Below are 72,089 nucleotides of genomic sequence, written 5' to 3' on the forward strand. Positions count from 1 at the left end.
AAAAAAAGCCAGACTACGGTTTGGAACTGCACAAGTTGACAAAGATCTTACTTTCTGGATAAATGTCTTCTGGTCTGATGAAACAAAAATAGAACTGTTTGGCCATAATGACCATCGTTATATTTGGAGGAAAAAGGGGGAGGCTTGCAAGCCGAAGAACACCATCCCAACGCGAAGCACGGGGGTGACAGCATCATGTTGTAGGTGTGCTTTGCTGCAGGAGGGACTGGTGCACTTCACAAAATAGATGGCATCATGAGGTGGGAAAATGATGTGGATATATCGAAGCAACATCTCGTGACATCAGTCAGGAAGTTAAAGCTTGGTCGCAAATGGGTCTTCCAAATGGACAATGACCCCAAATATACTTCCAATGTTGTGGCAAAAATGGCTTAAGGACAACAAAGTCAGGGTATTGGAGTGGCCATCACAAAGCCCTAACCTCAATCCTATAGAAGATTTGTGAGCAGAACTGAAAAGGCGTGTGCGAGCAAGGAGGCCTACAAACCTGACTCAGTTACACCGGCTCTGTCAGGAGGAATGGGCCCAAATTCACCCAACTTATTGTGGGAAGCTTGTGGAAGGCTACCCAATACGTTTGACCCAAGTTAAACAATTTAAAGGCAATGCTACCAAATACTAATTGAGTGTATGGAAACTTCTGACCCACTGGGAATGTGATGAAAAAATAAAAGCTGAAATAAATCACTCTCTCTACTATTATTCTGACATTTCACATTCTTAAAAAAGGAGGTGATCCTATTAAATGTCAGGAATGCTTAAACGTCATGAATTTTAAATGTATTTGGCTAAGGTGTATGTAATCTTCCGACTTTAACTGTACATTAAATCCAATAGCCTAGTACACCAAAACCTTTGAAATGTTCAAATCAAAAGGCTAGGCCTACAGCACAGAAGAATGTGGACAGTCGGGTGCATCGCAAATCCAGAACAGCTGGACAGCAACATAATATACTAAAGCACTGATCATTGGAAACGATTTCAAAAGGAATGCTAAGACTTGATCCATAGTTTCAATAATTAAATAGGTAGCCTAGTCTACAAACTAAAACAATCCATGTGTTCAAATCAAAAGACCTGATTTAACATGACATGAACAACACAGTCACATCCCTAGTCCCCGGTGCAGACACATTCAGAAATCAAATGATGGTTTAATATTTAGTTTGAAAGCTCTAAGAAAGGCCAAGAGAACAGGAAACACTTCAATGACAAAACAGAAATCACCTTAAAAAATTAAGAAAACACTTCTGATTTCAAACATGTAGACTACGATGCAATACTTGTGATCCTTTTAAAGAGAACAAAAACTACTCAGCCTACATTTGAACACCACCGCTGAAACGTTGCTATTTGGCATCTTCCCAGTTACGTAGAGTAGTTTTGTTGTTTGGCTATTTGAACAGAACAAAGGCCTATGGCTCACAGCCCACCTCTTCCAAAGCATTGGGGGAAAGTATTTGTACTAGATGAAGAGCTAAGATGAGTATAACATCCTGGCATTTAAAACAGAATTTGTCGAAAATCCACATAGGCCTGCCGCCTACTATAAAACCTTATATTTTTGTAGACTGAGAATGCATATTGCGCAATTGCTTAAGTATGCCGGTCTCACAGTTATTGACCGTTAAGAAACATAAACAAGTTTAGCAAGTCAAGTCTTCCACGCATACAAGCTGCATTCAAGCCGCTGGTGTGCGCCTTTGGTACTGTAACGGCTTTTGATGGTGGAAGGAAGAGTGGACGAAAGCGCAGCGTGGAAAGTGTTCATGATATTTATTATCAAGAAACACTGAAACAAAAAATTACAAATTCAAAAACGAAAGCGAACAGTTCCGTCAGGCACAGACACGAAACAGATAATAACACCCCACAAAACCCAAACGGAAAATGATAACTTATATATAATCCCCAATCAGAGACAACGATAGACAGCTAGCTGCCTCTGATTGGAAACCACACTCGGCAAAAACAACAAAGAAATAGAAAACCTAGATTTTCCCATCCGAGTCACACCCTGACCTAACCAAACATAGAGGATAAATAAGGATCTCTAAAGTCAGGGCGTAACAGGTACACCTACATTTAAGATCTGATAAATCAATTTCATGTACACCATCACAAAAAAATCCATGATTTATTTTTGTCAGGTCTAAAGAAACATGATATGAATAGCATTATAGAAGAACAGAATATGAGTTAATGTAATGTTATCTGACTATGCTCCATGCCATAGGCTGTAGGATTGTTCATTTAGCTGACAAGATATGCTTATAAATCCCATGCCATTATTTTATATTATATGATTTTATAGTAAGAAGAATATCAATGAACTTAGCTGAATCATATAGAAAGGACATTTTTCATTCCAGAGCAAGTGCACATATGAAGTGGCTATGTTGAGCATAATACATGATACATAGAAACTGGTCCAAAAGGTGATCATTTCAAACAGGTCTTACATGCTAGATTTAAAGTTACTTGCCAACTTTAGTTGTGAATTATATTAATCTTAGAATGTCTTAGAAATCAAAACATATATGGGCTGCATGATGCCCTATAGGCTATTGATGATTTGAGAAAGTTGGGGGAAAAAGCTTGCACCCCATTCATTGGCTCAGGCTGCACAGCTGTTCTGTCATCACATGATCATATTTTCACCCATCAGACTATTCTCAATGTAATATTGTCTTTACTAATGTGTCGATTTAGAATGACCCATTATCAAATGGAGCAGCGGCAGGGGAAAAAGACGTATTCCATATGCACTCGAATAACAGAATGACATCTGCATGCTTTTCCAGACGGTACGTTTTTCAATGATGCTGGATAGGCTACTTGGGTTTTATAGCTGAGTTGCAGTGTAGCCTAGTGGTTAGAGCATTGGACTAGTAATCGAAAGGTTGCAAGTTCAAATCCCCGAGCTGACAAGGTACAAAATCTGTCGTTCTGCCCCTGAACAGGCAGTTAACCCACTGTTCCTAGGCCGTCATTGAAAATAAGAATTTGTTCTTAACTGACTTGCCTAGTAAAATATGGGCAGCTGAGAAATAAATATAACAATACTTATTTCACTCCACACATCAACCACTGTTTGAGGACAGTGGAGGCTCCTCAGAGGAGGGGAGGACCATCCTCTTCCAGTGAATTTCAGGGAAATTGAAATGGTGAAACATTTAAGTTATCCTTTTTAGATAAAACTATACTACTTATATTCACTTCACCAAAAAAATGGAATAAAACACACTGTTTTGCAATGAAGGTCTACAGTAGCCTCAACAGCACTCTGTTGGGTAGCGCCACAGGGTAGCCAGAGGACAGCTTTCTTCCATCTTTCTCTGGGTACATTGACTTCAATAAAAAACCTAGGAGGCTCATGGTTCTCACTCCCATCCATAGACTTACACAGTAATTATGACAACTTCAGGAGGACGTCCTCTAACCTATCAGAGCTCTTGCAGCATGAACTTACATGTCATCTACCCAATCAAAGGAACAGATAATTAATCTAGTACTGAAAGCATAAGCTACAGCTAGCTAGCACTGCAGTGCATAAAGTGTGGTGAGTAGTTGACTCAAAGAGAGAAAAAGACAATAGTTGAACAGAGAGAGAGAGCTATATTTAATCATTTTTTTATCATTTTTTTCCCACTTTCACCTAGTTAGAAAATTAAGCTAGCTAGCTAGTTTAGCCTACTCAAACACCCAGCTCAAACAGAGAGATGCTATGTTAGCTAGCTAGCTATGACTATCCAACACAACACTGGAACCCTTCCAAGTCAAGACAAGCTTTTGGTTTGACTAATTTATTGCCACAGGGGCCCGCCGGTGTAACTGCTAAACTGCTTACTGAAATGCTTACTGACTGTACACTGTAACGTTACTGCATGATTGTAGCGGGTTTACTAATGCGTTAGTACTATTAGCTATGTTTGCTATGACATTATTTTTGTTAATATGGTGTCAACAATATAGGCTGTGTGTAGCGGTTATGATATGGTTTGGCTTGGAATTTTTTTTGTGTGTGGTACAGCTGATGTGTTGTGCATTGAAGTCCACAAGCGAAGGGAAAAGGTGGTAGGAGGAGAGCACATAGACATGATAAGGAATACAACGTAGCTGCTATGAAAGTGAACTGTGTTTATGTGTGATCAGGGGTGTATTCCGCCGTTTCTGAAAGGGAAGCAAACAGAACAAAACGGGGATAAACATACCAATAGAAACTCCAATAGTCAAAAAGAAACTCTCATTTGCATCTGTTGCATCTGGACTAAAGATTACACCCTAGATCAGCTAGATGAAGGCAAGAGTGTGTAAGGCGATATCTGTCCACGTGTCACTGTCTGTCACCTCAAACTTTTATCTCAACCTGTGTACCTACTTTGTACATTTTCATTCATAGGCTAGGTTGTAGCAACATCATGATGAGTATAGGGAAAATTCAAGTATCATGTAGTAGCCTAAACTTATCGATGTTATATTTGTCAGGACGTTGGCCTCTTTGGGTATAGCAACCCCATCCCTCTCTCCCTGCCTCCCCCTTGCCTCCTTCAACTAGGCTGCTGTGGTCAGAGGTCGTAAATTCCGGAGAAGACCCTGCCACATAGTATAAGAGGCAGAGTAAATTTTCATAGAGAACAAAGGAAATCCTTCCACCTCACAGAACTTGAGGTACGAACAAATTTCATGTTCCGGAGAAGGTATAAAAGATCGGTGAAGAATCCAGATATGAACTGGTCCGTTTGTCACAACTTGGGGAAGCTCATGGGAGACGGTGTGTCCACATTACCATAACGCTGTTTATATAATAGCCTCAGATATGAGGTTTACATCTAATTGTTGTATAAGATGAATGAGTGAGTATGATACTGTTTGTATAATTGTGTAATATGATTTTGGACTGTTTAATGAAGAAAAATACAATTCCCTTTTGATTTGAACTAAATCAGAGGACCGCCCCTGAGCCCAGTTAGGGTCAGACATCCTGGGACAGCCCTTTTTCGGCCCTTCCGAATAAAACCTCCACTCGGGTTTTCGATCAGCAGACCGAGCTTACCTCAATTACGAGATGGCTAAAGGTTGCAGACCATGTTTTTCTCCATTTGGAAGACAAAGGTTGTAGACCATTGCTGAATCTTTTAACCAAGTGGTTAAACTCTTAGACTATCGATACCGTGTAACGGCTTTCTTCTACCTCCTTCTCTGACGAAGAGGTGGAACAAGGATCGGACCAAAATGCAACGTGGTTTATTCCATACATCTTTAATGAAGAAGAACACGAACAATACAAAACAACAAACGTCGAAAACCGAAACAGCCCTGACTGGTGCAACAAACACAGAGACAGGAACAATCACCCACAAACACACAGTGAAACCCAGGCTACCTAAATATGGTTCCCAATCAGAGACAACGATAATCACCTGACTCTGATTGAGAACCGCCTCAGGCAGCCATAGACTAATCTATACACCCCACACAACCCCAAGACGAAACACACTACAAATAAACCCATGTCACACCCTGGCCTGACTCAATAAATGAAGATAACATAATAAATATAGACCAGGGCGTGACATACCGACAGAATAAGAATAAGAAGTCTGCAGCTAGGAATTCGGTATCATTGAACGCGAAGAAGACAACCGCCGAAACATACATTCTATAACGAATGTCACTCTGAACTATCCCCTCTAACTGCAACTGAGAGACAGAGGGAGAGAGACGGACAATTCTACAAAAGAAACAAACTTTTCACCAGCGACCAAGACACACTGAGCGTAAATATATTTATTGATAGCCAATTGTTCCTGAATGAGTGAGCATTCATTTGTAAATGATTAGCATTTCAATTGTTAGAATTATTAACTCTGTAGTGACTTCTTAGTCGACCCCCACTTCCCCTTTTGTCTAACAAGCCGCCATGCCGGTTTAGCCCACTAGGGCACATTTTCCTATCATTTCATGTAACCACATTTACCTTGTTTGTTTATGCATTTTTGTGAATTAATTAGTTAGTATTAAATGAATTATTTAAGACAATTGATGTATGGATGACTCATAGTGAAGAGTGGGTTTGTGCAGATAACCAACAATTTACGACGTTTGGAATGAGACTAACGTGAGGTAAAGTAAATAATTCATTAATTTGAAGACTAATTAATCAGAAATAATATCTGAAAAGTTATTTTAGGAAATTATAACTTTGTAATCTGAATATTTTTCCTTGGTGCCCTGACGTCCTAGTAATTACAGTTACTTGATTAATCAGTCTAATCACTTTATAACTATTTACAGAGAATCTTTGATAAAAACTATCAGTCTTCAGTTAATGATAGTAAAGACACGACATATTGAGCTGGGTGAATGGAATATGAATGACAGTCATCCAATATCCTGTAATAGAAATAAGGCCATGCTCATGAAAAACAAATTGTCCTCCCTCATCTTAAGCTGCACCAACCACCACTGTTTGAGGAGCAAGCTCTCATTGCACAACAGGTGATATTCCGCCCAAACTCTGTATGCCATTAGCTCTCCAACCCTGTTCCTGCAGCTACCCAGTACTCTGTATGCCACGGGCTCTCCAACCCTGTTCCTGCAGCTAACCAGTACTCTGTATGCCATTAGCTCTCCAACCCTGTTCCTGCAGCTAACCAGTACTCTGTATGCCCTGGGCTCTCCAACCCTGTTCCTCCAGCTAACCAGTACTCTGTATGCCCTGGGCTCTCCAACCCTGTTCCTGCAGCTACCCAGTACTCTGTATGCCATGGGCTCCCCAACCCTGTTCTTGCAGCTAACCAGTACTCTGTATGCCATGGTCTCTCCAACCCTGTTCCTGCAGCTAACCAGTACTCTGTATGCCATGGTCTCTCCAACCCTGTTCCTGCAGCTACCCAGTACTCTGTATGCCATGGGCTCCCCAACCCTGTTGCTGCAGCTAACCAGTACTCTGTATGCCATGGTCTCTCCATCCCTGTTCCTGCAGCTACCCAGTACTCTGTATGCCATGGTCTCTCCAACCCTGTTCCTGCAGCTACCCAGTACTCTGTATGCCATGGTCTCTCCAACCCTGTTCCTGCAGCTACCCAGTACTCTGTATGCCATGGTCTCTCCAACCCTGTTCCTGCAGCTACCCAGTACTCTGTATGCCATGGGCTCCCCAACCCTGTTGCTGCAGCTAACCAGTGCTTATTTTGGTAAACCAAGTGAAATCTGTTCAGAAACATTGATAGTAACATGTTTTTGCAAGGAAACATATTTCATTAAACTGTTGACAGCCCCTCTGAGCACTTGAGAAATGAATAAAGGAGAGAGAGGAGGAGATGGAAACACATGGTGGTTATATATTTTGCAGCTAAAGGTAATGCTTCAACCTATTAATTATGAAAATATAAAACAACTCCCTATCACTAGGCTATTCAAAATCATATACAACTACACTATAATTGTAAGCCGCCCTTCACATTCAATGAACCAACAACACTGCCTAGGGCTATACGTTCTCTCCCAGACTCGTGGATTACATTGTGGAGCATAACAAAGTAACCCAGTCCATCCAGTACACATAATAATACAGTCCACACTCAAAGGCTAGACCAATTATGTACCAAGACATCTGAAATCAGTTGTATGTTTTTCTGCCATGCATAATATGCGGTAGGCTATATATTGTATAACAGCACAATCATTCTTTTCATTCAGGTCTTTTTCAGGCTTGGACTCATAAGCCAATGCATAAGTTCTAGTATACATATGGTTGTTCTGAATGAATCATCACCGTAGAAAGCATTGTCCATTTCGTTGTGTTAGGCTTTCAAACAACATCCACAACGGCCATGTTTTACACTCAGTTTCAACCTGCTTTTGAACTTCTTTCTTCACATTGATCATCACAGTGAGGTGAGTTTTAAAAGCATGATACTGTTTTGATGATAAGTGTTTGATGTGATTTTTGATTCCATTTACATTGATGTCAGAATGGTTAGAAGGACAATAGAGTCCTGACTACCAGGCCATTAGAACCTGATGGTCATTAGGGTACTACCAACACATGTCCTGAGTGCATTAGAGGCGATTACCATGACTCAACGTTCACATGGAATTTTACTGTGCTCATGACTCAAGACTGCTGGTGTGGCGGTAATACGGTCACCACAACAGCCCTAGGTGCAGCAACATATAGAAAATTGAAGATAGAAAATGTTGTGTTACAAGCTCATTTAAGCCAGCTGAAGCACAGAAGGCTTGGCTGTTGAAGATAGAAATGACATGTGTAGAACTGACATGTTATGTATTGAGCTGTCATGTTATGTATTGAGCTGTCATGATATGTATTGAGCTGTCATGTTATGTATTGAGCTGACATCTTATGTATTGATGTCACGCTCTGACCAGAGAGAGCCCTTATTTCTCTATGGTGTAGTAGGTCAGGGCGTGACTAGGGGGTATTCTAGTTTATTATTTCTATGTAGTGTTCTAGTTTATTTTTCTATGTTGGTGATTTGTATGATTCCCAATTAGAGGTTGCTTGTAATCGTTGTCTCTAATTGGGGATCATATTTAGGTAGCATTTTCCCGCCTGTGTTTGTGGGATATTATTTTGTGTTTTGTGCATGTGCACCACGTAGTCACGTTTTGTTGTTAGTTTATTGATTTATTGGTTTTGCCAAGTTTCACTTCAAAATAAATATGTGGAACTCTACATTCGCTGTGCCTTGGTCCGTCTCTCCTCAAGATCGTGACAGAATATCCCACCAACCAAGGACCTAGAAGCGTGCTACGATGGGGAAAATAAGTTGGACCTGGGAGGAAAAAATGGAAGGACAGGAGATCCTTCCTTGGCAGGAGTCCCAGAGGATGCAACGAGAGAAGGGAGGACAGCGATGACGCCGGGGTTCGTGGCCATAAAGAATGCCCAAAAACCAGCCTGAAAATATTTTGTTGAGGGGCACAAGGGGTTGTCGGCAGAGCCGAGGAGTGAACCAGAGCCAATCTGGGAGAAGAGGGAGAAACTGGAGGAGAGTGAACGGAGAGAGTCAGAGACCGTCAGTGAGTGGATGGACATATTGGAGGAGAGAGAACAGAGAGAGTTGTTGAGTTGGCGGAAGATACACGACATTTGCCCTAAGGAACGTGTTATCAGTTTAATGCCACCTGAGTCAGCTCTCCGTACTCATCCTGAGGAGCGTGCTATCAGTCTGGTAAAATCTGTACCGGCTCCACGCACCAGGTCTCCAGTGCGCCTTCACAGCCCAGTACGTCCTGTGCCAGCTCCACGCACTAGGCCTCCAGTGCGCCTTCCCAGTCCGGTATGTCCTGTGTATCCTCCGCGCACTCGCCCTGAAGTGTGTGTCATCAGTCCGGTACCACCTGTGCCGGCTCCACAAATCAGGCCTCCAGTGCGCCTCCCTAGTCCGGCACGTCCTGTGCCAGTCCAGAGCTTCCGGTGACGGTTCCCAGTCCAGAGCTTCCGGTGACGGTTCCCAGTCCAGAGCTTCCGGTGACGGTTCCCAGTCCAGAGCTTCCGGTGACGGTTCCCAGTCCAGAGCTTCCGGTGACGGTTCCCAGTCCAGAGCTTCCGGCGACGGTTCCCAGTCCAGAGCTTCTGGTGACTGTTCCCAGTCCAGAGCTTCTGGTGACTGTTCCCAGTCCAGAGCTTCCGGCGACGGTTTCCAGTCCAGAACTTCTGGTGACAGTTTCCAGTCCAGAGCTTCCAGCGACGGTCCACAGTCCGGAACCTCCTGCGACGGTCCTCAGTCCGGAAGCTCCTGCGACGGTCGACGGTTTGGAACCTCCAGAAACAGTCGACTGTTCGGAACCTCCAACGACGGTCGACGGTCCGGACCCTCCAACGACGGTCGACGGTCCGGAACCTCCAACAACGGTCGATGGTCCGGAACCTCCAACGACGGTCGACGGTCCGGAGCTTCCAGGCAAGGTGTCCAGTCCCGCTCCAGGGCAGGTGTTCCTCTGAGCCGGTGTCCAGTCCAGACATGGCGTCTAGTCCCGCTCCTAGGCTGGATCCTTCCTCTGAGCCGATGCCCAGTATGGGCACGTCGTTCAGCCCGGCGCCATGGTCGGTTCCGGAGTCTGGGGGTGGGGGGGCTACGATCCGCACCAGAGCCGCCACTGACACTAATCCCCGCTCCTACCCTCCCCATTTGGTTTCAGGTTTTGCGCACCTTTGGGTGGGGGGGGTACTGTCACGCCCTGACCATAGAGAGCCCTTGTTTCTCTATGGTGTAGTAGGTCAGGGAGTGACTGGGGGTATTCTAGTTTATTATTTCTATGTTGGTGATTTATATGATTCCCAATTAGAGGCAGCTGGTAATCGTTGTCCCTAATTGGGGATCATATTTTGATTTATTGTTTGACTTTAAAATAAATATGTGGAACTCTACATCCGCTGCGCCTTGGTCTGTCTCTTCTCACGATTGTGACAATTGAACTGACATGTAATGTATTGAGCTGACATGTTGTGTATTGAAATGACATGTTATGTATTGGGCTGTCATGTTATATATTGAGTGACATGTAAGGTTTTACATTTACATTACATTTAAGTCATTTAGCAGATGCTCTTATCCAGAGCGACTTACAAATTGGTGAATTCACCTTCTGACATCCAGTGGAACAGCCACTTTACAATAGTGCATCTAAATCATTTAAGGGGGGGGGTGAGAAGGATTACTTTATCCTATCCTAGGTATTCCTTGAAGAGGTGGGGTTTCAGGTGTCTCCGGAAGGTGGTGATTGACTCCACTGTCCTGGCGTCGTGAGGGAGTTTGTTCCACCATTGGGGGGCCAGAGCAGTTTTGACTGGGCTGAGCGGGAACTGTACTTCCTCAGTGGTGGGGAGGCGAGCAGGCCAGAGGTGGATGAACGCAGTGCCCTTGTTTGGGTGTAGGGCCTGATCAGAGCCTGGAGGTACTGCGGTGCCGTTCCCCTCACAGCTCCGTAGGCAAGCACCATGGTCTTGTAGCGGATGCGAGCTTCAACTGGAAGCCAGTGGAGAGAGCGGAGGAGCGGGGTGACGTGAGAGAACTTGGGAAGGTTGAACACCAGACGGGCTGCGGCGTTCTGGATGAGTTGTAGGGGTTTAATGGCACAGGCAGGGAGCCCAGCCAACAGCGAGTTGCAGTAATCCAGACGGGAGATGACAAGTGCCTGGATTAGGACCTGCGCCGCTTCCTGTGTGAGGCAGGGTCGTACTCTGCGGATGTTGTAGAGCATGAACCTACAAGTTCAACCTTTTGAGCTGACATGTTATTTATTGAGCTGTCATGTTATGTATTGAGCTGACATGTTATACAGTTGTAGTCGGAAGTTTACATACGCCTTAGCCAAATACAATTTATGAAATTCCATGTCTTAGGTAAGTTAGGATCACCACTTTATTTTAAGAATGTGACATTTCAGAATAATTGTAGAGAGAAAGATTTATTTCAGCTTTTATTTATTTCTTTACATTCGCCGTGGGTCAGAAGTTTAGAGACACTCAATTAGTATTTGTTAGAATTGGCATTACATTGTTTAAATTGGGTCAAACGTTTCAGGTAGCCTTCCACTATCTTCCAACAATAAGTTGGGTGAATTTGGGCCCATTCCACCTGACAGAGCTGGTGTAACTGAGTCAGGTTTGTAGGCCTCTTTGCTCGCACACGCCTTTTCAGTTCTGCCCACACATTTCTGTAGGATTGAGGTCAGGGCTTTGTGATGGCCACTCCAATACCTTGACTTTGTTGTCCTTAAGCCATTTTGCCACAACTTTGGAAGCATGCTTGGGGTCATTGTCCATTTGGAAGACCCATTTGCAACCAAGCTTTAACTTCCTGACTGATGTCACGAGATGTTGCTTCAATATATCCACATCATTTTCTTACCTCATGATGCCATCTATTTTGTGAAGTGCACCAGTCCCTCCCGCAGCAAAGCACCCCCACAACATGATGCTGCCACCCCCACAACATGATGCTGCCACCCCCTTGCTTCACGGCTGCGATGGTGTTCTTCGGCTTGCAAGCCTCCCCCATTTTCTTCCAAACATAACAATGGTCATTATGGCCAAACAGTTCTATTTTTGTTTCATCAGACCAGAGGACATTTCTCCCAAAATTAAGATCTTTGTCTCCATGTGCAGTTGCAAACGGTAGTCTGGATTTTTTATGGCGGTTTTGGAGCAGTGGCTTCTTCCTTGCTGAGGAGCCTTTCAGGTTATGTCGATTTAGGACTCATTTTACTGTGGATATCGATACTTTTGTACCTGTTTCCTCCAGCATCTTGACAAGGTCCTTTGTTGTTGTTGTGGGATTGATTTGCACTTTTCGCACCACAGTATGTTCATCTCTAGGAGACAGAATGCGGCATGACGGCTGAGTGGTCCCATGGTGTTTATACTTGCGTACTATTGTTTGTACAGATGAACATGGTACCTTCTGTTATTTGGAAACTTAGTGTAAACTTTTGACCCACTGGATTGTGATACAGTGAATTATAAGTGAAATATAAGTGAAATAATCTGTCTGTAAACAAGTGTTGGAAAAATGACTTGTGTCCTGCACAAAGTAGATGTCCTAACCGACTTGCCAAAACTAGTTTGCTAACAAGAAATTTGTGGAGTGGTTGAAAAACGAGTTTTAATGACTCCAACCTTAGTGTATGTAAACTTCCAACTGTATATATATATTCAGCCAACAAGTAATGTATAGAGCTGACATGTTGTGTATTGAGTTCACATGATATTTATTAAGCTGTCATGTTATATATATATATATATATATATACATACACTACGGTTCAAAAGTTTGGGGTCACTTAGAAATGTCCTTGTTTTTGAAAGAAAATTTAAAAATGCCCATTAAAATAACATCAAATTGATCAGAAATACAGTGTATACATTGTTAATGTTGTAAATCTTTTATTTATTTATTTCACCTTTATTTAACCAGGTAAGCTATTTGAGAACAAGTTCTCATTTGCAAATGCGACCTGGCCAAGACAAAGCAAAGCAGTTCAACACATACAACAACACAGAGTTACACATGGAATAAACAAACATACAATCAATAATACAGTAGAAAAATCTACATACAGCATGTGCAAATGAGGTAGGATAAGAGAGGTAAGGCAATAGATAGGCCATGGTGGCAAATTGCAATATAGCAATTAAACACTGGAATGGTAGAATGTGCAGAATATGTATCTGCCAGTAGAGATACTGGGGTGCAGAGGAGCAAGATAAATTAACAAATACAGTATGGGGATGGGGTAGATTGGATGGGCTAATTTACAGATGAGCTATGTACAGGTGCAATGATATGTGAGCTGCTCTGACAGCTGGTGCTTAAAGCTAGTGAGGGAGGTAAGAGTCTCCAGCTTTAGTGATTTTTGCAGTTTGTTTCAGTCATTGGCAGCAGAGAACTGGAAGAAGAGGCATTCAAAGGAATAATTGGCTTTGGGGGTGACCAGTGAGATATACCTGCTGGAGCGCGTGCTACTGGTGGGTGCTGCTATGGTAACCAGTGAGCTGAAATAAGGCGGGGCTTTACCTAGCAGAGACTTGTAGATGACCTGGAGCCAGTGAGTTTGGCGACAAGTATGAAGCGAGGGCCAGCCAACGAGAGCGTACAGGTCGCAGTGGTGGGTAGTATATGGGGCTTTGGTGACAAAACGGATGGCACTGTGATAGACTGCATCCAGTTTGTTGAGTAGAGTGTTGGAGGCTATTTTTAAATGACATCGCCGAAGTCGAGGATCGGTAGGATGGTCAGTTTTACGAGGGTATGTTTGGCAGCATGATTGAAGGATGCTTTGTTGCGAAATTGGAAGCGGATTCTAGATTTACTTTTGGATTGGATATGTTTAATGTGAGTCTGGAAGGAGAGTTTACAGTCTAACCAGACACCTAGGTATTTGTAGTTGTCCACATATTCTAAGTCTGTCAGTATAATTTAATTATGCCAATGTGCTTTCATCAATTGAAAGCCCCTAATCTATTTTATGAGAATTTGTAAGATTTCTTGTTTGCATAAAATAGACGCAGACCAGTCTTTAAATAATAGGTAATAGAATTTATTCTCCGAGAATAGTCCACCACATTGATGCTAATGCAGAACGCCACAGGATGTTTGGTCAAGAGCAGTCGGGTCTGGAGAGAACCAACGGCTATATCTGTTCCTGGTTCTACATTTGTTGAATGGGGCATGCTTATTTAAGATGGTGAGGAAGGCACTTTTAAAGAATAACCAGGCATCCTCTACTGACGGGGATGAGGTCAATATCCTTGCAGGATACCTGGGCAAGGTCGATTAGAAAGGCCTGCTCGCTGAAGTGTTTTAGGGGGGGTTTGACAGTGATGAGGGGTGGTCTTTTGACCGCAGAGCCATTACGGATGCAGGCAATGATCACTGAGATCTTGGTTGAAAACAGCAGAGGTGTATTTGGAAGGCAAGTTGGTTACGATGATATCTATGAGGGTGCCTGTGTTTTCGGATTTGTGGCGGTACCTAGTAGGTTCATTGATAATTTGTGTGAGATTGAGGGCATCAAGCTTAGATTGTAGGATGGCCGGAAGGTTAAGCATGTCACAGTTTAGGTCACCAAGCAGCACGAGCTCTGAAGGTGGTGGGCAATCAATTCACATATGGTGTCCAGGGCACAGCTGGGGGCAGAGGGTGGTCTATAGCAAGCAGCAACAGTGAGAGACTTGTTTCTGGAAAGATGGATTTTTAAAAGTAGAAGTTCGAATTGTTTGGGTACAGACCTGGATAGTAAGACAGAACTCTTCAGGCTATCTCTGCAGTAAATTTCAACACCGCCCCATTTGGCAGTTCTATATTGTCAGAAAATGTTATAGCTAGGGATGGAAATGACAGGGTTTTTGGTGGACTTCCTAAGCCAGGATTCAGACACGGCCTAGGACATCCGGGTTGGCAGAGTGTGCTAAAGCAGTGAATAAAACAAACTTAGGGAGGAGGCTTCTAATGTTAACATCCATGAAACCAAGGCTTTTACGGTTACAGAAGACATCACATGAGAGCACCTGGGCAGTAGGAGTGAAGCTATGCACTACAGGGCCTGGATTAACCTCTACATCACCAGAGGAATAGAGGAGTAGGATGAGGGTACGGCTAAAGTTTACCAGGACTGGTCGTTTAGTGCATTCAGAGCAGAGCATAAAAGGAGCAGGTTTCTGGGCGTGAGAGAATAGATTTAAGGCATAATGTACAGACAGGGGTATGGTAGGATGTGAGTACATTGGAGGTAAACCTAGGCATTGAGTAATGATGAGAGAGATATTGTCTCTAGAGACATTTAAACCAGGTGATGTCAACGCATATGTGGGAGGTGGAATTAAATGGTAGGTTAATGCATATTGAGCAGGGCTAGATGCTCTACGATGAAATAAGACAATAATCCCTAACCAGGACAGTAATGGACAAGGCATTTTGATATTAGGGAGAGGCATGCGTAGCTGGTGATCAATAGTGGTCCAGTGAGTGGTTGACCTGGCTGGAGACACGGCGATTCAGGCAGCTGGGAGGCCGGAGCTAACAAGCTAGCAGACTATTGTAGCTGGAAACCTCTAATTTTTTAATGGAATATCTACATAGGCGTACAGAGACACATTATCAGCAACCATCACTCTTGTGTTCCATTGGCATGTTGTGTTAGCTAATCCAAGTTTACAATCTTAAAAAGCTAATTGATCATTATCAAACCCTTTTGCAATTATGTTAGCACAGCTGAAAACTGTCGTTCTGATTAAAGAAGCAATAAAACTGGCCTTCTTCAGAATAGTTGAGTATCTGGAGCATCAGCATTTGTGTCTCAAAATGGCCAGAAACAAAGAACAATTATTCTGAAACTTGTCAGTCTATTCTTGTTCTGAGAAATGAAGGCTATTCCAAACTGGCTCTAACCAGAATAGAAAGAGGAGTGTGAGGCCCTAGTGCACAACTGAGCAAGAGGACAATTACATTATAGTGTCTAGTTTGAGAAACAGATGCCCCACAAGTCCTCAACTGGCAGGTTTATTAAATAGTACCCGCAAAACATCAGTCTCAATGTCAACAGTGAAGAGGCGACTCCGGGATGCTCTGGGATGCAGAGTTCCTCTGTCCAGTCTCTATGTTCTTTTGCCCATTTTAATATTTTATTTTTATTGACCTGTCTGAGATATGGCTTTTTCTTTGCAACTCGAGATCTTGTGAAAATGACAATTGATGACAGAACGCCTACTTATATTCGCAGAGGGTGTTTGAGGAGGTCAAGAACTGTTGAGACTGCTTTGAGAAAGTCATGAACAGTTAAGAGTGCTTTGTAGTTGCTAAGTTCAGGCCAGTATACCTGGATAAGCAGGTGTAAACAAACAAGGATTTTGTAAACAACAAGGCTATTGTTGTGTCCAGACCTTTGAGAGGTAGACAATAATGCAACCACAAAAAAACAACTGTCAACTTCCAGTCAGTCCCCCTCAGTTCCCACATCCCGTCAAAAACAATTTAGCCATGAGTTACAACGTGCACAATGTATTCCAAAATTAATCAAATTCCCTCTAGCCTCCATTACCATTGGTCAGTCCATAGTTCCCCTCCTAGAGATCACATTAAATGACATCTGCTCTCATCGGGATCAGCTCCGTCAGCGCCGTGACGTAACTGCTGATCTCTGCTAGCAGAAGCCCAGGGAATAGAGATAAGGGAACAGATAGCAGTGCCAGCGTACATTACACCTGGTCGGACCAAGTCTGTTGAGGCAATTAACATAAATTGATGCCAGTTCATAAACCATGCATGTCACGAATGAGAATACACCTCCGAGTCCCCATTGGAGAGAAGGGGGAAGAGGGTGTTGAGTTGGAAGGGGAGGGGAGAGGTGCAGTGACACCCCTATCTCTGCTCTTTTCCATTAATGCCGATACATGAATTTATGCATGTTTTGCCGGGGCATCGCAGGGATGTGGAGGGTCTCCTCTGGCAGGCCGTGGCCCGATAAGAGATTCTGCAGAGCGACAGTCAGTTGTCAGGATTGCCGATGCATGAACCAGTTCGCAGCATCAGCCACAACAAAATGGCTCCCCTTATCTCTTGACTGTGCTGTCTAGAGAGCTATGTCTCCTCCTCTTGTCTCTCTCTCTCTCACACTACTTTCTGTCCCTCTGTCTTTCTATCCCTCTGCCTTTTCTCAAACTCCCTCCCTCTCTCTGCAAACAGACCTCGTCTGTTGACACAGTAATGGACAGATGGGTCTCTTTATCGAATCGAACTGCCACTTGTATTTAGCGGCTCTCTTTTGTCGCCTTTTGAACATCTGTGGCTATCTATTGTCGCCCCTCAAAGAGCTCTAGTTATCTCATGCCTCCCATTTTAACTACAACAGCTATCTCTGAGCGGGCCCATTTTTATCTTGACATGCCTTTGTAACATGTATGCATTATGTCACCATGTGCAGGCATTCATGCTGCACAGTAATTCCCACTGCCAACCTCTCCGAGCCTCTTTAGAGTAGCCTGTGATTTCAGACACAGTTCCCTAATTACAATCTGCTTATTGTGCGCAGCAGAAAACACACTTTGTGCTCGCCATTGAAGTTAACATTACCTCTGGGCTCCTTTCCAGAATGTCTGTGTGGAGTGGTAATCATCTGGCAGAATGTGAATCCACTTCTTTCTGGAGAAAATTATTTTTGAGCTCCACAAAGAACCTCTGAAAGCTGGGGGCCCAGGCATTGTCGGACTGAGGCGTCTGCACAGGCGCCTGATTAAAAAGGAGCATGGGCATTAATTGGACAGCTGATGGGGGTGATGTCAGCAGCGGCGGATGACTCGTTTTCCGCCCGAGCAGAATTGGAAGGAGGGTAAGACAGAGGCTGCCATTTTAGCAATTCTTAGACCCAGAACAAACCCCCAATTTCACTGTCGACACATCACTCAAGGGGTCTGCAGTGTTGGTTAAACAAAATCTGTCATTCTTATGTGCGTGTGTGCATGCGTGTGTGTTTATCTAAAGGCCAGGGCTGGGATTTCAGGGACAGTTTGCTTGGCTAATGGGGTTGGCTGGCTTTTCTCTCGACTCTCTTAGGCGAGCAGCTAATTAGAGGGAGTGGATGAAAATGCAGTGTCTGTGATCCAAACCTCATGCTCAGCCAACCAGGAATCAGATCTGCAAGCTCTTACCCAATCGCAGCTGCTCTCAGCCAACTGGGAATCAGCTCCGCCAGATCTTACCCAATCACAGATGCTCTCAGCGACATCTCCTTCCTTGTTTTACCTCCCTTCCGTCCACTCAATCACTGGCCAGATGATGTCTCAACCCATAAAGGATGCGCCTCCCTCCGTCCACTGCCTCCTGCCACTTGCCCTTTTATCTTGTCCAGGGAAAGTCTTCCATTTGCCATGGTAACGGCACATGTCAAATGGTCACGTGACCCAGAGGACATCTCACAAAAACAGGATCCATCAGGTTCAGGGTCATTTACAGTCCACATCATTGAGCGTCCCCCACTCCTCACATGAGCGATTGTAATGTGAAGAGGATTGTCCTTGAATGGGCAAAATAGCTATTGTCCCATCAAAGCAGAGAACATATAGGTGCACAGAGAGAACAGGTAGACAAAGAGTGACTATAGGAAAGCACAAAGGAAGAATACATTAGTTGGACAAAGAAAGAGGCGTGCTCCCTTCTTTGAGAGGAGAGGAGCACACAACCTTGAAGCATCCACCAAGGTTGAATACTGACTGGCCACAATAGTCACACTGTGCCATGTAGAGTAGCTGAACTGACCAGTCTTCGCAAAGATGTATTTCTAAATATAGTCTCACAAAACTGCAGGGATTTCTTTTTTTACAACAGCTAAGCAGCGAAGTACAGTAGCACGTGTAGTTGTGACATGAATCCCCAAAATGTTAATAAGGATTTTAAAGATGAAGTAGAGCCCAGAGAGAGGAAGGGTGGGTGATGTCAAAACATCTCTCTGACAGTGATTACACAGACATAGGAACAAAAGGGTGGAATTGCATTCGCTTTTTCAGAGTAACCATGGCAATTACTTTCGTTCCTAGGGGCTGAATGGTCGCGTGTGGACCCCGGCTGACTACAGCCCTTTCCCAGGAAAACAATCTCTGTGGTTTCCACCATTTAAGACATTTCAAAGGTCTTTCTAAGGAAAGATTGAACTAAACAAGGTTTTCAAGAGCCAGTACTGTTAACTTATTATAGATAGGGGGCAGCATTTTCACGCTTGGATGAATAGCGTGCCCAGAGTAAACTGCCTCCTCAGTCCCAGATGCTAATATATGCATAGTATTATTAGTATTGGGTAGAAAACACTCTGAAGTTTCTAAAACAGTTTGAATGATGTCTGTGAGTATAACAGAACTCTGTTAGAACTATGGCAGGCAAAAACCTGTGAAAAAATCCAACCAGGAAGTGGGAAATCTGAGGTTTGTAGGTTTTCAACGCAGCCCCTATTGAATATACAGTGGGATATGGGTCATATTGCACTTCCTAAGGCTTCCACTAGATGTCAACAGTATTTAGATCGTTGTTTTAGGCTTGTACTGTGAACGGGGGCCGAATGAGAGGGGATTGAGTCAGAGGTCTGCCAGCAACCTCGTTCTCGTGGCGCGCGGTCATGAGAAAGTTACCTCTCGTTCCATTGCTTTTCTACAGACAAATTCATTCTCCGTTGGGACAATATTGAACATTTATGATAAAAACATCCTAAAGATTGATTCTATACATCGTTTGATTTGTTTCTACGAACAGTAATATAACTTTTTGGAATTTTCGTCTGACATTTCTGCTGGACTTGCCCGCGCCGCGTGAGTTTCGATTTGTTTACTAAACGCCCTAACAAAAGGAGGAATTTGGATATAAATGATGGACTTTATGGAACAAATCAAACATTTATTGTGGAACTGGGATTCCTGGGAGTGCATTCTGACGAAGATCATCAAAGGTAAGTGAACATTTATAATGCTATTTCTGACTTATGTTCACTCCAACATGGCGGATATATTCTTGTGTTGTGTATGTCGCCTGAGCGCCGTACTCAGATTATTGCATGGTTTGCTTTTTCCGTAAAGAGAAATATATCTTTAAATCTGTGACTAACACTTGTATCTTTTATTAATGTTTATGAGTATTTCTGTGATTTGATGTGGCTCTGTGCAAATTCACAGGATGTTTTGGAGGCAAAGCCAAATGTAAACTGAGGATTTTGGATATAAATATGAACTTGATCGAAAAAACATACAGTGGGGAGAACAAGTATTTGATACACTGCCAATTTTACAGGTTTTCCTACTTACAAAGCATGTAGAGGTCTGTAATTGTTATCATAGGTACACATCAACTGTGAGAGACAGAATCTAAAACAAAAATCCAGAAAATCACATTGTATGATTTTTAAGTAATTTATTTATTTGACACACCAGAAAAGCAGAACTTAATATTTGGTACAGAAACCTTTGTTTGCAATTACAGAGATCATACGTTTCCTGTAGTTCTTGACCAGGTTTGCACACACTGCAGCAGGGATTTTGGCCCACTCCTCCATACAGACATTCTCCAGATCCTTCAGGTTTCGGGGCTGTCGCTGGGCAATACGGACTTTCAGCTCCCTCCAAAGATTTTCTATTGGGTTCAGGTCTGGAGACTGGCTAGGCCACTCCAGGACCTTGAGATGCTTCTTACGGAGCCACTACTTAGTTGCCCTGGCTGTGTGTTTCGGGTCGTTGTCATGCTGGAAGACCCAGCCATGAGCCATCTTCAATGCTCTTACTGAGGGAAGGAGGTTGGCGGCCAAGATCTCGCGATACATGGCCCCATCCATCCTCCCCTCAATACGGTGCAGTCGTCCTGTCCCCTTTGCAGAAAAGCATCCCCAAAGAATGATGTTTCCAGCTCCATGCTTCACGGTTGCGATGGTGTTCTTGGGTTTGTACTCATCCTTCTTCGTCCTCCAAACACGGCGAGTGGGGTTTAGACCAAAAAGCTCTATTTTTGTCTCATCAGACCACATGACCTTCTCCCATTCCTCCTCTAGATCATCCAGATGGTCATTGGCAAACTTCAGACGGGCCTGGACATGCGCTGGCTTGAGCAAGGGGACCTTGCGTGCGCTGCAGGATTTTAATCCATGACGGCGTAGTGTGTTACTAATTTATTTTTTTGAGACTGTGGTCCAAGCTCTCTTCAGGTCATTTACCAGATCCGTGTAGTTCTGGGCTGATCCCTCACCTTCCTCATGATTATTGATGCCCCACGAGGTGAGATCTTGCATGGAGCCCCAGACCAAGGGTGATTGACCGTCATCTTGAACTAATTCCATTTTCCAATAATTGCGCCATCAGTTGTTGCCTTCTCACCAAGCTGCTTGCCTATTGTCCTGTAGCCCATCCCAGCCTTGTGCAGGTCTACAATTTTATCCTGATGTCCTTACACAGCTCTCTGGTCTTGGCCATTGTGGAGAGGTTGGAGTCTGTTTGATTCAGTGTGTGGACAGGTGTCTTTTATACAGGTAATGAGTTCAAACAGGTGCAGTTAATACAGGTAATGAGTGGAGAACAGGAAGGCTTCTTAAAGAAAAACTAACAGGTCTGTGAGAGCTGGAATTCTTACTGGTTGGTAGGTGATCAAATACTTAAGTAATGCAATAAAATGCAAATTAATTACTTAAAAATCATACAATGTGATTTTCTGGATTTATGTTTTAAATTCCGTCTCTCACAGTTGAAGTGTACCTATGATAAAAAATTACAGACCTCTACATGCTTTGTAAGTAGGAAAACCTGCAAAATCGGCAGTGTATCAAATACTTGTTCTCCCCACTGTACATGTATTATTTAACATGTTGTCCTGGGAGTGTCATCTGATGAAGAATATCAAAGGTTAGTGATTCATTTTTATCAATATTTCTGCTTTTTGTGACTCCTCTCTTTGCTTGGAAAATCGCTGTATGCTTTCTGTGACTAGTTTGATGACCTAACATAATGATATGTTCTGCTTTCGCCCAAAAACTTTTTTGAAATCAGACACTGTGGTTGGATTAACGCTAGAGGGACCCCAGTCCTAGACAGGTTAAAGTCAGATTTGTGTAAGCAAGTCGAAAGCCTTTTTCAATAGGAATCTCGGCTGACCATGTTATGACAGCAATGTGGTGGATGAAAGCACATAGATACTGAGATGTAAAAGCTTATTAATCATTTATGTAAGGTTGGCTGTAAATGTGAGAAGATGTGATTCGCCTGCCCCCTTGGCAGGCTATCCTGCGGCTTGGCATAACTGACTGTGGGCCCTCGATGTTGGTAACAACCTTAATTCACAAATACAAGCACAGACAATCTGATACCCATTATAATTAGTGATTGATGATGTACTCTTGGAACACCACTTTCTGTCTACAAAACAGTGCTGAACAAAAACATATTACTCACCATATTACAGCGATAATCATCGAAGCAGCAGTCACTGTTCACAATGTCTTTGGTAAGGCAGTACTTGTGTATGCAGCCTGACATTAAACAGCGTTGGTGCCGATTATGTTTGTAAAATGTTATTTCCCCTACTCTTGTCTAATCAGTCAATAATGTAGTACAGGCGGGGGGGGGTCAAACTCATTCAATCGAGGGCCTAGTGTCTGCTGGTTTTTGTTTTTTTCCCTTTCAATTAAGACCTAGACAACCAGGTGAGTGGAGTTCTTTATTAATTAGTGACCTTAATTCATCAGTCAAGTACAATCGAGGAGTTAAAACCCTCAGACACTCGGATTTATATTATTTTGGGAAGGGGAAAAGGTGGCAATCATCCCTAGCTACCCCTCAAAATGCCAGACCATTTTCTTAGAGAACATCAAGTCACCTAAAACACATCCTTATTGAACCGCAATGTGCCAAGTCATGTAGGACTCACCCAGTGGTGTAAAGTACTTAAGTAAAAGTATGACTTAAGTAGTTTTTTGGGGTAGTAGTAGTTTTCTGTACTTTACTATTTATATTTTTGACAACATTTACTTCACTACATTCCGAAAGAAAATAATGTTATTTTTACTCCATGCTGTTCAACACCTCAAATCAGAGAGTTCCCAGATAAACACTCAGGCATAACAGTGGCATAGGCACGGATGGGCCCACCAACTAGGAAGCCAGGACCACCCACTCAGATTGAGCAACAACAACATTTTTGTATTTTTTTATATGCTCTTTACTTGTCAGTGTTCCGAACAAATTTTACCTAAACATGCAAACACCATCAGATATAATTCATAGCAAGCAGTGCACTGGGTTAAATATAACAGAATAGATGACCAGGAGTGACATTCACTCTCACGGGTTGGGTTACCAAAAATAACTAACTGAGAGCCACACCCCTGAGAAGGCACGAATATGACTGCATTGAGGCTTATGTCACTGTGCTTTTATGGCTATTACGCACCATGACACTGGCTATTTAATTTGTTTATTTAGCACACAAGACAGCTCATAATCCAAGCACCTATAGTTTAGCACACACAAACACAATACACACCAGAGGAGGATGGTGGGAGGAGCTATAAAAGAACAGACTATAATGGAATAGAATAAATGGAACACAGTCAAACATGGTTTCATGTGGTTCCATTTATTCCATTCCAGCCAGTACAATGAGCCTGTACTCCTATAGCTCCTCCCACCAGCCTCTCTGATACACACACACACACACTCACAAACACAGTGCATACACGTGAACAAAACACACATTCCCCTATTTTTCCCCTACTCATACAAACACACCTCATGCATATTTAATGCCGTGTTCCTGAAGTATATTTCAGCACAGCGCGGGAGGCCTGATGGTAGTTTGCCCAGCACAGAGGACAAAGCAGTCCAGTCTGTGTTCCACACAGCATGGCCCTACAATCACGGAAGAGGAGGTAGAAGACAAGAAGACACACACACACAGAGAGAGAGGTCACCATCTCCAAGGGAGGCCAATTAGATACCTCTCCAGAGTGCTCCAAAATAAGTCTCTCCCCTCCACCCACCCAAATGAAAAGAGGAGAGAAAGGTTCCCTAGCCAGCACCTGGAATAGCCCCCACAAGACATTCTCCACCTCAGGCTGCTGGAATCTACAACTCGGCCGTATTCATTACCTGCATTAATTACCTGCAGGATGACATGATATTCCCTAACGCTCTCGGTCTCTCCTCTCTAGCCTACCTCTGAGGTTCTGGGTGAACATGATCAAGAACCCCCAGTTTGTGGGTTCTTGAGCGTTGCAAAATAAATGTACAAATACATGTTATTCAATAAGAACTTGGTTCTATTTCATACGCTTGATGCTCTGCAAGTCGCACCTCTCCCATCACCTTTTACCAGCATACTGTATACCCACGTGGGTGATTGAAAGATGAACTGAGGTCCACACTCCAGTCCAGTTGGTGGTGGTAATGCCCCTTAAAGTTGGTTGCCAACCGCCATATCAAGTCCACAGAAGAAGAAGAAAGATGAACGGGGCGAGATTAATCAAAGAAAACTAACTAAAAACAAACTAGGGTTCCCATTTTTATCTGTAGATTAATTGTCGGAGTAGAGAACACACGATTTTGTGTGATTCAAAATAGGTCAAAATTCTACAAAGATCCAGCTAAATGAAGGACCTTGTGCATTTCAGGTAAATGAACAACCCAAGGCCTCTCGGGTGGCGCAGTGGTTAAGGGCGCTGTATTGCAGCGCCAGCTGTGCCACCGGGTTCATGCCCAGGCTCTGTCGTAACCGGCCGCGACCGGGAGGTCCGTGGGGCGACGCACAATTGGCCTAGCGTCGTCTGGGTTAGGGAGGGTTTGGCCGGTAGGGAAATCCTTGTCTCATCGCGCACCAGCGACTCCTGTGGCGGGCCGGGCGCAGTGCCCACTAACCAAGGTTGCCAGGTGTACGGTGTTTCCTCTGACACACTGGTGCGGCTGGCTTCCGGGTTGGATGCTCGCTGTGTTAAGAAGCAGTGCGGCTTGGTTGGGTTGTGTATCGGAGGACGCATGACTTTCAACCTTCCTCTCTCCCGAGCCCGTACGGGAGTTGTAGCGATGAGACGAGATAGTAGCTACTAAACAATTGGAAACCACAAAATTGGGGAGAAAAAAGGGGTCAAATAAATAAAAAATATATATTTAAAAAAATTAAAAATTAACAACCCAATGTTTATCTCCCTGGACAAATTAGCTAGCAACAGCAAGCTAACTGAATGTCCATAAATATATGTGTGTTTTGACCTGTCCCCAAATGAATATAGTTGGTTCAGGGTTGATTTTGGAATTTTAACCTGCGTGTCTTGTGGGGTTAGACAAAATCAACATGCGCGCGAGGATGCACACAGACGCATAGGCGGTGCAAATTTGGTCAGCATGTCAGACCCACCGAGAGGAAGTGATAGGGAGAGAGAGAGAGGGAGAGAGATAGAAAGAGAGAGAGAAAAAGCGAAATAGCGAGAGAGAGAGAGAGAGAGAGAGAAAGAAAGAGCGAGCGAGAGAAAGAGCGAGCGAGAGAAAGAGCGAGCGAGAGAAAGAGCGAGAGAGAGAGAGAGAGAAGAGAGAGAAAGAGCGAGCAAGCGAAATAGCGAGAGAGAGAGAGAGAGAGCGAGAGAGAGAGAAAGAGCGAGCGAGCAAAATAGCGAGAGAGAGAGAAAGGTAGGTGAGAAAAGAGGCAGGGAGGAGGAAGGCCCTTCAGCAGGAAAGAAAGATACTACCCTGGAGGTAGGTAACTTCCAGACCGGAACATTGAACATTCCAGACATGGAGATATCCAGCACGCCTGGTTACTCAGAACAGGTGGGCAGCAGAGAACTGCACACTTCGGCCCATTTTAACAACTGAATTGGGATCAGCTGATACCAGGTCTAGCCTTGACTAGTCAGAGAAGTGAAACCAAGCTGATCCAGGATCATTTGTTAAACAGCACAACTTTTCTGCAGGTATAATGATACATTATAGGGCCCTGTTACAATTGTTTGAAATCCTTCTTTGAGGTAGTCACTGATCTGACTTGATGAGTGAAGGCAATGCAGTGAAATCCACCCAGTCACCTATCCAATCATCGATCATTGATTACTTCAATAAAGGAAGACAAGTTTAACCTATTGAAAGCAGGCCTCCAAGTACAGTCCACTGTTATAAACTCTGCTTTAGAACATGGTCTTATGTATTCAGTCACACAATATTGCATGTGAATTTGCTGACATTCCTCATTGAGAAATTACTTCTACTCAAGTTAGAATAACTGTCATGGATGTTTCTGGATGTGAATAACTGTACGAGAATAATGATCTCGGTTGAGTTTCCTTCCAGCCTGGTCCCTACAGCGCCAGATAAGGTGAGTGTCCTCGATGCCTTGATGAAATGATTGGTTATTTTCTGTAAGAGGTCCACCGGATGACTTCGAGACACACAGTCACACAATGGGAAACACACACACTAGGACACACACAAGCACACACACACTAGGACACACACTAGGACACACACAAGCACACACACACTAGGACACACACTAGGACACACACACACACACACACACACACACACACACACACACACACACACACACACACACACACACACACACACACACACACACACACACACACACACACACTAGGACACACACAAGCACACACGCACTAGGACACACACAAGCACACACACACTAGGACACTCACAAGCACACACACACTAGGACTCACACAAGCACACACACACTAGGACACACACAAGCACACAAACACTAGGACACACACAAGCACACACACACAAACACTAGGACACACACACACACACACACACACTAGGACACACACAAGCACACACACACACTAGGACACACACAAGCACACACACACTAGGACACACACAAGCACACACACACTAGGACTCACACAAGCACACACACACTAGGACACACACAAGCACACACACACTAGGACACACAGACACACAATGGGAAACACACACACGAGGACACAAATAAGCACACACACACTAGGACACACAGACACACACTAGGACACACAAGCGCAAACAGACACACACACAGACTAGGACACGCACACACTAGGACACACACCCATGTGCATGCACACACACACACACAAACACACAAAAAGGCACACACACACACGTGTATGCACACACTCAGTCGCACAAGCAGACACCCACACAAAGTAAGACCATTCTCTCAACATCAATATGACATCATTTGGACTGACGGAGGTCACCACTATGACAGAACAATTACATCAGGTCATACAACAGTTGGCATTGACCTTTTAAACCTGAGTGTGTGTGTGTGTGTGCATATGTGTGTGTGTGTATGCATGCGTGTGTGTGTATGCCTTCGTATACGTTCATGTCTTGTGTGTGTGTGTGTGTGTGTGTGTTACAGTGTGTAGACAGAGCCCCAGGCCCCTCTCTGCCAGCTCCAGATAAAGACTAGGGAACTGTGACGACAGAGACACTGAGGCCAGGGGGTTCAGGACACTACACAACACTGCTGGTGACGCACTTTGTCTCTCTCTCTGTCTGTGTGTGTGTTTGCCTGTGTGAGTGCATGAGTCTGATTGTCCATGTGTGTGTATGAGTGTATGTGCACATATACCGCATTTGACAGATACATTGTGCTCAGTGTAAATGCATAAAGTGACTTTGTGCATATTGCATTTCTGTGTGTGTGTGTGTGTGTGTGTGTGTGTGTGTGTGTGTGTGTGCGCGCACAGAGGTGTTGCGTAGGTGGCCTTGATGGCCCAACCATTCCTTTATGAATTACATAGTGACCCTATTGGAGGAGGTTTCATAAGCAGAGAGGAGGAGTGAATCACACACTGGATGGTCTATAGTTAAGATGAATGACAGAGGAGGCAGACACAATGGATGGTGTATAGTTAAGATGAATGACTGAGGAGACAGACACTGGATGGTATATAGTTAAGATGAATGACAGAGGAGACAGACACACTGGATGGTATATAGTTAAGATGAATGACAGAGGAGACAGACACACTGGATGGTGTATAGTTAAGATGAATGACAGAGGAGACAGACACAATGGATGGTGTATAGTTTAGATGAATGACAGAGGAGAAGGACACACTGGATGGTCTATAGTTAAGATGAATGACAGAGGAGACAGACACACTGGATGGTGTATAGTTAAGATGAATGACAGAGGAGACAGACACAATGGATGGTGTATTGTTAAGAGGAATGACAGTGGAGACAGACACACTGGATGGTCTATAGTTAAGATGAATGACAGAGGAGACAGACACACTGGATGATGTATAAATAAGATGAATGACGGAGGAGACAGACACACTGGATGGTATATAGTTTAGATGAATGACAGTGGAGAAGACACACTGGATGGTATATAGTTAAGATGAATGACAGAGGAGAAGACACTGGATGGTCTATAGTTAAGATGAATGACAGTGGAGACAGACACACTGGATGGTCTATAGTTAAGATGAATGACAGAGGAGACAGACACACTGGATGGTCTATAGTTGAGATGAATGACAGAGGAGACAGACACACTGGATGGTCTATAGTTAAGATGAATGACAGAGGAGACAGACACACTGGATGGTCTATAGTTAAGATGAATGACAGAGGAGACAGACACACTGGATGTTCTATAGTTAAGGTGAATGACAGAGGAGACAGACACACTGGATGGTCTATAGTTAAGATGAATGACAGTGGAGAAAGACACACTGGATGGTCGAAAGATAAGGTGAATGACAGAGGAGACAGACACACTGGATGGTGTATAGTTAAGATGAATGACAGAGGAGACAGACACACTGGATGGTGTATAGTTAAGATGAATGACAGTGGAGACAGACACACTGGATGGTGTATAGTTAAGATGAATGACAGAGGAGACAGACACACTGGATGGTGTATAGTTAAGATGAATGACAGAGGAGACAGACACAATGGATGGTGTATAGTTAAGATGAATGACAGTGGAGACAGACACACTGGATGGTCTATAGTTAAGATGAATGACAGAGGAGACAGACACAATGGATGGTGTATAGTTTAGATGAATGACAGAGGAGACAGACACTGGATGGTGTATAGTTAAGATGAATGACAGTGGAGACAGACACTGGATGGTCGAAAGTTAAGATGAATGACAGAGGAGACAGACACAATGGATGGTGTATAGTTTAGATGAATGACAGAGGAGAAGGACACACTGGATGGTCTATAGTTAAGATGAATGACAGAGGAGACAGACACACTGGATGGTGTATAGTTAAGATGAATGACAGTGGAGACAGACACACTGGATGGTCTATAGTTAAGATGAATGACAGAGGAGACAGACACAATGGATGGTGTATAGTTTAGATGAATGACAGAGGAGACAGACACTGGATGGTGTATAGTTAAGATGAATGACAGTGGAGACAGACACTGGATGGTCGAAAGTTAAGATGAATGACAGAGGAGACAGACACAATGGATGGTGTATAGTTTAGATGAATGACAGAGGAGACAGACACACTGGATGGTATATAGTTAAGATGAATGACAGAGGAGACAGACACACTGGATGGTCTATAGTTAACCTGAATGATGCTCTGAGGAGACAGACTATTTCATTTTTGGATGAAAAAGGAGTTCCACTGTTTTAAACAAGATATTTTGTCAAGATATTTTGTCAAAAAAAAGATGCTCGACTATGCATATAATTGCTACCGTTCGAAAGAAAACACTCTGACGTGTCCAGAAATACAAAGATCTTCTCTGTGCGTGCCCTATAACGTGAGCTTCAGGCAAAACCAAGATGAGATGGCATCCAGGAAATGACAAGGATTTTTGAGGCTCTGTTTTCCATGGTCTCCTTATATGGCTGTGAACGCGAGAGGAGTAAGTCTGCCCTTTCTGTCATTTCCCCAAGGTGTCTGCAGCATTGTGACGTATTTGTAGGCAGATCATTGGAAGATTGACCATAACAGACCACATTTACCACGTGTCCGCCCGGTGTCCTGCGCCGAAATTGGTGCGCAAAAGTCACCTGCCAGTATTTTTCCATACGATACAGAGAGTAAAGCAAGCTTCCACGAACTGCATGTCAATGAAGAGATATGTGAAAAAACACCTTGAGGACTGATTCCAAACAACGTTTGCCATGTTTCGGTCGATATTATGTAGTTAATCCGGAAAAGTTTTACGTTGTAGGTGACTGCATTTTCGGTTCGTTTCGGTAGCCAGACGCAATGTAGAAAACGGAACGATTTCTCCTACACACAGACGCTTTCAGGAAACACTGCGCATTTGGTATGTGACTGAGAGTCTCCTCATTGAAAACATCAGAAGCTCTTCAAAGGTAAATGATTTTATTTATTTGGTTATCTGGTTTTTGTGAAAATGTTGCGTGCTACATGCTACACAAAATGCTATGCTAGCTTTGCATACTCTTACACAAATTAGTCAATTTCTATGGTTCAAAAGCATATTTTGAAAATCTGAGATGACAGTGTTGTTAAGAAAAGGCTAAGCTTGAGAGCAGACGCATTATTTTAATTTTATTTGCGATTTTCAGAAATCGTTAACGTTGCGTTATGCTAATGAGCCTGAGGCTTTAGTCACGATCCCGGATCCGGGATGGGGAGTTTCAAGAAGTTAAGATGAATTACAGAGGAGACAGACACACTGGATGGTGTATAGTTAAGATGAATGACAGAGGAGACAGACACACTGGATGGTATATAGTTAAGATGAATGACAGAGGAGACAGACACACTGGATGATGTATAAATAAGATGAATGACGGAGGAGACAGACACACTGGATGGTATATAGTTTAGATGAATGACAGTGGAGAAGACACAGTGGATGGTATATAGTTAAGATGAATGACAGAGGAGAAGACACACTGGATGGTCTATAGTTAAGATGAATGACAGAGGAGACAGACACACTGGATGGTCTATAGTTAAGATGAATGACAGAGGAGACAGACACACTGGATGGTCTATAGTTGAGATGAATGACAGAGGAGACAGACACACTGGATGGTCTATAGTTAAGATGAATGACAGAGGAGACAGACACACTGGATGGTCTATAGTTAAGATGAATGACAGAGGAGACAGACACACTGGATGTTCTATAGTTAAGGTGAATGACAGAGGAGACAGACACACTGGATGGTCTATAGTTAAGATGAATGACAGAGGAGACAGACACACTGGATGGTCGAAAGATAAGGTGAATGACAGAGGAGACAGACACACTGGATGGTGTATAGTTAAGATGAATGACAGAGGAGACAGACACACTGGATGGTGTATAGTTAAGATGAATGACAGTGGAGACAGACACACTGGATGGTTGAAAGTTAAAATGAATGACAGAGGAGACAGACACTGGATGGTATATAGTTAAGATGAATGACAGAGGAGACAGACACACTGGATGGTGTATAGTTAAGATGAATGACAGAGGAGACAGACACACTGGATGGTCTATAGTTAAGATGAATGACAGAGGAGACAGACACAATGGATGGTGTATAGTTTAGATGAATGACAGAGGAGACAGACACTGGATGGTATATAGTTAAGATGAATGACAGTGGAGAAAGACACACTGGATGGTCGAAAGTTAAGATGAATGACAGAGGAGACAGACACTGGATGGTATATAGTTAAGATGAATGACAGTGGAGACAGACACACTGGATGGTCGAAAGATAAGGTGAATGACAGAGGAGACAGACACACTGGATGGTGTATAGTTAAGATGAATGACAGAGGAGACAGACACACTGGATGGTCTATAGTTAAGATGAATGACAGAGGAGACAGACACACTGGATGTTCTATAGTTAAGGTGAATGACAGAGGAGACAGACACACTGGATGGTCTATAGTTAAGATGAATGACAGAGGAGACAGACACACTGGATGGTCGAAAGATAAGGTGAATGACAGAGGAGACAGACACACTGGATGGTGTATAGTTAAGATGAATGACAGAGGAGACAGACACACTGGATGGTGTATAGTTAAGATGAATGACAGTGGAGACAGACACACTGGATGGTTGAAAGTTAAGATGAATGACAGAGGAGACAGACACTGGATGGTATATAGTTAAGATGAATGACAGAGGAGACAGACACACTGGATGGTGTATAGTTAAGATGAATGACAGAGGAGACAGACACACTGGATGGTCTATAGTTAAGATGAATGACAGAGGAGACAGACACAATGGATGGTGTATAGTTTAGATGAATGACAGTGGAGACAGACACACTGTATGGTCTATAGTTAAGATGAATGACAGTGGAGACAGACACACTGTATGGTCCATAGTTAAGATGAATGACATAGGAGACAGACACTGGATGGTATAGAGTTAAGATGAATGACAGTGGAGACAGACACACTGGGTGGTCGAAAGTTAAGATGAATGACAGAGGAGACAGACACTGGATGGTCTATAGTTAAGATGAATGACAGAGGAGACAGACACACTGGATGGTCTATTGTTAAGATGAATGACATAGGAGACAGACACTGGATGGTATATAGTTAAGATGAATGACAGAGGAGACACACACACTGGATGGTATAGAGTTAAGATGAATGACAGTGGAGACAGACACACTGGATGGTCGAAAGTTAAGATGAATGACAGAGGAGACAGACACAATGGATGGTGTATAGTTTAGATGAATGACAGTGGAGACAGACACACTGGATGGTTGAAAGTTAAGATGAATGACAGAGGAGACAGACACACTGGATGGTCTATAGTTAAGATGAATGACAGAGGAGACAGACACACTGGATGGTCTATAGTTAAGATGAATGACAGAGGAGACAGACACAATGGATGGTGTATAGTTTAGATGAATGACAGAGGAGACAGACACTGGATGGTATATAGTTAAGATGAATGACAGTGGAGAAAGACACACTGGATGGTCTATAGTTAAGATGAATGACAGAGGAGACAGACACACTGGATGGTCTATAGTTAAGATGAATGACAGAGGAGACAGACACACTGGATGTTCTATAGTTAAGGTGAATGACAGAGGAGACAGACACACTGGATGGTCTATAGTTAAGATGAATGACAGAGGAGACAGACACACTGGATGGTCGAAAGATAAGGTGAATGACAGAGGAGACAGACACACTGGATGGTGTATAGTTAAGATGAATGACAGAGGAGACAGACACACTGGATGGTGTATAGTTAAGATGAATGACAGTGGAGACAGACACACTGGATGGTTGAAAGTTAAGATGAATGACAGAGGAGACAGACACTGGATGGTATATAGTTAAGATGAATGACAGAGGAGACAGACACACTGGATGGTGTATAGTTAAGATGAATGACAGAGGAGACAGACACACTGGATGGTCTATAGTTAAGATGAATGACAGAGGAGACAGACACAATGGATGGTGTATAGTTTAGATGAATGACAGAGGAGACAGACACTGGATGGTATATAGTTAAGATGAATGACAGTGGAGAAAGACACACTGGATGGTCGAAAGTTAAGATGAATGACAGAGGAGACAGACACTGGATGGTATATAGTTAAGATGAATGACAGTGGAGACAGACACACTGGATGGTCGAAAGATAAGGTGAATGACAGAGGAGACAGACACACTGGATGGTGTATAGTTAAGATGAATGACAGAGGAGACAGACACACTGGATGGTGTATAGTTAAGATGAATGACAGTGGAGACAGACACACTGGATGGTTGAAAGTTAAGATGAATGACAGAGGAGACAGACACTGGATGGTATATAGTTAAGATGAATGACAGAGGAGACAGACACACTGGATGGTGTATAGTTAAGATGAATGACAGAGGAGACAGACACAATGGATGGTGTATAGTTTAGATGAATGACAGAGGAGACAGACACTGGATGGTATATAGTTAAGATGAATGACAGTGGAGAAAGACACACTGGATGGTCGAAAGTTAAGATGAATGACAGAGGAGACAGACACTGGATGGTATATAGTTAAGATGAATGACAGTGGAGACAGACACACTGTATGGTCTATAGTTAAGATGAATGACATAGGAGACAGACACTGGATGGTATATAGTTAAGATGAATGACAGAGGAGACAGACACACTGGATGGTGTATAGTTAAGATGAATGACAGAGGAGACAGACACTGGATGGTATATAGTTAAGATGAATGACAGTGGAGACAGACACACTGTATGGTCTATAGTTAAGATGAATGACATAGGAGACAGACACTGGATGGTATATAGTTAAGATGAATGACAGAGGAGACAGACACACTGGATGGTGTATAGTTTAGATGAATGACAGTGGAGAAGACACACTGGATGTTCGAAAGTTAAGATGAATGACAGAGGAGACAGACACACTGGATGGTCTATAGTTAAGATGAATGACAGAGGAGACAGACACACTGGATGGTATATAGTTAAGATGAATGACAGAGGAGACAGACACACTGGATGGTATATAGTTAAGATGAATGACAGTGGAGACAGACACACTGGATGGTCTATAGTTAAGATGAATGACAGAGGAGACAGACACACTGGATTGTATATAGTTAAGATGAATGACAGTGGAGACAGACACTGGATGGTATATAGTTAAGATGAATGACAAAGGAGACAGACACACTGGATGGTCTATAGTTAAGATGAATGACAGAGGAGACAGACACACTGGATGGTCTATAGTTAAGATGAATGACAGTGGAGACAGACACACTGGATGGTCGAAAGTTAAGATGAATGACAGAGGACACAGACACTGGATGGTATATAGTTAAGATGAATGACAGAGGAGACAGACACACTGGATGGTATATAGTTAAGATGAATGACAGTGGAGACAGACACTGGATGGTATATAGTTTAGATGAATGACAGAGGACACAGACACACTGGATGGTATATAGTTAAGATGAATGACAGTGGAGACAGACACACTGGATGGTCTATAGTTAAGATGAATGACAGAGGAGACAGACACACTGGATGGTCTATAGTTAAGATGAATGACAGAGGAGACAGACACACTGGATGGTATATAGTTAAGATGAATGACAGAGGAGACAGACACTGGATGGTCTATAGTTAAGATGAATGACAGAGGAGACAGACACACTGGATGGTGTATAGTTTACATGAATGACAGAGGAGACAGACACACTGGATGGTTTATAGTTAAGATGAATGACAGTGGAGACAGACACACTGTATGGTCTATAGTTAAGATGAATGACATAGGAGACAGACACTGGATGGTATATAGTTAAGATAAATGATAGAGGAGACAGACACACTGGATGGTATATAGTTAAGATGAATGACAGTGGAGACAGACACACTGGATGGTCTATAGTTAAGATGAATGACAAAGGAGACAGACACACTGGATGGTCTATAGTTAAGATGAATGACAGAGGAGACAGACACACTGGATGGTCTATAGTTAAGATGAATGACAGAGGAGACAGACACTGGATGGTATATAGTTAAGATGAATGACAGAGGAGACAGACACACTGGATGGTTTATAGTTAAGATGAATGACAGTGGAGACAGACACACTGTATGGTCCATAGTTAAGATGAATGACATGGGAGACAGACACTGGATGGTATATAGTTAAGATGAATGACAGTGGAGACAGACACACTGGATGGTCGAAAGTTAAGATGAATGACAGAGGAGACAGACACTGGATGGTATATAGTTAAGATGAATGACAGTGGAGACAGACACACTGGATGGTCCATAGTTAAGATGAATGACATAGGAGACAGACACTGGATGGTATAGAGTTAAGATGAATGACAGTGGAGACAGACACACTGGGTGGTCGAAAGTTAAGATGAATGACAGAGGAGACAGACACTGGATGGTCTATAGTTAAGATGAATGACAGAGGAGACAGACACACTGGATGGTTTATAGTTAAGATGAATGACAGTGGAGACAGACACACTGTATGGTCCATAGTTAAGATGAATGACATAGGAGACAGACACTGGATGGTATAGAGTTAAGATGAATGACAGTGGAGACAGACACACTGGGTGGTCGAAAGTTAAGATGAATGACAGAGGAGACAGACACTGGATGGTCTATAGTTAAGATGAATGACAGAGGAGACAGACACACTGGATGGTCTATTGTTAAGATGAATGACATAGGAGACAGACACTGGATGGTATATAGTTAAGATGAATGACAGTGGAGACAGACACACTGGATGGTCGAAAGTTAAGATGAATGACAGAGGAGACAGACACAATGGATGGTGTATAGTTTAGATGAATGACAGTGGAGACAGACACACTGGATGGTTGAAAGTTAAGATGAATGACAGAGGAGACAGACACACTGGATGGTCTATAGTTAAGATGAATGACAGAGGAGACAGACACACTGGATGGTCGAAAGTTAACTTCTTGAAACTCCCCATCCCGGATCCGGGATCGTGACTCAAGCCTCAGGCTCATTAGCATAACGCAACGTTAACGATTTCTGAAAATCGCAAATAAAATTAAAATAATGCGTCTGCTCTCAAGCTTAGCCTTTTCTTAACAACACTGTCATCTCAGATTTTCAAAATATGCTTTTGAACCATAGAAATTGACTAATTTGTGTAAGAGTATGGAGACAGACACACTGGATGGTCTATAGTTAAGATGAATGACAGAGGAGACAGACACACTCAAAGCTAGCATAGCATTTTGTGTAGCATGTAGCACGCAACATTTTCACAAAAACCAGATAACCAAATAAATAAAATCATTTACCTTTGAAGAGCTTCTGATGTTTTCAATGAGGAGACTCTCAGTCACATACCAAATGCGCAGTGTTTCCTGAAAGCGTCTGTGTGTAGGAGAAATCGTTCCGTTTTCTACATTGCGTCTGGCTACCGAAATGAACCGAAAATGCAGTCACCTACAACGTAAAACTTTTTCCGGATTAACTACATAATATCGACCGAAACATGGCAAACGTTGTTTGGAATCAGTCCTCAAGGTGTTTTTTCACATATCTCTTCATTGACATGCAGTTCGTGGAAGCTTGCTTTACTCTCTGTATCGTATGGAAAAATACTGGCAGGTGACTTTTGCGCACCAATTTATAGGCGCAGGACACCGGGCGGACACGTGGTAAATGTGGTCTGTTATGGTCAATCTTCCAATGATCTGCCTACAAATACGTCACAATGCTGCAGACACCTTGGGGAAACGGCAGAAAGGGCAGACTTACTCCTCTCGAGGAGACAGCCATATAAGGAGACCATGGAAAACAGAGCCTCAAAAATCCTTGTCATTTCCTGGATGCCATCTCATCTTGGTTTTGCCTGAAGCTCACGTTATAGGGCACGCACAGAGAAGATCTTTGTATTTCTGGACACGTCAGAGTGTTTTCTTTCGAACGGTAGCAATTATATGCATAGTCGAGCATCTTTTTGTGACAAAATATCTTGTTTAAAACGGGAACGTTTTTCATCCAAAAATGAAATAGCGCCCCCATAGATGTAAGAGGTTAAGATGAATGACAGAGGAGACAGACACTGGATGGTATATAGTTAAGATGAATGACAGAGGAGACAGACACACTGGATGGTGTATAGTTAAGATGAATGACAGAGGAGACAGACACACTGGATGGTGTATAGTTAAGATGAATGACAGTGGAGACAGACACACTGGATGGTCGTATAGTTAAGATGAATGACAGAGGAGACAGACACTGGATGGTGTATAGTTAAGATGAATGACAGTGGAGACAGACACACTGGATGGTCTATAGTTAAGATGAATGACAGAGGAGACAGACACACTGGATGTTCTATAGTTAAGATGAACGACAGAGGAGACAGACACACTGGATGGTCTATAGTTAAGATGAATGACAGTGGAGACAGACACTGGATGGTATATAGTTAAGATGAATGACAGAGGAGACAGACACACTGGATGGTTTATAGTTAAGATGAATGACAGTGGAGACAGACACACTGTATGGTCCATAGTTAAGATGAATGACATAGGAGACAGACACTGGATGGTATATAGTTAAGATGAATGACAGTGGAGACAGACACACTGGATGGTCGAAAGTTAAGATGAATGACAGAGGAGACAGACACACTGGATGGTATATAGTTAAGATGAATGACAGAGGAGACAGACACACTGGATGGTATATAGTTAAGATGAATGACAGAGGAGACAGACACAATGGATGGTGTATAGTTTAGATCAGGGGTGTCAAACTCAAATACCCAGTGGGCCAAAATGTAAAACCTGAACAGTCACGGGCCAACATTGAACAAATTAACCTTTTAATATGGACCCAAACAAGTTTTGCTTTAACATTGAATATGGAACAAGCATCGCTTATTACCATACAATATATAATTTAATAGTGGAGACATGCAAAATCTAATTTCAAATGAAAAAACACATCAATGGCATTCATTTATTAAATAAATACAATTTAAATAAAAATTGTATGCCTCTTTTCTATTTGCAGCCTTCTGATTTAAATACCAAAATAAACTTTTTCCACTGGCTAATAATTTTACAAATAAAATGATAATAAATCAATCAACCATTCAAGCCCATGCCTTGTAGCAAGAAAAAGTGCATAAAGAAAACGTTAATAATTGCACACTGGTCTAATCTGATGTGCCCAAGCCAGATACCTGGCATCTCTTCTTGGATGCTAGTTCATCAATGTCTGGGCTCAAGCTCTGAGCTGAAGAAATCCTCAGTATCGAGCGAAGATGTTCATCAGTCAGACTTCTCCTGTGAGTTGTTTTGGTCATCTTCATCTAGGAGAAAAGTTGCTTGCATAGATAAGTGCTGCCGAACATGGAGAGCATCTGAGCAGCTTGGGTGCGGAGCTGAGGCATTGTGTCAGGGATGAACCGTGGAAACTGTGCGGCGCCCACAGCATCATACTTTGACTTCAGCGTGTCGTTGCACTGGAGTTCAATCAGCTCCATTTGGATGTTGGTTGGTGCATTTTCCACATCAACTGCGAAGGGATTACTAAGCAGTTCAAACTTGCATTTCTGGGCATCGAAGTCGGCAAATCGCCGGCTAAACTCAGCGGCGAGAACACTGAGTTTTTCAGCAAACTGTGCGCATGGGAACACGGCGGTAGAGATCTGCGCTTTTATGGATTGGCAGCAGGGAAAATGGCAATGGTTTCCTTGCAGCATCTGATTCTCCCACAGACACAGTTTAGTTTTGAAGGCCCTCACTGCAGCGTACATGTCTGTGATGATGCGCCCCCGCCCCTGAAGCTGCAGGTTCAGCGCATCGAGATGGCTCGAGATGTCACAGAGAAAGGCTAGCTCACACAGGAACTTTTGCTCCCGGAGCTCTGCTGTATCCTTCCCTTTGGTTTCCAGGAATTGACATATTTCCTCACGCAGCTCGAAACATCTGTTCAGTACTTTTCCTCTGCTTAGCCATCTCACCTCTGTGTGATATGGCACGTCTGCGTATTCCGAACCACACTCCTCCAGAAAAGATTTAAACTGGTGGTGATTTAGACCTTTGGCTCTTATAAAGTTAACTACCTGTGTTACTGTGGTCATAACATGTTCCATCTTTAGGGCTTTGGCACACAGTGCTTCCTGATGTATGATGCAGTGGTAAACAGTTAGCTCACCTGCACAGTTCTCTTCCCGCATCTTCTCCCGAACCATGCCCACCAGTCCACTCTTTTTACCGCACATCGCTGGCGCACCATCTGTCGTTAATCCAACGAGTTTATCCCACGGCAGCTTTATTTCAGTTACACATTTGGAAACCTCCTCAAAGATTTCCTTTCCTGTGGTTGTGCCATGCATTGATTTGAATCCTAATAGCTCCTCCGTAACACACAGATTTGAGTCCACTCCACGGATGAAGACTGACAGCTGAGCAGTATCAGATGCGTCGCAGCTCTCATCCACAGCGAGGGAGAACGCAACAAAATCTTTTCCCTTTTCCATCAGCTGGTCATACAGATTGGTGGCAAGATCACATGTGCGATCAGCTACTGTGTTCCTGCTCAGGCTCACGTTTGAAAATGCTTGTTTTTTCTCTGGGCATACGAGGTCACAAACCTTCATCATGCACTTTTTCATGAACTCTCCCTCATTAAAGGGCCGGGCTGATTTTGCGATCTCTGCTGCCACTATATAACTAGCCTTTACAGCAGCCTCGCTTTGTGATGTGGCTTTTTTAAACATATTCTGTTGTGAAACCAAGCTTCTTTTCATCTCCTCTACTTTCTGGCTCCTTTGAGTCATGTCCAGGTCCTTGTATTTGTCATGGTGTTTCGTTTCATAGTGTCGTCTAATGTTGTACTCCTTACTTACAGCCACGTTGACTCCACAAACAAGACAAACAGGTTTGTCTTTTACATATGTAAACAGATATTCTGCCTCCCACTTGTCCAGAAAGCTCCTGTTTTCTGCCTTTCTTTTCGCCATTTTTGGAAAGGGTTAGCTCGCTGACAGTTGTAGCGTCTATGTTGCTATGACTACTGTCACAGAGGAGAGAGCGTTTCTGGGTCCTGTCCTGATTGGCGCGCGAAAACAGCAGAGCATTATGGGATTCGTAGTATTCAGTGGTGAATGCGCTGTATAATACCGGCGGGCCAGCTCTAGTAGTAATTTGGTATTGTCTCGCGGGCCAAATATAATTACCCCGCGGGCCAAATTTGGCCCATGGGCCAGAGTTTGACACCCATGGTTTAGATGAATGACAGAGGAGACAGACACACTGGATGGTATATAGTTAAGATGAATGACAGTGGAAAGAGAGATCGGTAAAATAACCTTCATGACTTCACATTATCCAGCACAATGGCACCCAATTCCCCATTTAGTGCACTTGTTTTGACCAGGGTTCATAGGGCATCCCAGGGCTCTGGTCAAAAGTAGTGCACTATACAGGGAATAGGGTGCCATTTAGGATGCACCCCAGGTCCTTGTTTCAAGTCCAGAACACATATTTTGTCCCCCTCAACACAGACGGAGGTTGTTTGACCATAAAGGCTAAACAACAACCAAGATGGAACTATATAAATGCCCACCACCCCCATCCTTCCTGTGATGTAAGATATTTAAAAAAACGCGCATCTCATTAAACAATATGCAATTAGTACCATTTAAACAGCTAAAGTCATTAGCTCAGTGTTTACCACAAGCAACATTTTGTACACAAGATAACATCCCTCATTTGCATATGCTAATGTTAGGTAATTAGCTATACTCCACCGAGTAATTCCGATCCAGCCAACCTGCGGGCAGTTTTAGGAGATTAACCACAAATAATGAAATAATTCAATCAATCACGTAAAGGCTAATATATGCATATGAAATGGCATGGGGCAGTCGACGCGGTTGGCTTTAATGTCAGGGAATCACAGAGAAAATAGGCCTTGGCAATTGGGAAGCATCGGGTATTGAGAGTGGAAACATCCACAAATATCAACAAATTGGCCTTAATTCCTTGCTTTGGCGTTAAACAGACAAAACCAAACAACAACAAAACACAAGAGAGGCCATGTTTTTTTTGAGGATTATGGGGTGGCCGTTGCCATGGATCATTTCCAGGAAACAAGAGCTCATCCAAACTTGCCTGTAATCATAGGCCTAGCTTGGGAAATTGTTGACAAGGTAACATCTCCAGAACAGAAAAAAACAGTTCCTGTGTGCTTTAATAGGTCATATAAAAGCGTATTTTCCTCTGCTACTGGCAGTAAAGCAGTGACAACAGACACAGAGGCGCTTATCTAATTTTACTTTAATGTGTGTTTGTGGCTGTGATGTTTTTCGCTCTTCTCCGGCGATGAAAAGCATGATAAACTCCTAAGTCTATTAGCAGTGACAATACTATACTCTCCCTACCGTTCCCCGATTCCATTAGCCTTTCTGGACATGGATATTAGGCCTACACTCTCACACACAAACAGACATGGATGTGTACCCAACTCCAGGAACACTGCTAGAAGGGAAGTGTTTATTGAGGAGCTCACTGATACAGTACTATCTATCATAGGGCTGCTGTTACACCAAGGACAATCTGCAGAGCCACCACCAAGGTTTCGTGTGTGTGTGTGTGTGTGTGTTTGTGCGTGCTTGTGTGCGTGTGTGTGTAGGAGCTTTGCAAAGGTGTATGAGGTACAAGTGTCGTGCTTCAATGGCATAGCCATGTATTTTTTTAAATGTATGTATTAATGTGAGGATTCTGTGTGTTGTGTTAATGAATGTGCTGTGTGCATGTGTTTGTGTGTCTTTGTGTGTGTGTGTTTGTGTGGATATGTGTGTGTTGTCCAAATAGAATTTCTGTTACTCCTGTCAAACTAGGATCAATGCGGGGGAGAAGAGGGGCGGGGCCTTAATCCAAGGGTGGAGAGGATCATGACAAAGCTGCAGTGTGGAAGGCGGTTGCCGTGGAGAATCACCTGGTGTTGCCGTGGCAACAGACTGGTCTGTAGATGTTACTATTTATGTAAATGCCAGCCAGTGAGCTTAATGCTGGGCCAGTGTCAGCCAATGCTCACTTAATATCATAGCCTGTTGCTACCTCTATACAAATAAAATGGAAAACTTCTGAATTAAAAAACACAATGAGAGTTATTCCTAAAACTGTACCACCAACATGAGGTAAATGATGTAACTATCACCTAATCAAATAAAATAAAATTTGATTTGTCACATACACATGGTTAGCAGATGTTAATGCGAGTGTAGTGAAATGCTTGTGCTTCTAGTTCTGACCATGCAGTATTATCTCACAACTAATCTAACATAACAATTTCACAACAACCACAGGGTTGTGGATATAACATAACATTTACAGAAGTGTAAAGGAATGAATAAGAATATGTACATACAAATATATGAATGAGTGATGGCCGAACGGCATAGGCAAGATGCAGTAGATGGTATAGAGTACAGTATATACAGTGCCTTGCAAAAGTATTCGGCCCCCTTGAAACTTTGCGACCTTTTGCCACATTTCAGGCTTCAAACATAAAGATATAAAACTGTATTTTTTTGTGAAGAATCAACAACAAGTGGGACACAATCATGAAGTGGAACGACATTTATTGGATATTTCAAACTTTTTTAACAAATCAAAAACTGAAAAATTGGGCGTGCAAAATTATTCAGCCCCCTTAAGTTAATACTTTGTAGCGCCACCTTTTGCTGCGATTACAGCTGTAAGTCGCTTGGGGTATGTCTCTATCAGTTTTGCACATCGAGAGATTTCCCATTCCTCCTTGCAAAACAGCTCGAGCTCAGTGAGGTTGGATGGAGAGCGTTTGTGAACAGCAGTTTTCAGTTCTTTCCACAGATTCACGATTGGATTCAGGTCTGGACTTTGACTTGGCCATTCTAACACCTGGATATGTTTATTTTTGAACCATTCCATTGTAGATTTTGTTTTATGTTTTGGATCATTGTCTTGTTGGAAGACAAATCTCCGTCCCAGTCTCAGGTCTTTTGCAGACTCCATCAGGTTTTCTTCCAGAATGGTCCTGTATTTGGCTCCATCCATCTTCCCATCAATTTTAACCATCTTCCCTGTCCCTGCTGAAGAAAAGCAGGCCCAAACCATGATGCTGCCACCACCATGTTTGACAGTGGGGATGGTGTGTGTTCAGGGTGATGAGCTGTGTTGCTTTTACGCCAAACATAACGTTTTGCATTGTTGCCAAAAAGTTCAATTTTGGTTTCATCTGACCAGAGCACCTTCTTCCACATGTTTGGTGTGTCTCCCAGGTGGCTTGTGGCAAACTTTAAACGACGCTTTTTATGGATATCTTTAAGAAATGGCTTTCTTCTTGCCACTCTTCCATAAAGGCCAGATTTGTGCAATATACGACTGATTGTTGTCCTATGGACAGTCTCCCACTTCAGCTGTAGATCTCTGCAGTTCATCCAGAGTGATCATGGGCCTCCTGGCTGCATCTCTGATCAGTCTTCTCCTTGTATGAGCTGAAAGTTTAGAGGGACGGCCAGGTCTTGGTGGTCTGAGATGCTTGGGATGTTTAAAGCTTGGGAAATCTTTTTGTGGTCTGATACCTGCCTTCCATTTCAATCTGAGACTTATCGCATTTATACGGAGACACAGTGCTCCTTTAGGGATGTTTAAAGCTGCACTGGGAAATTTTGCTTTTTCAGTATCTTTTTGTATTAGTCAGTATGTTGGCAGCAGCCACTCAATATTAGTGATGGCTGTTTAACAGTCTGATGGCCTTGAGATAGAAGCTGTTTTTCAGTCTCTCAGTCCCAGCTTTGATGCACCTGTACTGACCTTGCCTTCTGGATGATAGCGGGGCGAACAGGCAGTGGCTCGGGTGGTTGTTGTCCTTGATGATCTTTATGGCCTTTCTGTGACATCGGGTGGTGTAGGTGTCCTGGAGGGCAGGTAGTTTGCCCCCGGTGATGCGTTGTGCAGACCTCATTACCCTCTGGAGAGCCTTACGGTTGTGGGCGGAACAGTTGCCGTACCAGGTGGTGATACAGCCAGACAGGATGCTCTCAATTGTGCATCTGTAAAGGTTTGTGAGTGTTTTTGGTGACAAGCCAAATTTCTTCAGCCCCCTGAGGTTGAAGAGGCGCTGCTGCGCCTTCTTCACAACGCTGTCTGTGTGGGTGGACCATTTCAGTTTGTCCGTGATGTGTACGCCGAGAAACGTACAACTTTCCACCCTCTGCACAACTGTTCCGTCGATGTGGATAGGGGGCTGCTCCCTCTGCTGTTTCCTGAAGTCCACAATCATCTCCTTTGTTTTGTTGACATTGAGTATGAGGTTATTTTCCTGACACCACACTCCGAGGGCACCACACTCACCTCCTCCCTGTAGGCTGTCTCATCGTTGTTGGTAATCAAGCCTACCACTGTAGTGTCCTCAAGTTGACACTACTGCAAACTTGATGATTGAGTTGGAGGAGTGCATGGCTACGCAGTCGTGGGTGAACAGGGAGTACAGGAGAGGGCTAAGAAGGCACCCTTGTGCGGCACCAATGTTGAGGATCAGCGGGGTGGAAATGTTGTTACCTACCCTCACCACCTGGGGGCAGCCTGTCAGGAAGTCCAGGACCCAGTTGCACAGGGCGAGGTTGAGACCCATGGTCTCAAGCTTAATGACGCGTTTGGAGGGTACTATGGTGTTAAATGCTGAGCTGTAATCAATGAACAGCATTCTTACCTAGGTATTCCTCTTGTCCAGATGGGATAGGGCAGTGTGCAGCGTGGTTGCAATTGTGTCGTCTGTGGACCTATTGGGGCGGTAAGCAAATTGGAGTGGGTCTAGGGTGTCAGGTAGGGTAGAGGTGATATGGTCCTTGACTAGTCTCTCAAAGCACTTCATGATGACGGAAGTGAGTGCTACAGGGCGGAAGTCATTTTGCTCAGTTACCTTAGCTTTCTTGGGAACAGGAACAATGGTGGCCCTCTTGAAACATGTGGGAACAGCAGACTGGGATAAGGGTTGATTGAATATGTCCGTAAACACACCAGCCAGCTGGTCTGCGCATGCTCTGAGGACGCAGCTGGGGGTGCCGTCTGGGCCTGCAGCCTTGAGAGGGTTAACAGGTTTAAATGTTTTACTCACGTTGGCTGCAGTGAAGGAGAGCCCGCAGGTTTTGGTAGCAGGCCGTGTCAGTGGCACTGTATTGTCCTCAAAGCGAGCAAAGAAGTTGTTTTGTCTGTCTGGGAGCAAGACATCGTGGTCCGCGACGGAGCTGGTTTTTCTTTTGTAGTCCATGATTGACTGTAGACCCTGCCACATACTTCTCGTGTCTGAGCCGTTGAGTTGCGACTCCACTTTGTCTCTATACTGATGCTTGCTGGTTTGATTGCCTTGCGGAGGGAATAGCTACATTGTTTGTATTCAGTCATGTTTCCGGTCACCTTGCCCTGATTAAAAGCAGTGGTTCGCACGTTCAGTTTTGCGCAAATACTGCCATCAAATCACGGTTTCTGGTTGGGGAATGTTTTAATAGACGCTGAGGGTACAACATCACCGATGCACTTGCTAATAAACTTGCTCACCGAATGAATGTGAGCAAGTATTCATCAATGTTGTTGTTCGACGTTATGAGGAACATATCCCAGTCCACATGATCGAAGCAATCTTGAAGCGTGGAATCCGATTGGTCGGACCAGCGTTGAACAGACCTGAGCGAGGGTGCTTCCTGTTTTAGTCTCTGTCTATAGGCTAAGAGCAACAAAATGGAGTCATGGTCAGGTTTTCCGAAGGAGGGCGGGAGAGGGCCTTATATGCGTCGCGGAAGTTAGAATAACTATGATCCAGGGTTTTGCCAGCCCGGGTTGCACAATCGATATGCTCATAGAATTTAGGGAGCCTTGTTTTCAGATTAGCTTGTTAAAATCCCCAGCCACAATAAATGCAGCCTCAGGATATGTGGTTTCCAGTTTACATAGAGTCGAATGAAGTTCTTTCAGGGCCGTCAATGTGTCTGCTTGGGGGGGAATATACACGACTGTAATTATGATCTAAGATAATTCTCTTGGTAGATAATGTGGTCGGCACTTGATTGTGAGGAATTCTAAGTCAGGTGAACAGAAGGACTTATGTTTCTTTATCTTTTTGGTCAGGCCAGGGTGTGACATGGGTTTTTGGTCCGACTCTCCTTCGCCTACAGAAAACTGTGACAGAATCACCCACCACAACAGGACCAAGCTGCGTGGTAACGGGCAGCAGCAGTTGCAGCGCAATAAGGATTTCTGGACTTGGAAGGAGATCCTTGACGGAGAAGGACCCTGGGCACAGCCTGGAGAATATTGCCGCCCCAAGGAAGAACTGGAGGCGGGGAAAGCGGAGAGGCGCTGGTATGAGGAGGCAGCACGGCGACGCGGATGGAAGCCCGAGAGTCAGCCCCAAAAATTTATTGGGGGGGGCTCACAGGGAGTATGGCGACGCTAGGTAGGAGACCTACGCCAACTTCCTGTGCTTACCGGGGGGCTAGAGAGACCGGGCAGGCACCGTGTAATGCTGTGGTGCGCACAGTGTCCCCAGCGCGGGTGCATAGCCCGGTGCGGTACATTCCAGCTCCGCGTATCGGCCGGGCTAGAGTGAGCGTCGAGCCAAATGCCAGGCTTACATGGCACCAGCCTTGCGCACGGTGTCCCCGGTTCGCCTGCATAGCCCAGTGCGGGCAATTCCACCTCGCCGCACTGGCAGAGCGACCGGGAGTATTCAACCAGGTAAGGTTGGGCAGGCTCGGTGCTCAAGAGCTCCAGTGCGCCTGCACGGTCCGGTCTACCCTGTACCACCTCCACGCACCAGCCCTCCGGTGGCAGCTCCCCGCACCAGGCTTCCTGTGCGTGTCCTCGACCCAGTACCACCAGTGCCAGCACCACGCATCAGGCCTACAGTGCGCCTCGCCTCTCCAGTGCTGCCAGAGCCTTCCTCCTCTCCTGCGCTGCCGGAGTCTCCCGCCTGTTTAGCGCTGCCAGAGCCTTCCTCCTTTACAGCGCTGCCGGAGTCTCCCGCCTGGCCAGAGCTGCCAGTCTGCATGGAGCAGCCAGAGCTGCCAGTCTGCATGGAGCAGCCAGAGCTGCCAGTCTTCATGGAGCAGACAGAGCTGCCAGTCTGCAAGGAGCTGTCAGTCTGCAAGGAGCTGCCAGTCTGCAAGGAGCTGCCAGTCTGCATGGAGCAGCCAGTCTGCAAGGAGCTGCCATTCTGCAAGGAGCTGCCAGTCTGCAAGGAGCTGCCAGTCTGCAAGGAGCTGCCAGTCTGCATGGAGCTGCCAGAGCTGCCAGTCTGCAAGAAGCCGCCAGAGCTGCCAGTCTGCAAGAAGCCGCCAGAGCTGCCAGTCTGCAAGAAGCCGCCAGAGCTGCCAGTCTGCAAGAAGCCACCAGAGCTGCCAGTCTGCAAGGAGCAGCCAGAGCCGTCAGTCAGCATGGAGCAGCCAGAGCCGTCAGTCAGCATGGAGCAGCCAGAGCCGCCAGTCAGCATGGAGCAGCCAGAGCCGCCAGTCAGCATGGAGCAGCCAGAGCCGCCAGTCAGCATGGAGCAGCCAGAGCCGCCAGTCAGCATGGAGCAGCCAGAGCCGCCAGTCTGCCAGGATCCGCCGGTCAGCCAGACTCTTCCAGATCCGCCAGTCAGCCAGACTCTTCCAGATCCGAAGGTCAGCCAGGATCTTCCAGATCCGCCAGTCAGCCAGGATCCGCCAGTCAGCCAGACTCTTCCAGATCCGCCAGTCAGCCAGACTCTTCCAGATCCGCCAGTCAGCCAGGATCTTCCAGATCCGCCAGTCAGCCAGAATCCACCAGTCAGCCAGACTCTTCCAGATCCGCCAGTCAGCCAGACTCTTCCAGATCCGCCAATCAGCCAGACTCTTTCAGATCCGCCAGTCAGCCAGGATCTGCCAGAGCCAAATACCTGCCTGAGCTACCCCTCAGTCCCGAGCTACCCCTCAGTCCCGAGCTGCCCCTCAGTCCCGAGCTGCCCCTCAGTCCCGAGCTGCCCCTCAGTCCCGAGCTGCCCCTCAGTCCCGAGCTACCCCTCAGTCCCGAGCTACCCCTCAGTCCCGAGCTGCCCCTCAGTCCCGAGCTGTCCCTCAGTCCAGTGGGGTCCTGGGTGAGGACTACTAGGCCAAAGACGCGAGGAAGATGGACTAAGACTTTGTTAGAGTGGGGTCCACGTCCCGCGCCGGAGCCGCCACTGTGGACAGACGCCCACCCGGACCCTCCCCTATGGGTTTTGGTGTGCAGCCGGGAGTCCGCAGCTTGGGGGGGGGGGTTCTGTTACGCCCTGGTCTTAGTATTTTGTGTTTTCTTTATCTATTTGGTCAGGCCAGGGTGTGACATGGGTTTTTGTATGTGGTGTGTTTTGTCTTGGGGTTTTTTATTAGGTATTGGGATTGTAGCTTAGTGGGGTTTTCTAGGTTAGTCTATGGCTGTCTGAAGTGGTTCTCAATCAGAGGCAGGTGTTTATCGTTGTCTCTGATTGGGAACCATATTTAGGCAGCCATATTCTTTGAGTGTTTCGTGGGTGATTGTCCTTATGTCCTTATTTCTGTTGTGTGTTAGTTTGCACCAGTATAGGCTGTTTCGTTTTTCGTGTATCGTTTGTTGTTTTTGTATTGATTCATGTTTTTCCTTGTTTCATTAAAATATGAATCACAATAGCCAAGCCGCATTTTGGTCCGACTCTCCTTCGCCTACAGAAAACCGTGACAGATGCTTGTTTCTGTCGGCGGGATGCGTGAAGAAACCAGCTGGCTGTACCGACTCCAATAGCGTGTCTCGAGTGAGCCATGTTTCCGTGAAAACAAAGAACGTTACAGTCTCTGATGTCTCTCTGGAAGGCAACCCTTGCTTGGATTTCATCTAATTTGTTGTCAAGAGACTGGACATTGGCGAGTAGTATGGTAGGGAGCGGTGCGCGATGTGCCCGTATATGGAGCCTGACCACTCCTTCTGCCCCTTCTAAGGCACCGTTGTTTTGGGTCGCCGGCTGGGATCCGATCCATTGTCCTGAGTGGTGGTCCAGACAGAGGATCCGCTTCGGGAACGTCGTATTCCTGGTCGTAATGTTGGTAAGTTGATGTTGCTCTTATATCCAATAGTTCTTCCCAGCTGTATGTAATAAAATCTAAGATGTCCTGGGGTAACAATGTAAGAAATAACACACAAAACATGTCACATGACGTATCTACAGAATTGGAACCAGGCCCCAATCTCATGCTCTATCAGTCTGTCTCTGAGAAGGCCAGATGCCTCATCACTGATTCTGCTAGCATGGCTAGCTCCATTACCACACAGTGCATGCCGAGACACTGACCTCCAGGCTAGCACATCTGCTAATACAATACATCTAAATGGATCCTTTGTCAAATTCATGTCCTTTTAATTATGATCTGGACGTCTCTGAGTAAACACAGACTTCCTATTTCACACAGATAGACGACGAGGGAAATGTCCTTGCATCAATGCCAGCTCAAAGTGACTGATGGCATAGACACGGCTGAGTAAAAAGTTAGGTGGTAAGAAACAGAGACTCAGTGAATTGTGCCAGAGGTAGAAACCTGGCAGCCTCTGTATAACAACTCACCACCCAGAGCCGTTCCAGTATTTCCCCATAGGGTGGGTAGGATGGGGTTTAGGTACCGAAGGGAACCTCTACATCCCCAGGAATGACTGCCAAATACATGCAGGGGGGGTTAGGGTGGAAGATGGGTGGGATGGAACAAGGCGAGGAGTGTAAGGACAGTGTGTGATGAAGAGTAAAACTAGGTGGGAAGAAGAACAAGAAGTCTTGGCTGTGTTCTGTCGCTATCGGGGAGAGAAAGGGTGTGTGTGTGTGTGTGTGTGTGTGTGGAGGAGTTCTCTCTCTCTATGGGCATATTCTGTGGGTACCTCCAAGTCTCTGGAAGTGACTGCCAACGACATGCAAGCCAGGGGGTTTGAGGAGGGAGTGTGTGTGTATTCTGCACTGGCACCATGTATGCCATGACAGTGCTCCAGCCCTAGGGGAGAGGGGGGCGGTTATGTTGGCGACGAGGTTACCACCCTGTGGTGTGTGCTGTCAGTTCCAGAAAGGGATTTTACAAACAAGGTGGAAGAGGAGAGGACAGGAGGAGAGCAGGCACAGTTCTCTGTGTGTCAACCTCTTTCCCTCTCTCACATCCCTCTATACATCTATCACCCTCTCATCCCTCTATATATCCATCCCTCTCTCCTCTCTATCCCCTCTCTCATCCCTCTATCCATCTATCCCCCTCTCATCCCTCTATACATCTATCCCCCTCTCATCCCTCTAAACATCTATCCCCCTCTCATCCCTCTATACATCCATCCCCCTCTCATCTCTCTATCCCCCTCATCCCTCTATCCCCCTCTCATCCCTCTATACATCTATCCCCCTCTCATCCCTCTATACATCCATCCCTCTTATCTCTCTATCCATCTATCCCCCTCTCATCCCTCTATACATCCATCCGTCTCTCATCCCTCTATACATCTATCCCCCTCTCATCCCTCTATACATCCATCCGTCTCTCATCCCTCTATACATCTATCCCCCTCTCATCCCTCTATACATCTATCCCCCTCTCATCCCTCTATCCCCTCTCTCATCTCTCTATCCATCTATCCCCCTCTCATCCCTCTATACATCTATCCCCCTCTCATCCCTCTATACATCCATCCCCCTCTCATCCCTCTATCCCCCTCTCATCTCTCTATCCCCCTCTCATCCCTCTATACATCTATCCCCCTCTCATCCCTCTATACATCCATCCCTCATCTCTCTATCCATCTATCCCCCTCTCATCCCTCTCTCATCTCTCTATCCATCTATCTCCCTCTCATCCCTCCATACATCTATCCCCCTCATCTCTCTATCCATCTATCCCCCTCTCATCCCTCTATACATCCATCCCTCTCTCATCCCTCTATACATCTATCCCCCTCTCATCCCTCTATACATCCATCCCCCTCTATACATTCATCCCTCTCTCATCCCTCTATACATCTATCCCCCTCTCATCCCTCTATACATCTATCCCCCTCTCATCCCTCTATACATCTATCCCCCTCTCATCCCTCTATACATCCATCCCCCTCTCATCCCTCTATACATCCATCCCTCTCTCATCCCTCTATACATCTATCCCCCTCTCATCCCTCTATACATCCATCCCTCTCTCATCCCTCTATACATCTATCCCCCTCTCATCCCTCTATACATCCATCCCCCTCTATACATTCATCCCTCTCTCATCCCTCTATACATCTATCCCCCTCTCATCCCTCTATACATCTATCCCCCTCTCATCCCTCTATACATCTATCCCCCTCTCATCCCTCTATACATCCATCCCCCTCTCATCCCTCTATACATCCATCCCTCTCTCATCCCTCTATACATCTATCCCCCTCTCATCCCTCTATACATCCATCCCTCTCTCATCCCTCTATACATCTATCCCCCTCTCATCCCTCCCCCTCTCATCCCTCTATCCATCCATGCCTCCCTCATCCCATCCCTCTATCCATCCCTCTCTCTCTCATCCCTCTATCCATCCCTCCCCCTCTCTCACATCCCTCTCTCATCACTCTATCCACCCATCCCCCTCTCATCCATCCATCCTTCTCTCATCCCTCTATCCATCCCTCCCTTCCTCTATCTCTCTCCAGTTTCTGTTACTTTTTAACTATATTCTTGGAAGGTGAGTGTGTGTGAATGTGTGTGTGTGAATGTGTGTGTGTGCACAAGCTTACGGCTAACACACAATCAGCACTTACAGCTTCCTACAGTAATCGAACGCGGCGTTCTCACAAACACGAGAGCATGATGCCACCACATGCCATTACACAAAAGGTGCTAAGTACACACACAGACTTCCTCTCGATGCCTGAGAAACACAACAGAATCATTACAAAGGACAACAATTCTTCTTTCTCTCACCGTTATGCTGCAAAACCCATTATACCGACTTCACAAGCACAATTACAAAATGTGCTTGTGCAGTCTGAGAAAAATACCAGTCAATTAACACAGCCATTACCATAATGCAGAGGTAGAGAGAAATACCAGTCAAATAACACAGCCATTACCATAATGCAGAGGTAGAGAGAAACATACCAGTCAAATAACACAGCCATTACCATAATGCAGAGGTAGAGAGAAACATACCAGTCAAATAACACATCCATTACTGTAATGCAGAGGTAGAGAGAAACATACCAGTCAAATAACACATCCATTACCGTAATGCAGAGGTAGAGGGAAACATACCAGTCAAATAACACAGCCATTACCATAATGCAGAGGTAGAGAGAAACATACCAGTCAAATAACACAGCCATTACCGTAATGCAGAGGTAGAGAGAAATACCAGTCAAATAACACAGCCATTACCGTAATGCAGAGGTAGAGAGAAACATACCAGTCAAATAACACAGCCATTACCGTAATGCAGAGGTAGAGAGAAATACCAGTCAAATAACACAGCCATTACCATAATGCAGAGGTAGAGAGAAACATACCAGTCAAATAACACATCCATTACCGAAATGCAGAGGTAGAGAGAAACATACCAGTCAAATAACACAGCCATTACCGTAATGCAGAGGTAGAGAGAAACATACCAGTCAAATAACACAGCCATTACCGTAATGCAGAGGTAGAGAGAAACATACCAGTCAAATAACACAGCCATTACCGTAATGCAGAGGTAGAGAGAAATACCAGTCAAATAACACAGCCATTACCGTAATGCAGAGGTAGAGAGAAACATACCAGTCAAATAACACAGCCATTACCGTAATGCAGAGGTAGAGAGAAACATACCAGTCAAATAACCCAGCCATTACCGTAATGCAGAGGTAGCGAGAAACATACCAGTCAAATAACACAGCCATTACTGTAATGCAGAGGTAGAGAGAAATACCAGTCAAATAACACAGCCATTACCGTAATGCAGAGGTAGAGAGAAACATACCAGTCAAATAACACAGCCATTACCGTAATGCAGAGGTAGAGAGAAATACCAGTCAAATAACACAGCCATTACCGTAATGCAGAGGTAGAGAGAAACATACCAGTCAAATAACACAGTCATTACCGTAATGCAGAGGTAGAGAGAAATACCAGTCAAATAACACAGCCATTACTGTAATGCAGAGGTAGAGAGAAACATACCAGTCAAATAACACAGCCATTACCGTAATGCAGAGGTAGAAAGAAACATACCAGTCAAATAACACAGCCATTACCATAATGCAGAGGTAGAGAGAAACATACCAGTCAAATAACACAGCCATTACCATAATGCAGAGGTAGAGAGAAACATACCAGTCAAATAACACACCCATTACCATAATGCAGAGGAAGAGAGAAACATACCAGTCAAATAACACAGCCCTTACCATAATGCAGAGGTAGAGAGAAACATACCAGTCAAATAACACAGCCATTACCGTAATGCAGAGGTAGAGAGAAACATACCAGTCAAATAACCCAGCCATTACCGTAATGCAGAGGTAGAGAGAAACATACCAGTCAAATATCACAGCCATTACCATAATGTAGAGGTAGAGAGACACATACCAGTCAAATAACACAGCCATTACCGTAATGCAGAGGTAGAGAGAAACATACCAGTCAAATAACACAGCCATTACCATAATGCAGAGGTAGAGAGAAATACCAGTCAAATAACACAGCCATTACCGTAATGCAGAGGTAGAGAGAAACTACTTTGTTGTTTTGTCGGTGTTGAGTTCAACACCATCTGTATGTATTAAGGTGCCATCCCACTGGGAACAGAAATCATCAGTTCAACGTCTAGTCTAGATTTACATTTGGTTGAGTTGTCAACTAATGTGAATACAACGTGAAATGAATAAAACAATCTCAGGGAGTGTCCTTAAGTTGATGACTTACGTTGATGACTGTTTTCAAATCCAATCAGTTTTCCACGTTGAGTCAACATCACATAGATTTTTGTTGGTTGAAATGACGTGGAAACAACGTTGATTCAACCAGTTTGTGCCCAGTGGTTTGATGACACAGTTGTCACCAGTCTGCTCCAGACCCTGGTTAAAACACGACCCTGGGAACCCAGGCTAAAGGGAGGAGAGGAATAAGTGGACTCATCTGAAAGGAAGATGCATTGACAAGGGCTCATTCAACTCAGGTGAGAGTTTTCTTTCAATTCAATTCAAGGGGCTTTATTGGCATGGGAAACATGTGTTAACATTGCCAAAGCAAATGAGGTTGATAATATACAAAAGTGAAAAAACAATAAAAATGAACAGTTAACATTACACTCACAGAAGTTCCAAAAGAATAAAGACGTTACAAATGTCATATTATGTATATATACAGCATTGTAACGATGTACAAATGGTGAAAGTACAAAAGGGAAAATAAATAAGTATAAATATGGGTTATATTTACAATGGTGTTTGTTCTTCACTGGTTGACCTTTTCTTATGGCAACAGGTCACAATTCTTGCTGCTGTGATGACACACTGTGGTATTTCACCTAGTAGATATGGGAGTTTATCAAAATTGGGTTTGTTTTAAAATTCTTTGTGGATCTGTGTTATCTGGGGGAAATATGTCTCTCTAATATGTTCATACATTGGGCAGGAGGTCATGAAGTGCAGCTCAGTTTCCACCTCATTTTGTGGGCAGTGTGCACATAGCCTGTCTTGTCTTGAGAGTCAGGTCTGCCTACGGCAGGCCTCTCTCAATAGCAAGGCTATGCTCACTGAGTCTGTACATAGTCAAAGCTTTCCTTAAGTTTGGGTCAGTCACAGTGGTGAGGTATTCTGCCGCTGTGTACTCTCTGTTTAGGGCCAAATAGCATTCTAGTTTGCTGTTTTTTGTTAATTCTTTCCAATGTGTCAAGTAATTATCTTTTTGTTTTCTCATGATTTGGTTGGGTCTAATTGTATTGCTGTACTGGGGCTCTGTGGGTTCTGTTTGTGTTTGTGAACAGAGCCCCAGGACCAGCTTGCTTAGGGGACTCTTCTCCAGGTTCATCTATCTGTAGGTGATGGCTTTGTAATGAAAGGATTGGGAATCGCTTCCTTTAGGTGGTTGTAGAACTTCACGGCTCTTTTCTGAATTTGGATAATTAGTGGGTCTAATGGGTCAGTGGGTCAGCCTAATCTCTCTCTTTTGTCTCTCTCTCTCTTGCTAGTCTCTCTCTTGCTGGTCTCTCTCCCTCTTATTCAGAGGGTAAATATATTAAATAGAAACAAGGTTTGTCAGTAATGTCTTGACAGCAACACAGCACAAAAGACAGAAAGGTAGAGTCAGTGATGATACAGTGCCTCTAATATTTCAGTGTAACAGACAGAAACTATGTCAAGATGGCTGCCTTGTGTAAGAGAGGGAGAGAGAGAGAGACGGGAAAGGGAGAGAGATAGATAGATAGAGAGATAGAGGGGAAAGAGAGAGAGAGACAGAGACAGATGGATAGAGAGAGAGATGGATAGAGAGAGAGAGAGATGGATAGAGAGAGAGAGAGATGGATAGAGAGAGAGGAGAAAGGGAGAGCGAGAAAGTGATCTTACTCCAGGTGTGTTGTGTAAGCCGGTTGTCCCTGGATCAATGCTATGGTCTGCCCACTGGGATATAAGCACGCACACACACGCGCGCAGGCTCCCACGCACACACACACAGTGCTGGAGGTATTACTTGTGTTCAGGAACCCTCGCTGTCAACCACACATCATAGTCACATGATCAAGTGGCAGGTTAAAATAGCAACATGTTCACTATCCCCCTGAGACCTGTGATAGCAGAAAGAAAGGGAGGGAGGGAAGGAGGGAAGAGAGAGAGAGAAGGAGGGGGTGGGAGAGAGAGGATGATGGAGAGATTATAGTAGAACAGAACACAGGAGAGAAGACTAAAACTACAGAGAGAGAGAGAATAGTAAAACAGAATACAGGAGAGAAGACTTAAACTACAGAGAGAGAGAGAGAGAGAGAGAGAGCGAGAGAATAGTAAAACAGAATACAGGAGAGAAGACAAACTACAGAGAGAGAGAATAGTAAAACAGAATACAGGAGAGAAGAATTAAACTACAGAGAGAATGGTTTGTCCAGTTGACAAATCAACTGTACATGTCGGTGTTCCTCAAGGTTCCGTTTTAGGACCACTATTGTTTTCACTATATATTCTACCTCTTGGGGATGTTATTCGAAAACCTAATGTTAACTTCCACTGCTATGCGGATGACACACAGCTGTACATTTCAATGAAACATGGTGAAGCCCCAAAACTGCCCTTGCTAGAAGCATGTGTTTCAGACATAAGGAAGTGGATGGCTGCAAACCTTCTACTTTTAAACTTGGACAAAACAGAGATGCTTGTTCTAGGTCCCAAGAAACAAAGAGATCTTCTGTTGAATTTGACAATTAATCTTAATGGTTGTACAGTCGTCTCAAATAAAACTGTGAAGGACCTCGGCGTTACTCTGGACCCTGATCTCTCTTTTGAAGAACATATCAAGACCATTTCAATGACAGATTTTTTCCATCTACGTAACATTGCAAAAACAGAAACTTTCTGTCCAAAAATGATGCAGAAAAATTAATCCATGCTTTTGTCACTTCTAGGTTAGACTACTGTAATGCTCTACCTGCCGGCTACCCGGATAAAGCACTAAATAAACTTCAGTTAGTGCTAAATACGGCTGCTAGAATCCTGACTAGAACCAAAATATTTGATCATATTACACCAGTGCTAGCCTCCCTACACTGGCTTCCTGTCAAAGCAAGGGCTGATTTCAAGGTTTTACTGCTAACCTACAAAGCATTACATGGGCTTGCTCCTACCTATCTCTCTGATTTGGTCCTGCCGTACATACCTACACGTACGCTACAGTTACAAGACGCAGGCCTCCTAATTGTCCCTAGAATTTCTAAGCAAACAGCTGGAGGCAGGGCTTTCTCCTATAGCGCTCCATTCTCTCTTGGAGGATCTGAGCCCTAGGACCATGCCCCAGGATTACCTAACATGTTGACTCCTTGCTGTCCCCAGTCCACCTGGCCGTGCTGCTGCTCCAGTTTCAACGGTTCTGCCTTATTATTATTCGACCATGCTGGTCATTTATGAACATTTGAACAACTTGGCCATGTTCTGTTATAATCTCCACCCGACACAGCCAGAAGAGGACTGGCCACCCCACATAGCCTGGTTCCTCTCTAGGTTTCTTCCTAGGTTTTGGCCTTTCTAGGGAATTTTTCCTAACCACCGTGCTTCTACACCTGCATTGCTTGCTGTTTGGGGTTTTAGGCTGGGTTTCTGTACAGCACTTTGAGATATCAGCTGATGTTTTTTTAATTGTTTTTATTTCACCTTTATTTAACCAGGTAGGCTAGTTGAGAACAATCTCATTTGCAACTGCGAACTGGCCAAGATAAAGCATAGCTGTGTGAACAGACAACACAAAGTTAAACATGGAGTAAACAATTAACAAGTCAATAACACAGTAGAAAAAAAGGGGAGTCTATATACATTGTGTGCAAAAGGCATGAGGAGGTAGGCGAATAATTACAATTTTGCAGATTAACACTGGAGTGATCAATGATCAGATGGTCATGTACAGGTAGAGATATTGGTGTGCAAATAAGCAGGACAGCGGAGTCAATCACCACCTTCCGGAGACACCTGAAACCCCACCTCTTCAAGGAATACCTAGGATAGGATAAAGTAATCCTTCTCACCCCCCCCCCTTAAATGATTTAGATGCACTATTGTAAAGTGGCTGTTCCACTGGATGTCAGAAGGTGAATTCACCAATTTGTAAGTCGCTCTGGATAAGAGCGTCTGCTAAATGACTTAAATGTAAATGTAAATGTAAGCAGAAAAGTAAATAAATAAAAACAGTATGGGGATGAGGTAGGTGAAAATGGGTGGGCTATTTACCAATAGACTATGTACACCTGCAGCGATCGGTTAGCTGCTCAGATAGCAGATGTTTGAAGTTGGTGAGGGAGATAAAAGTCTCCAACTTCAGGGATTTTTGCAATTCGTTCCAGTCACAGGCAGCAGAGTACTGGAACGAAAGGTGGCCAAATGAGGTGTTGGCTTTAGGGATGATCAGTGAGATACACCTGCTGGAGCGCGTGCTACGGATGGGTGTTGCCATCGTGACCAGTGAACTGAGATAAGGCGAAGCTTTACATAGCATGGACTTGTAGATGACCTGGAGCCAGTGGGTCTGGCGACGAATAAGTAGCGAGGGCCAGCCGACTCGAGCATACAAGTCGCAGTGGTGGGTGGTATAAGGTGCTTTAGTGACAAAACGGATGGCACTGTGATAAACTGCATCCAGTTTGCTGAGAAGAGTGTTGGAAGCAATTTTGTAGATGACATCGCCGAAGTCGAGGATCGGTAGGATAGTCAGTTTTACTAGGGTAAGTTTGGCAGCGTGAGTGAAGGAGGCTTTGTTGCGGAATAGAAAGCCGACTCTTGATTTGATTTTCGATTGGAGATGTTTGATATGAGTCTGGAAGGAGAGTTTACAGTCTAGCCACCTAGGTACTTATAGATGTCCACATATTCAAGGTCGGAACCATCCAGGGTGGTGATGCTAGTCGGGCATGCCGGTGCAGGCAGCGATCGGTTGAAAAGCATGCATTTGGTTTTACTAGCGTTTAAGAGCATGTACGAAGGGCTATATAAATAAATTTGATTTGATTTTGATTTGAGAGAGAATAGTAGAACAGAATACAGGAGAGAATACTTAAACTACAGAGAGAGAGGGATAGTAAAACAGAATACAGGAGAGACGACTTAAAACTACAGAGAGAGAGAGAGAGAGAAAAAGAATAGTAAAACAGAACACAGGAGAGAAGACTTAAACTACAGAGAGAGGGATAGTAAAACAGAATACAGGATAGACAACTTAAACTACAAAGAGAGAGAGAGAGCGAGAGAGAGAGAGAGAGAATAGTAAAACAGAACACAGGAGAGACGACTTAAACTACAGTGAGAGAGAGAGAGAGAAAAAGAATAGTAAAACAGAACACAGGAGAGAAGACTTAAACTACAGAGAGAGAGGGATAGTAAAACAGAATACAGGATAGACAACTTAAACTACAAAGAGAGAGAATAGTAGAACATAATACAGGAGAGAAGACTTAAACTACAGAGAGAGAGAGAGAGAGAGAGAGAGAGAGAATAGTAAAACAGAACACAGGAGAGAAGACTTAAACTACAGAGAGAGAGAGAGAGAGAGAATAGTAAAACAGAACAGGAGAGAAGACTTAAACTACAGAGAGAGAGAGAGAGAGAGAGAGAGAGAGAGAGAGAATAGTAGAACAGAATACAGGAGAGAAGGGTAGAAAACAAGATGTCAGAGAGAAAGAGGATACAGATGAACAGAGTAGTGGAACAGAGCACAAGAGAGAATGGTAGAAAACAAGATACAGATGAACAGAGTAGTGGAACAGAGCACAAGAGAGAAGGGTAGAAAACAAGATGTCAGAGAGAAAGAGGATACAGATGAACAGAGTAGTGGAACAGAGTACAAGAGAGAAGGGTAGAAAACAAGATGTCGGAGAGAAAGAGGAACAGAGCACATGAGACAGAAATAGAGGGAATGAGGGAGAGAATAATACCTTGGCTTGAGACATAAACCCAACTCTGTACACTGAACGAGACCTGACTGCAGACAGAGTGGTTGTCAGCCTACCAAATCTACAAATCAACCTACAATCACATCACTCATTTCTTTGCGGTTAAGGCTAGTGTTTGTTGAAAGTGCACGGCCCCATTAAAACAAATCTTTGAAGGATTCAAAGACGTTTCACCTTTCACTTGAATGGTGCACTTGAGGGAGTGTATGGAAATATTCTGCCTTGAAGCTTAATACAGAAAATTCAGACATAACACAGGAACATGTTTTATTCAGATACCACAGTTGAAGAATGCTGGCTTTATGAGGGAAAATTCCTCCCTAATTATTCCATGGTAAACAGGACAAGTTCATTACCTTATTTAATTCCTCTTAATAATAAGAGCGTTATGTAGAGACTGATTGGACAAATCCATCTGTGGCACACGGCGACAGGGTCTGCATCCCAAATAGTACCCTACTCCCTAAATAGTGCACAAGTTTTTACCAGATCCCAATGGGCCCTGCTCATTGGTAGTGCACTAAATAGGGAACCATTTGGCATGCATCCTATAGGACGGATGGGAACACTCCCAGGTTGGAGGGTTTACAGTTGGTTGAACACAGAGATTGTGGGATAGTGAGGAATCTGTGGCTCATCTGACCAGTGGAGCACACTTCCCTTCAATTACAGTACTACCTCAATATCTCAGTGCAGTGTTGTGTTCTGGTGCGGTTGGCTGGGGATGAAGTCATTTTGTGAATGAATTATTTCTCCTAACCGTGTGGGTGGGTTGTGTGGGCAGACATACGGAGGTGTTTGGTGGGTTCAGTGGGCTTGAATGTGTGTCAGTGATAGGTGGAAACATACATTTATATTTGAGTCATGTAGAACAGTGTTTCTTCCCTCCCCCAGGGTGTACTGCACAGCTGATTCAAATAACTAACTCATCATCAAGATGTGATTATTTGAGTCAGCTGTGGCAAAAACCAAAATGAGGCGCCAGGGGTGGATCAGGACTGAGTTGGGTAATCCCTGATTTAGCAGACGCTCTTATTCAGAGTGAATACAAGAGTGATTAGGGTTAAGTGCCTTGCTCAAGGGCACATCCACAGATTCTTCACCTAGTCGGCTTGGGGATTCAAACCAGCGCTAGGCTACCTCCCACCACACAATCACATACATGACATGGTAATGACTGCACTCACAGCACAACACACACCTAGGCCTAGATTCAGTCAGTATTGAGGAAGAGCCACACTATCGCGTGATTGAAATGTGTTCGCGGAACACGCTGCCCTTGTCAGACTCGGCTTCATGAAAAATTCCCTTTCCATTTCAATCGCACTATAACACAGATCTTCCTCAATAAGGGTTGAATCCAAACCTTACTTTATGCAGCGGTGAGACCAGCCATGTGAGCATTAAATATATCCATTAAATATATAATAATATCCATCCATAGGTTGATTTGAACTTCACTCGTGGTTGCCGTACTAGGAAAGATAACTTCACCTAAAGTTGTGGTTCACCAACCAACATGGAAGACATTGTTTACAAAGGGCTTCGAGTAGTGAATAAGTACGATTCTGACTTGAGGCTGAACAGTTTAAAGTCGTAAGACTTTAAATCCAGGGACTCTCCAAAGTAAATCAGAGATTTACAAAAAATCTCTATGCCCACTGGTGCATTCTAGGATGAACCACACACACACGTCAAAACCACGGTCCACAGAGGACCACGTTTTCATTAGTCTGAAGAAAAAACTACAATCTGCTCCCAAACATATTTCAGCTCTGAATTATTGAATAGGTTTCATTCTCCCTCCAAAACGCCTCGAATGAGAAACATGCTTTGGGCTCATGAAAAATAGATATTTGCTCCTCTCACTATTCTGTCTTTTGTTCCAAGCAAAGTCATTGATTTTTATTTTATTCACTTTTGTCTCCAAGTTTTTGTTGCCCTTTTACAGGAAATGTAAACTCTTCCTGCGTTTGAAATGTCATTTCCTTCAATGGAAACAAAGACATGATTGATGGGTTTTGTTCTGGAACTAGATCAGTTGACAGACATGGGGAAGATTGGTTTATCATTGTAGATAGTTGTTGATGCAGTTCAAATGAGAGGTTCAGGGAAGTATCAATGTATCCACACAAACAGCGCTGCTGACAAACCATCCTCATTATCTCGCTCTAATATCTATTTACTCAGTCTCTTCTCCGATCCAAACGCATTAGCTTGACTCCAAACGCTACCCAAATAATGCATAGACAGAGAGAGGAAGATGACAGTACAGATTTGTGTTGAGACACCAAAGCCCTACAAGTGTAGCGAGCCAACACCGGATTCTTGAATGTCTCACCACTTACTCTACAAGGTCTCTGCAAGCCCTAGAGCAAGCACTTCTTACTAGTACTCTACAGCACTGTAACCTATTGAGAAATCTGCAAGTTGGGCTTGTTGATTGCTCGGATTCTTTCCATGACTTTGTATTGAAAAACAAAACAACCTACAGGTGTAAAAATGTAGATATAATTTCTCAACTTACTTCACTAGAAGACCGAGATAAAACTTTGTTCCCTTCAGCACTGCAATATATTGATGCAGTATGTCTAACTGTAATACATCATCTTACCATGCTTCAACCTCCAATGACCACCGTTTGGAGAAGACCTGACTACCTGACCTAAACCTTTAGCTCCACTCCTCCTTTCGTCCTCCCTCCACAACCTGGAATTGAGATTAGACGTAATGTAGTAAACGTAAACGTAAGTCTGGTACACTCCAATTAGTATGATTTAATATGTGGATGTCCACCAACCATTTTGTATGATGTGTTACGAACTGCAATTCATACAATATGTTATGTTGTAAATTACAATTTGTTGTAGCTAACGTTAGCTAGGCGGCTAATGTTAGCTAGGCTAGGGGTTAAGGTTAGGGGAAGGGTTAGCTAACATGCTAAGTAGTTGCAATTAGTTGCAAAGTTTCTAATTAGCTAAAATGCTAAAGTTGTCCGCGATGAGATTCAAACATGCAACCTTTGGGTTGCTAGACGTTTGCATTATGCGCCAACCATCCACCCTACTTTTGTTTTTTTGCCTTAAGTAATCCTCTGTCTTATGTAACCATACCAAACATATCATACTAATTCAAGTGTCCAGGATGTATATTTACTATGTTACGTCTAGTCAGTGAGACCAGGCTGCCCTCCATCAGGTGCCCTAATATACATCTCATCATTCTGGAGGAGCAGCCAGGCGTGAAAAGAATGGTGCCTGTAAAAGAGAGAGAGAGAGAGAGACGAGAGAGGGAGTGAGAAAAGGGAAGTAAGACTTTTTAAAGCCTAGTCATCAGACTCAGCAGGTGACTCAAGTGGCGGAAGGCAACGTGCGACAGAGCTCATAGTTGCCCTTGGAGCATATTGCCTCATCCTGCCACCCCATAATTTGTGCCAGTCTCTGATCATTTGTAAAGCCATCTCTGATTTGTGCTAAATGAGTAAGGCCTTGCCTGATTGGTTGGCGGGGCAGGAGATGAAGACTGGTGTCTAAAAGGATCCCTTGCTAGACCCTCTGAGGTACTTGTGTATATCTAATAGGGTCTAAAATAGGACTTGGACAAAGGTGTCAGATCCTCTTAGGTGGGTGTGTGAACCACATGGATCTCTGGTTGAAGACACTTGAGTGTAATAGTGGAGGAACGACAACACTGCAGCCAGGCTTTTGTTTCACGTCTTCAGATGAATGTACTAATTGGAAGTGGCTCTGGATAAGAGTGTCTAAATGTAAACATAGCTCTAAAAGACTTGATTTAACTGATAATGCTCTTAAATAACTAAAGACTATTGAACACTTTGTGGATTTAATAGCTGAATCAGTTGTTACTTTCGGCATGAAACAAAACCATGCACCCACTGCAGTTTCCAGGACCGGAGTTGCTATTCCCTGTTGTACAGTGATGTGATCATAAAATATGTACACAAAACTCTATGCATGGCAACATTTACATATCTGAGGTATACATTCATTTTTGCATTCAAAAGTAGCACTGGTACTTTTAAGTCCTTTGAGTAGAACTAGGACACCATAGCCTGGTAAAACCATACTGAAAGATGCGCTCCGCATGATTCAATGGGGAGCGCAGCATCCGGTCTGCTTTAAACCAGACCAAGGCCATTAACAATTCTTGGTGAAATCTAGCAGCTTTGACTGTTTGGTGATTTAATTCCAGTAACAACATGCTTCTTTTTAATCATTTGCTCATTTTTATTCAGCAGAATTTTTTAATACAACAACAAGGGCTGTCATAAGGAAACAAATTCAAACACTGTTTCTGCTACGGCATACAGAGACAGAGAGAGATCATCATGTCACCATCATATGTAAACATTACAGAAAGAGGGAGGAGGAAGATGAGAAAATGCTGTTTGTCAAGGTGTTCTGGCCACGAGAGAGAGAGAGAATAAAACACTCCCAACATAAAGTCATTAAATGTCATATCACATAGGTATACATCAAGGACAGAAATAAGCTCGTCCGGTTGGTGTGGATCTCCAGCTTTTTAAAATTACCTTCATAAAACACAGCATTATTCATTTCTTGTCATTCATTAAGGAAGTGTTTCTCTCTGCAAAAAGCTGTTAATAATAAAAGTGAATGGATCCTCTTCTCAAGGCCTAGACCCTTTCCTGTACAATGGATAGGAGGGATTGGCTGTGGTAGGGATAGGGTAAGGTAGCGATGCGCATGATTAGTGTGGGCGTATGACTAACCAGGAAAGGATGACATGGTAATTAACGGAGCTCTGCAGCGCGGGAGGGACATGATAAGAACAACTAGGTAGTGGCTCAGGAAGGGTGGAGAAGAGGAAGGATTGGACAGTCACTGTTTTTATGAGTTCATAGCTATAGCGTGCTCTTTCAGAGTCCGGAGGGAGGAGGAGGAGGAAGGGATGCGCAGAGAAGCAGGAGAGAGGACCAGGAGGATGAACATGGAATAAAAGGAAGAGAGAGAGACAATGCTTGTCCTTTACTTTGTTTTATTTTCCTTGAATCGTTTTCTGTCACTTTTTCTCGTCCAATGAGTGCATCTCGTCTTCCGCGTTGGTCTTTGGAATGGCGCCATGCAGTTTTCATTTTTTTAGTTTGTAGCCAAACTCGTCTGCGTCGTCGTCGCGGAAGTCTCCGTAGCGCCAGATGTTGAGCTGAGATAAAACGTGAGACAGAAAAGACCATGAGCGCTTAGTGAATAGCTGACAATAAAACAGACAAGCAGCCATCTCACAATAACCTTCAGTTCAAATGGGGAGCCTCAGCCCCCCCCCCCCGAGACAGAGAAAGAGAGAGAGAGAAAGAGAGGGCAAGAGAGAAAGAGAAAGATAGAGAGAGAAAGAGAGAAAGTGACAGAGAAAGAGAGAAAGAAAGAGAGAGAAAGTGACAGAGAGAGAGAGAGAGAGAGAGAGACAGAGAGAGAGAGAGAGAACATCAGTGTACTCTCACACCCCAGTGAGAACGAGGGGAGCATCATCATTGAATCCTTTCCAGAAGGGCCCCGGTGCTTCAGCCACATCCCTGTCTATTCCCTCTATTCCATTAAATTCACTCCGCTGAGCTCTGCATCCCTCATCAAGCATCCAGGCAATTTCCTGCTAAACGTTCCGTTTGACGCGCAATGGGAAGGGCGGTGGTAGTGTGTGAGGGGGCATTCTAGGTGGGAACGCAAGAAGTTGTGTGTGTGTGAGAGATGTTTCACGACACCAACCAAGGCCCCCTCCTCTCCTCATCAGCAGCGTGTGTTCAGCTGTTAACATGACGATTCACAGCCAATTAGCGACCATGCTAATTTGCACTAGTCGTTAGGAAGCGGCTGCCATGTTGTCAATGTTGTCTTTCCTGTTTCTTTTCCTTTTCCGCCAATGCATCGTCACTCCTTGCAGCCTTTTGGAGAACTACATCTCATTTACACCAACTTTGCCTTTGATTGGACGATTGTTTGAGCATGGCGTTGTGTGATTGGACAATATGTCAAAGCAGTGAGAGCGTTTGTCTTGCTGCTGAAGATAACTGTGCCTTCTTGAAGGTCACAGTGTTTAAGGAGGATAAATGGATGCCACCTGTTTACCATAATGGCAGGTAAAACAAGCACCCCAAGACTAGAAAACAAATCTATATAAGGTCATTGGGCTAAGCTCTTGGGCAAGATATGGTAAACAGTTACTGTATAACTAGGAGTATTAGGATTGAGCGGTGCAAGGATAATGAAACTGGGCTGATACTTTTTGTATATGCTCTGTCATCTGACTAGACGATTGGCTAGTGTACCTAAACAGGTAGAACCACCTGCGTTTGGATTGGTTGCTGTGCTGTGAGCGGACCCTGGGGTGTGTGGAGTGGGGCGAACGGACCCTGGGGTGTGTGGAGGGGGGCGAGCGGACCCTGGGGTGTGTGGAGGGGGCGAGCGGACCCTGGGGTGTGTGGAGGGGGACCCTGGGCGGACCCTGGGGTGTGTGGAGGGGGACCCTGGGGTGTGGCGGACCCAGGGGTGTGTGGAGGGGGGCGAGCGGACCCTGGGGTGTGTGGAGGGGGGCGAGCGGACCCAGGGGTGTGTGGAGGGGGGCGAGCGGACCCTGGGGTGTGTGGAGGGGGCGGCGGACCCTGGGGTGTGTGGAGGGGGGCGAGCGGACCCTGGGGTGTGTGGAGGGGGGCGAGCGGACCCTGGGGTGTGTGGAGGTGGGTGAGCGGACCCTGGGGTGTGTGGAGGGGGGCAAGAGTCCTGTGTGCCATGTGGATGCCATCTATCCCTCTCTCCCTCTCCATCCCTTGCTTTCTTTCCATCAGCGTGGGCCTGCACAGACTGTGGGCCAGCGTCCATTTAGGACAGCACTGCCTGCCAATGAGATGTGTCACGTCTTCAGAGAACAGACAGGTGGAGAGAAAGACAGAGGGAGCAGAGAAATGAAGGAGAGCTCCTTCTACTAGTAGTTGTAATTACAGCTTTGGAAACACCGGTTTACCTGTCATGCCAATAAAGCAAGGCTGAATTTTTATTGTGTTGAGCAAGCTAGTACGAAACAGGGAGAGAAAAGTGAGAAAGAGGGAGAGAGTTAGAGATGTAGAGAGAGAGGGAGCTAGTACGAAACAGGGAGAGAAAAGTGAGAAAGAGGGAGAGAGTTAGAGATGTAGAGAGAGAGGTAGTGAGAGAGAGACGGAGCTAGTACGAAACAGGGAGAGAAAAGTGAGAAAGAGGGAGAGAGTTAGAGATGTAGAGAGAGAGGTAGTGAGAGAGAGAGGGAGCTAGTATGAAACAGGGAGAGAAAAGTGAGAAAGAGGGAGAGAGTTAGAGAGAGGTAGCGAGAGGGAGCTAGTACGAAACAGGGAGAGAAGTGAGAAAGGGGGAGAGAGGTAGAGATGTAGAGAGAGAGGTAGCGAGAGAGCTAGTATGAAACAGGGAGAGAAAAGTGAGAAAGAGGGAGAGAGGTAGAGATATAGAGAGAGAGGGAGCGAGAGAGAGAGGGAGCTAGTATGAAACGGAGAGAAAAGTGAGAAAGAGGGAGAGAGTTAGAGAGAGGTAGCGAGAGAGAGAGGGAGCTAGTATGAAACAGGGAGAGAAAAGTGAGAAAGAGGGAGAGAGTTAGAGAGAGGTAGCAAGAGAGAGGGAGCTAGTATGAAACAGGGAGAGAAAAGTGAGAAAGAGGGAGAGAGGTAGAGATGTAGAGAGAGAGGGAGCTAGTATGAAACAGGGAGAGAAAAGTGAGAAAGAGGGAGAGCGTTAGAGATGTAGAGAGAGAGGTAGCGAGAGACAGAGGGAGCTAGTATGAAACAGGGAGAGAAAAGTGAGAAAGAGGGAGAGAGTTAGAGAGAGGTAGCGAGAGGGAGCTAGTACGAAACAGGGAGAGAAGTGAGAAAGGGGGAGAGAGGTAGAGATGTAGAGAGAGAGGTAGCGAGAGAGAGAGGGAGCTAGTATGAAACAGGGAGAGAAAAGTGAGAAAGAGGGAGAGAGAGGTAGCGAGAGAGAGACGGAGCTAGTATGAAACAGGGAGAGAAAAGTGAGAGAGGGAGAGAGGTAGAGATGTAGAGAGAGAGGTAGCGAGAGAGAGAGGGAGCTAGTATGAAACAGGGAGAGAAAAGTGAGAAAGAGGGAGAGAGAGGTAGCGAGAGGGAGCTAGTACGAAACAGGGAGAGAAGTGAGAAAGGGGGAGAGAGGTAGAGATGTAGAGAGAGGTAGCGAGAGAGAGAGGGAGCTAGTATGAAACAGGGAGAGAAAAGTGAGAAAGAGGGAGAGAGTTAGAGAGAGGTAGCGAGAGGGATCTAGTATGAAACAGGGAGAGAAGTGAGAAAGGGGAGAGAGGTAGAGATGTAGAGAGAGAGGTAGCGAGAAACAGGTAGAGCTAGTATGAAACAGGGAGAGAAAAGTGAGAAAGAGGGAGAGAGTTAGAAAGAGGTAGCGAGAGGGAGCTAGTATGAAACAGGGAGAGAAGTGAGAAAGAGGGAGAGAGTTAGAGAGAGTAGCAGAGAGAGGGAGCTAGTATGAAACAGGGAGAGAAAAGTGAGAAAGAGGGAGAGAGGTAGAGATGTAGAGAGAGGGAGCTAGTATGAAACAGGTAGAGAAAAGTGAGAAAGAGGGAGAGAGTTAGAGATGTAGCGAGAGAGAGACGGAGCTAGTATGAAACAGGGAGAGAAAAGGGAGAAAGAGGGAGAGAGGTAGAGATGTAGAGAGAGAGGGAGCTAGTATGAAACAGGGAGAGAAAAGTGAGAAAGTGGGAGAGAGTTAGAGAGAGGTAGCGAGAGAGAGGGAGCTAGTATGAAACAGGGAGAGAAAATTGAGAAAGAGGGAGAGGTAGCGAGAGAGAGACGGAGATAGTATGAAACAGGGAAAGAAAAGTGAGAAAGAGGGAGAGAGTTAGAGATGTAGAGAGGAGAGGTAGCGAGAGAGAGCTAGTATGAAACGGAGAGAAAAGTAAGAAAGGGGGAGAGAGGTAGAGATAGAGAGAAACTTACCCTGGCAGTCTTGGCAGACTCCTGACCGTTGAGATACTCCGTCACCTGAGAGAGAGAACATGCATTAGTGTTGCAACTAAACCAGACTGAATTCTGTGGAGAGAAAAACATTGGGTGCATCCCAACTCTCTAATGTAGCCTCCTCGACTCGTCTCCTTTCCTTCATTGAAAATCGTCTCAGTGCAGATGAATGAGAATGACACAAGTGGAGGACGCCACTTTAAACTATCAACACGCACAGACAAACACCTTCCCACCCATACATTCATAACACACGTCGACAGGCTTCATTGATAGCACTGCATTGCACATGGTAACAACAAAAACAGCTAGGTCATCATCAGATCAATAGGAAACGCGGATGCTAACCGCTAGCCACGTGCTAACAGCTAACAACAGCGAGCAATCAAACCAGGTGGCTCTCGTCTATACAGCGAGCTAGCTTTTAGAGCCATCCTTTTAGCATTTAATTACAATCAAAATGCATTCACGTTTCAGCGATAGGCTAGCAGGGTAAGAGAGGCGCACTACCTGCCTACGCTAGTGATGAAATCAGACCTGTATTGTGATTATACTGCATCACAAGGGCAGGTGATTAGTCGGCGAGGGCCCTGATAGAGCAGTGAATGGTGGGAATAGAGTCAGGAAGTCAGAATCCTCTAGGATATTGAGGTCTGTAAATGAAGTAGATTGTGCTTGTATATGTGTGTCTTTGTAAGGGCTGGGAATGATGATATTAACACAATACTTCAGTGTTGTTATGTATGGGCAGCAGGTAGCCTAGTGGTTAGAACGTTGGGCAAGTAACCAGTAACCAAAAGGTTGTTGGATCGAATCCCTGAGCTGACAAGGTAAAACATCTGTCATTCTGCCCCTGAACACAGAGGTTAACCATCTGTTCCCCGGTAGGCCGTCACTGTAAATAAGAATTTGTTCTTAACTGACTTGCCTAGCTAAATAAAATGATCACAATTCTATATGTATTGCGATTCGATACTGTGATTTGTTGTTCCAAACATATTGCTCACCATATCTCTGAGGCAGAGGAACAAGATAGAGTCATGAGAAAACAAGTTTGATCAGTCTTGTAAATGTGCTGAAAAAAAATTGGCTTCCTACTACGATGGAGAACAAGCTATGAAGGAAAATACTGGAGATGTGATGTGCAGGTTAAGCCAACTAGCACAAAAATAGTATTATCAAAATAATATGATATATCCTCAAATATAACTGTTGTGAATTTTCTCCCCCATCCTTAGTCTTTGTGTAAGTGTGGGAAATTAGGCTGGCTTGGATAGACAGGATTTTACTTGTGATGCTTCGGCTCAAATGAGAGTGAGAAAGAGAGAACAGACAGAGTGAGAGAGACAGTGCGATAGTGAGAGAGACAGGCAGACAGAGTGAGAAAGAGAGAACAGACAGAGTGAGAGAGACAGTGCGATAGTGAGAGAGACAGGCAGACAGAGTGAGAAAGAGAGAACAGACAGAGTGAGAGAGACAGTGCGATAGTGAGAGAGACAGGCAGACAGAGTGAGAGACAGGCAGACAGAGTGAGAGAGACAGGCAGACAGAGTGAGAGAGACAGGCAGACAGAGTGAGAGAGACAGGCAGACAGACAGAGTGAGAGAGACAGACAGACAGACAGAGTGAGAGAGACAGACAGACAGAGTGAGACAGACAGACAGACAGACAGAGTGAGACAGACAGACAGAGTGAGACAGACAGACAGAGTGAGACAGACAGACAGAGTGAGACAGACAGACAGAGTGAGACAGACAGACAGAGTGAGACAGACAGACAGAGTGAGACAGACAGACAGAGTGAGACAGACAGACAGAGTGAGACAGACAGACAGAGTGAGACAGACAGACAGACAGACAGAGTGAGAGAGACAGACAGACAGAGTGAGAGAGACAGGCAGACAGAGTGAGAGAGACAGACAGACAGACAGAGTGAGAGAGACAGACAGACAGACAGACAGAGTGAGAGAGACAGACAGACAGACAGACAGAGTGAGAGAGACAGACAGACAGACAGAGTGAGAGAGACAGACAGACAGACAGACAGAGTGAGAGAGACAGACAGACAGAGTGAGAGAGACAGACAGACAGAGTGAGAGAGACAGACAGACAGAGTGAGAGAGACAGACAGAGAGAGAGAGTGATAGTGAGAGACAGACAGAGCGATAGTGAGAGAGACAGACAGAGCGATAGTTTGCAGAGACAGACAGACAGACAGAGTGAGAGAGACAGACAGACAGAGTGAGAGAGACAGGCAGACAGAGTGAGAGAGACAGGCATACAGAGTGAGAGAGACAGGCAGACAGAGTGAGAGAGAGAGGCAGACAGAGTGAGAGAGACAGACAGACAGAGACAGACAGACAGAGACAGACAGACAGAGACAGAGAGACAGACAGACAGAGAGAGACAGACAGACAGAGAGAGACAGACAGACAGACAGACAGAGTGAGAGAGACAGACAGACAGAGTGAGAGAGACAGACAGACAGAGTGAGAGAGACAGACAGACAGAGTGAGAGAGACAGACAGACAGAGTGAGAGAGACAGACAGACAGAGTGAGAGAGACAGGCAGACAGAGTGAGAGAGACAGACAGACAGAGTGAGAGAGACAGACAAACAGAGAGAGAGAGAGAGAGAGAGAGTGATAGTGAGAGACAGACAGAGCGATAGTTTACAGAGACAGACAGAGCGATAGTTTACAGAGACAGACAGACACACAGAGTGAGAGAGACAGACAGAGTGAGAGAGACAGAGTGATAGTGAGAGAGACAGACAGAGCGATAGTTTATAGAGACAGACAGACAGACAGAGTGAGAGAGACAGAGAGTGAGAGAGACAGACAGAGTGAGAGAG

The 72,089-nt window shown here is 44.4% G+C and overlaps 1 protein-coding gene and 1 pseudogene across 1 annotated transcript in view; both read right to left on the minus strand.

The window, feature by feature from the left end:
• Nucleotides 1-38,603: 38,603 nt before the first annotated feature.
• On the minus strand, nucleotides 38,604-40,724 carry LOC135515090 (general transcription factor II-I repeat domain-containing protein 2-like; annotated as a pseudogene).
• Nucleotides 40,725-64,462: 23,738 nt separating this feature from the next.
• The window catches only part of LOC135515092 (staphylococcal nuclease domain-containing protein 1-like), a 335,980-nt gene continuing 328,353 nt past the window's right edge, over nucleotides 64,463-72,089 (minus strand). Inside the window, exons 14-15 of the mRNA XM_064938925.1 lie at nucleotides 69,217-69,261; nucleotides 64,463-65,423 (exon numbers count right to left, since the gene is read on the minus strand). Coding sequence (XP_064794997.1) covers nucleotides 65,352-65,423; nucleotides 69,217-69,261 — 117 coding nt within the window. The 3' untranslated portion in view covers nucleotides 64,463-65,351. The remainder of the gene's footprint in view (nucleotides 65,424-69,216; nucleotides 69,262-72,089) is intronic.

This window comes from Oncorhynchus masou, chromosome 26 (genome assembly GCF_036934945.1).
Source record: "Oncorhynchus masou masou isolate Uvic2021 chromosome 26, UVic_Omas_1.1, whole genome shotgun sequence".
NCBI lineage: Eukaryota > Metazoa > Chordata > Actinopteri > Salmoniformes > Salmonidae > Oncorhynchus > Oncorhynchus masou.